General features: G+C 36.9%; 1 protein-coding gene and 1 long non-coding RNA gene across 2 annotated transcripts; both read right to left on the bottom strand.

Annotated features, from left to right (window-relative positions):
- Positions 1–2120: 2120 nt before the first annotated feature.
- LOC109153789 (mediator of RNA polymerase II transcription subunit 14-like) lies at positions 2121–15748 on the bottom strand. Its single transcript, XM_019301649.1, is given in 9 exon segments — positions 2121–3175; positions 4582–5672; positions 6037–7055; positions 7225–7689; positions 7692–8145; positions 9148–9322; positions 10322–10419; positions 12225–13301; positions 15295–15748. Coding segments are annotated over 9 exon segments (5403 nt in total). The 5' UTR covers positions 15508–15748; the 3' UTR covers positions 2121–2364.
- A 22574-nt stretch (positions 15749–38322) lies between these two features.
- LOC109153787 lies at positions 38323–56233 on the bottom strand. The gene is made up of 3 exons (XR_002049598.1): positions 55606–56233; positions 55189–55260; positions 38323–38341 (listed from the first exon to the last, which is right to left on the bottom strand). It is a non-coding gene; the product is annotated as an uncharacterized LOC109153787 (long non-coding RNA).
- Positions 56234–72089: the final 15856 nt, after the last annotated feature.

The following is a 72089-nucleotide window of genomic DNA, read 5'->3' as shown; positions in this document are numbered from 1 at the left end:
ATAACCTTACTAGACAGAGCTTCCCAATACTAAACTTCACTAAGGCCATCTGCATCCTTGCAATAGCAGAAATTGCAAGATGAGGTGGCAACGTTTTTTTTTTTTTTTTTTTTTTTTTAATTGCCACCTTGCCCAAGCTTTAGTTGTAGTATTTTATTATTATTATTAATTATTAATCTGGAAGTGAGGTGATGGTGGGATTATTTTTTAAAATGAGAGAGAAATGCATAGATGTAGAGTGAATAATAAATAAAAGTTAATTTCATCGGAGGTTCCTTGTCTTTGGTAGCAATTTCAAATTTAGTCCCAGACTATTATTTTTGTCATTTTACATCCCATGTAAAATGACAAAAATGATAGTTTGTGACTAAATTTGAATTGACACCAAAGGCAAAGGTCCTCCTGTAAAATTAACTCTAATAAATAATTAAAAATATAATAATATGACATTTTGAGAGTGAGAAAAAAATTGTACGAGTGAAGATAGCCTAAGAGTCTTTCTTTGTTAGTATCTCACTTCTTGTCTTCTCTTATATTTTGGATTCCTTTCCACGTTTGATCACTCAATTATAATAACATTTTCACTTTTGAATAATTCTAAATACTATTTCAAAAAAAAAAGAATAATTCTAAATACTCAAAATTCTCTTCCTGAAAATTTCACTAAATCTCACCTTATTGAATTTAAAAGCACTTTAAACATTTGAAATTAAAGGTGAAGCACTATTTGAAGTCAATAAATAAAAGTGAAATAATCAAAGTCAGACTAGAAATGAAAAAAATATATATCACCATAATCAAAAGACCAAAAGTGAATTAAATTTTCTTTAGTTCATGCATTTATGGTGTGTTTGGTTCGCACATGAAATCATAATCAGAATGGAAATCAAATATTTGAGTTAATACCATCTGAGGTCCTCTGAGTATAGTGATTTTGCCACGTTTAGTCCTAAACTTTCAAATTGACCATTTGTGGTCCTTAGACATTCAAATTTAACCATTCGTGATCCAAGTTAACCATCCATGGCCCTTCAAGTTTCGAAATTTAACCAGTAGTGGTCCTCATGAAGGGACCATGGATGGTTAAAATTTAATAGTTGAAGGACCATGTGTGGTTAACTTGGACCACGAATGGTTAAGTTTGAAAGTCGAAGGACCATATATGGTCAATTTGAAAGTTTAGGACTAAACATGACAAAACCACTATACTCGGAGGACCTCAGATGGTATTAACTCTCAAATATTTGGTAATAGTATAGTTTTTGGTGAAAGTATTTTACATGTTTGGTAGTATGGTGGAATTGGAATGATTATATTGATGTTTGGTTATGTATGACCATATAATTGGAATATATGTTTTAAAAATACAAAAACAAAAAATCATAGCAATTGATTCTAATACAATTACATCCAAAACACCAATATGAACAAAAAAAAAATAAATTCAAAACAAAAATCTAGAAGCACTAATTCAAACTTAAAAATCGTGTTATCAATAAGATGGAATGATACATTTTTTAATTAGGGAATGTGGCTTTTAATTGAAGGATAATCAAATCCCATAGTTGTGTTTTAAAAAGTTATCAACCAAACACTAACTATGATTTTGATTCTCATTCCTAGTGTGTAAACTCATGAACCGTCCTATTTTACCTGTTTTGTTTACTATTCGATGGTCGAACCGATCCTTTCTTCATTGCTTAATTTCTTTAGTATAATTTTTAATTATTTTTAATTTAATTTTTTTTTGTTTAATAGTACTTTTAATGTAGTTTCTAAATATATAAATTTTATATACTAATATTAAATTTAATATTACAAAAAATTGAATTAAAAATAAATTCAGTAAAGTCTCATTAATCGAATCAGACAAACAAAATAGGACAGAAAGAATAATATTTATTGTAAAGAACAAATTTGTCCTCATATATCAGTATGTCACACAATACACAGAAGACTTGAAATAATCTCCTGTAAGTTCTCCCCTTTCTCATGTAATTTATTTCATGATTATAATTAATAATAATTGGTAAAACATGCTCAACCACTCTCCAAAAGCTTTTTCTTTTTCTTTTTTTTTTTCCAGAAAAAAATAAAAGAAAATAAAATAGTTGCAAAACTTGAGAAAGAAAATTCTAAGGTTCCTGACAAGCTGCTAATTTACACTAATACTTCAGTCCCCATAAAGTTGAATAATGTGTGATAATCCAGAACAGATATGTAAGAAACTAAAGACATTATTCTTACAAAATATTATGAGCTGTACAAGGCTAAGGTGGAGAAACCTCACTGATCTATGTTTAACAAAACAAATATAATGTTGTTCAATGATTCATACCAGGGTTAATTTAATACCTGCCTATTTCAAGATCCAATGGTTCCCAACGGCCCCGCGCTGCTGCCTTCTCTCAGCCCCTGGAGGCAAGCGTGGAGCGTTTTTTGAACGCTATCAGCGACGTGCCTTAGCCTACCTTGGTTTACCTCCCCGCCAGCAGAGCTGTTCACTTCAACGGTCCGAGCCACCCGCTGTTTGCATCTTTCCCACTCGTCGGCTCGCAACCAGCATGCCCTGCCACCGTGGCTCCCTTCCATTCGGAGAAAAGATACACTAGGGTTTTCACCGAATGCATATTTCAATCTCACGGACACGCAATAGGGCAACCAAGCAGCACCGCCAGCGGCGTTGATGTGAGGTATGTGAGTAGGATCGAGGACAACTGTAAGAGCAAAATCAACACAATTATGAGGACGATCATAGTGAATATTGCTCTTGGATGCGTTCGTGCCTTCAGAGCTCCCATCCACGTTACATCCTGTGTGATTCTCGAGACAAAGTTCAATACGGGATTTCTGTGCAGGGACAACATCAGCTCCTTGGACTTGAGCCAACCCTTTCTTCCACGCAATGAGTTTCAAGAATTCTCTTAAAACTGAGATCGGCAAAGTCAACAGAGTAATGAATGAAGCAACACGAGAAGCATCGTAAGGCTCTGATGCAACACGACGGCAGAAGTAGTCACATATCTCTCCGATCTCCGATTGGGTCAGTTCTTCTTGGGCAGCTGCAGGGTTTTGCTGCTGCTGCTGCTGCTGTTGGGAGTGATGAAACTTCTTTACACTGAGGACCTGGAGAAGAAGTTGAACCCTGTGTACGCTAACAGCAAAAACATAGCCCCTGCAGAAGAAAACGAAATTAGAAAAATTACAAGCGCCATATCAGTATATCACAGACCAGCTTATTAAACATCTTAACTTACAACACTACTTCAACCCTCAGTCCTAAAACTTGTCACTAGACTATTAATAAGACTTATGGACCAGATCTAGACAATGCAAGAACCCCATAGCAGTTTCATGCATAAAATAAATTAGCACTTACTAAATGAACATAACAAATAAAAACCAAGCTCTGGTATAAAGGAGTGACAAAATTATCTTAACAGTTCAAATAAAAAGGTAGGGAGATCCATTAGTTTCAAGAAAAGATGTGAATGACAGAAGAAGCAAGCTTCGGAGAAGGTAAAAATACATATCTTCCGGCCATCACCTCCTCTACAGACTATGGCCAAGAGCTTAACAGAATGACAGAAGGAAAATAAAAATAAAAATCCAGACCTAGGCAATCGTCATAACTTATTGAGAGAAGTGACTTTGAAAACGGCAAAGACCAAGCCATTATGCAACAGCTTCAATATATGAAAAACATTGCCAATATTTGTTGAACATGTTAACTTTAGTAGAGAAATAAATTGTATTTCATTTTTTATAATAGTGTGGATGTGATGCATTTTAGGGACACAGATATCACCCAAAAAAAGAGCACCGGCAGTGTTGCAAAAATCGCGCCTAGGCGCCGATTAATCGGCGCCTAGGCGCTAGGCGGTCGGCCACCTAGGCGTCCTAGGCACCCGCCTAGGCGCTCTAGGCGCCGATTAATCGCTCCAGGCGCCCGCCTAGGCGCTCTAGGCGCCCTAGGCAGTCCCCAGGCGCCTAGAGGGCGCCTAGCGATTTTTGCAACCTTGGCACCAGGTGTGGAAGTTGACATTAAATTAGCTAATTTTACTATGATGTATTTGGATTAAACAACTAGTTATTGACTTTCAGTTTATATTAGTAATTAGAATACTTCACCAATTGTTATTAGCCTGTGAGTCATTGTTATCAATCCCTATAAAAGGGAGAATTATTCGGAATAATAAAATCAGAAATTTGATCCCAACAGGGGGCTAGGGAGTTTTGGGTTCAAGCAAACCCAAGTTTATTTTTTCCTTTCTGGCTGCACTTCATTACTGTTCTTCGTTCTGTTTTCTTTTGCATTTTTTAGCCTGTGACGAGAACACATAACAGTATGTGTGCATGTGTGTGTGTGTACTTATATATGTAATATATCTATGTATGCATCAATGTATATATCTGTGCAGTGGTTGACTGACAACTATAGGACTTTGACCACATTGAACCAATATCCTACAGTGGCCTGCTAATGCAAGATTAACAAAAATAAAACAAGGACAGGTGACTGAATCTTGGGAAGGGGAATTGGCATGGTATATTACAACTATAAACAATGGACAATCTTACCCAACAAAGAAACGTAAGGCAGGCTGTTCCTCATCTAAATTCAATAGCGAGCCCTCATTATCCTTCAGAATTGACCTTAAAATCTCTTTGAGAAGATCAGGTAATTGTGCAAATAACCACAGTACTCCAAGATATTTAAGAATGCCTCTAAGAACCTTCTTGAGTGCAACAAGAGGAACCCATCCACCACCATATCCTCCATCATCCCCAAGTCCAATAATTGCAGTGTTGAGTTCCCCCCTCACATGTGCAGGGACACCTGAGCCAGGGGGTCTGCGTAAAGGCATCCCAGGATTCATCCCAAATAAATTTGATGATGCTGGAAGAGCATTACCTACACGATTAAGAGCAGAAACAGTATTTCCTTGACGAGCCATTACGGCAGAATTTGTGAGATTGGGTCTGTTTGCATTGACAGCTGAATGTTGGGGTCCTGTATTCAGATTCGAACTATTTGAATTGGCTAGCCCAACTGCTTGTTGACCACCAGAAAAGTTAGAATCTATACCATTGAGTTCCTGAGCAACATGCTCCATTATGAAGGGTCGAAACTGTGGACAAGGTAGTGACCCCCCCACTGTTGAACCACCTTTAGGTGGAGTAGCTGGTTGCAACCAAACCTGATCTCCAGCAAAACATCTCATATCAACAGCAAAACGTTTCCTATATATGATGCGAATCCAGTAGGGACCACGAAGTACTACAGAGACATCAATCGGTAACAGTGAACTAGGAACAATGCCTGGGCCACCTCTCCCAGCAGCAGTGGCAGCTGCAGCCAACATTGCAGCAGTAGGGTGGTTTGGAGCTCCAAGGGGAACAGAAGTAGTTGGTGCCCCAGGATTGCCTCCAGGACCGGATGAAGGCTGATTAACATTTGCATTTGAGATATTTGGCACATGCCCCTGAGATGACAGATAACCAGCCTGTTTCGAAATAGGAGCAGGTGTTACAATACCAGCAACCCCAGACACAGGAGCAGCTCGTGCAGGTCGTGTTGCACCAGCAAGAGCATGCAAAGGTCCGGCTGTGAGGCGGATGCAATCTAAGAGTGATGAAACCTCAGCTCCATCTATGAAATCTTCGAGAAACTGTCAGTTGAAGAATTACAACAAATTAATTCATTAGGGAAATGGGCGCAATGAAGTATTTAAAAACAACAATATAATGAAAAAGGAATCACTTGACAGAAGTCATCATTGACCAAGAAGCCAATATCATTTAGCTAAAAACAGATTCTTAAAGTAAGGTTTACTCCTATCATTACTGCAATAAATTCCCGGTGAAAAGATAAGACTTATTTTCTAAGTTTACAGCTGTTTCACAATGTAATAAACAGAAGACTGCAAGTTACAGCTAAAGAAAGGACTCAAGTACACTGTTAGTCTTTAGTGAAATCAATGATGAGCAATAGGTTATGGAATATCTTATCCATTTTAAGGATGGAAAACAAACCTTGGTATGTGGCCAAAGTTGGTCAGGTGAAACATGCATTGTGCAGCCTTCTTTACCCGATTCCCATTCAACAACAAAACGAGCAAGAACCCCCTGACCAAAACTAAACCACAGACTCATAAGTCCAACAGCCTCAATTCTAAATGCTCTCCTCATTTGGTCTGAAATCCTATCAACCGAGTCACCAGCACTTTTTAGTCCAGATTGTACTTTACCATCCACATTTGGACTGCTTTCTTCCAACTTTTCATCTGTCCTTGCACCAAGTAACTTCCGCATTCCAAGTGCAAATGCACGAGCATTAGAGAGCCTTTGGATATCAGCCACTAATTTACGGATACTATCAGCCTCAACAGAATGGTAGCTCAAAACAACACCCTCTGAATCATAACGGATATGAGAATCTGCATCAGATGTATTTGCAATTCGAACACCAGAACCCCATGGAGTACTACTGCCACCTTTTTGAAGCTCCCACAGGTCCTGAAAGTGTTGGTCAATGATTTTGACATCCCAATACATGCTTCCAGGCCTCCCAAGCCGCAAGCATATATGTTGCCATGTGTCATCTCTAGCAAAAGGAAGTCGGAACCACAGTTTTGAGGATGCACTTCTAAGACCCACCTCTTCAACATACGGGATTTCAAGTGCATCCATCTGACTAGTAAGTCGGGCATGCTTGATACAAAGTGAGCAATGCCTGATAACGTGAAGAAGGGCAGAAACATATACAGTAGAAGGTGCATTGCCTTTATGAGTTTCATTTAAGAGATCAGCATAACTGTAGCCATCAGTTTTACCAGATATCTCCAAAGAAACTAGCATTTGTGACTGAAGATGATGAGTGCTAGCAGACTCCACAACCTTTCTTCTCTTGTAAGATCCTTCACTGGATTCTTTTCCTTGAAGTGATGGAAGTGAATTTAATAAATCTGAAACTGTACGCTTTCTAGGCATTTTATTTTGTCTAGAAGCTGCATCATGACTTGAATTTGCACATGTAGCAGAAGTGACTTGGGCTGAAACAGCAGGAAGGAAACTTAAGAGTGATTACAAAACACAACAAACAAATAAATATTCATATTCATATTCATATACAAACCAACTTTATCAGAAAAATGAGAAATGGACAAGGTGCAGACATTTATAAGTTATAACAAGTTATATTTGCAAGAAGAAATATCTTACATAGGGGACTTGTAACTAATGAGTTAGATCCAGAAGCCCTAAGGCTTGCAGATACTGTGCCCCCTGGAGAGCTCTTTGGGGCATTAGATGTTCCAATTGATGCAGGAGTTGGAAGGCTATTTCGGTTTGGTGGAGATAGAAGTTGAGCTGACCGAGGCAGCTGATCTTCATCCATTGATGTGTAAGATTCAATTCCAACAGAATGTGGTGACCTTAGAGACACCAAATCTTGCTCAGACCTGGAAGCTGTCAATTTCTTCATAGTTTGACTTCTTCCAGGAAATGGGGATAACGAACTGGTGGATCCCGACTGTACTATCCCCTTGTAAATTGAAACATTATTTTGCAATATCTGCACTCCCCCTTCCCATTTAGGAGATGATGTTCCAACTTTTGAACTATGCAAATTTGTAGACCCCGGAACAAAATGTGAAGCAGGAGAACTGGCAAATCTATAAGGGGATTTGCACCAGTCGTAGAAGGAAGAGCTTTCTCTAGTTCAAACACTTCATCAACAATGGATGAGAAATTAGAAGAAACACAAGAAATAGACATAGAACCTTCCAAGCTAAATTTATTAAGATTACTGCTTTCAATTTGTTGGGTAGTATTATCACGTAAAGATGACAACAATTTCCTGTAGTCAAGAAGACTCAAATTCAGTACATCCTCACAAATCTGCATCTGACCAACATCAACACTTTTGGAACGGACAAAGTTGGTTAAATCACCAAATGATTGAGCTTTTCCTGAAGAATCTGACTGAATTTCTAGTAACTTGAAAAGTGGTTTGAAATCCTTGTCAAGTTGCATTAGCAAATAATAACAGCTACCACATTCCGGGAATCTCATAAGCAACAAGTTTGAACCACTGGCAATATTCTTTGGCAGCTTCAATGATGCTAAACCATGTTCAAAAACCTGCAGGAGTATACATTATATACTTAGTCAGCCATCTATCAAGAAGAGAATGACAAGCATTGCTACACTATTGGTAAAAATTACAAGCTCAGTTAAATCGTCTAAGGATAACAACTAACAATGAGGCTAGGTCAGACAGTCAGTGACTGACTGGCCTATGACCTCTAATATTAAAAAGTACTAGTATTTAGTATACACCCAATCAGAGATCAATCAGGAAATTAAGTTGAGTAGAATCACTAGGAAGGATAAATCCTGTCAGACAGAACAAAAAGACCTTTTAATTTCTCTACAATCACCCACAAAATGCATATAGTAGGTATGATAACCATTAAAACACAGTAAGCAGGAGATGATGATTTAACAAAAAGCATATAAATAATAACAATAATTATCCTAATTCAGCATGAAATACCAAGATTTATTGCTACAAAAATTAGAAATGGATTAATGAAACCATTAAAACTTCATTCAGCTTTAGAAAAAGAATTTTCTTAATGCACTTAGTATAACTTCAAAAAGAGTAAATGCATATGGAAATGGTGTCTGACACTTACAAAATAACAACAGCACCCCTTCTGGTCTTAATACATTTAGATAAGGATACCATTTTTCAAACAACTGTTAAAAAAAATATTATTAAAACAAAAAAGAAGAAGACTTTTTTCCTGAACAGCATAGCTTGTTTATTACTATATCTGTCAGGTCTAAGATGCACTTGAACAGTAAAACCAAGAAATTAATCATCCATGAACCAATCAGAAGAGTCATTCTACATCTACACAAGAAAAATCCCCACTGCTTTGTCCCCATTGACCCAAAGCTGATTAAGGAAGAAATGTTTTGCCAGGAAAGTGAATTAACATGCCACTTGCAATTGGTTCAGTGAATATGAGTTGACTCAATTTGTTTGCAAGTCATTCTAACATTAATTAATTAATTGTTTATGACTTGTTTACAAGTCATTTTTAACATGAATGGTGAAAATTTGTACATATATACCTCAAGGCCTAAGAACCTTCCAACACAAGCAAACAAGTGTAATAAGCTTTTGCTTCTCAGGCTTATAAAAGCATCAGCTGCAGTCATAGTCCCCTGGTTTAGGGCATCTTCATGCTCAATTAGTGTTGATGATGATATAATATTCTTGGATGACTGAAGAATGAAGCGTCCAATCCTAAATGCCAAAGGAAAAAACATATGTTAAGTCTCTGAAACACAAAGTAAGAAATCAAGCTTTAGGTGAACCCCTATAGAAAAGTGCAGAACAACTTGCTACATTAAGTTTTGGGTGCAGCCTCATAGTAAAGTGCAGAGGCCAGAGAGACATTTGCTTGCAAGCCATTGCATGCATTGCTACATTTATCTCAAAAATATATTTTAGCTTACACCAATCTTATGCAGTTTGTCAGAAATACATAATTTCTTGCGACTAACTTGACTAAGACCCAATCCCAATAAACTGGAGTTGGTTATATCAACTACATTTCTCCAACTTCAACATTAATGCTCCTACACTAGCATGACTTTCTAAACAAGAGTTATTCTCATAGTTTTGCGCATTTTTTTCTACCCCTTTCTTGCCATCTACAACTACAGTAATATTTCTAATGATTGGGGAGTCCATAAGCCTATATAGAGCATGTTGGAACCATCTTAATCTATTCTTTGTCAATTCATCTTAAACCAGTGCCACTTGCACAATTTCCAATATGATCCTTTCCAGCATTTCCCACACATTTATTTTAGCAATCTTAGCATTCTCATGTCTGCTATGGCCCATTGACCCTTTTGTGGGCATTTTGCTTTGAAGTCAAGCACACTCATTTATTGGCCAATATTTCTATCAATCTTCAAGATCTTTATGGTCACATCAAATTCTAGTCAGAATACACCATTCACCAACTAACCATTCTATGATTTGCAAAAATTCTCCCTTTGTTTCTACATTTTCCCTTACCCATTGAAGTAGTAATGTATCATAATAATACAGAATAGGCTCAAACCACATGGTTTGAAGTATCCTTGAACCGAAGAGGCTCATGCCAGCATTCAAGCATAAGAAGGGCAATACTTGTCAAATCACTTAGCATTCACATAGTGATTAATTTCACATGACGAGCGACATATTTAAGAATAACATAAATTTGAAAGAATAAAAATTAAATTGGAAAACCTTATATTTATTCCAAGGGTGAAGAACGAAGAGCCATAGGCACGTACAAGCAAGACTTCTTGACCTTCATCTTTTCCAAGGTCAAGCTTGTTATCCCTCTGCAAACAAGAAACAGTTAAGCAAAAAAGCATTTGAGACAATTAGATTACTAGTAAACTGTCAGACCAAAGAAACTATTGATGTTATGTCAATAGCAAGAGTTCTGTAAATGAAACATCACACTATTCTGTAATTTTTAATTCAAAATGAATTTGAAGCTCAAGTGCTTGAGAATTGTTGTGGAGATTCACTAGAGAAGAGGGGATGCTTTGGGGAAGGTTGATTGTGGCAAAATATGGCAATGATGAAGGTGAACATTAAAGACTTTCCCTCAGGCATATTCAGTTTGAATTTGAAATGTGCAAAGGTTTAAGATTCTGGCACAATACTGGGTGCTCCCACCTACTGCTTAAACTATCTTTCACTAATCTCTACACAATTGCCAATGACAGAAGAAAAACTGAGTTCCCAATTCATTAATTCGAAAGGAGATATGTTCTGGAACATTCAATTTTTATAGATTCAAAGAATTAGAAAATGGGAACTTTTGCTAATGTCACATCCTTTGCAATACATATACTAACAGTGGGGGTTTTGACAAGTCACTTTGGACTTGAACCAAAGATAAGATCTTCTCAGACATCATTCTATCATCATGCTCTGAACTAAACTGCACCAAAGGATTTCCCTAGGAACAAGATTAGGAAAGCTAACTGTTCTACTAAAGTTTCTTTTGTCAAATGGGAAGGCCTCAAAGATGAAGAAACTTTGAACCGTCTGCACATTCATTGTGAATGGACAACAACATTCTAGAACACAATCATATCTTTACAGAAAATTCACTAGGTCATGCCCTCAAGCATCCATGAGTTGCTAAAGGACATTGTTACAAAGAACGAAGAATGAAACAGAAATTTTACAACTTCAATGAAAAGAAAAATACCAAACCATAGATCAGTTACAATAAAAGTACAGAGAATTTTTCTATTAAATGAAAAATGATTTATGAACATTGTAAGAGTTTTGAAAGGTTCCAAATTGTTTCAAAAGTCAAACAAAAAAAACTATACAATTGTCCTATGGTATACTTAAATTAACAAAGGAATTAACTTCAAAACACATGAGCAGTTTTCAAGAACTTTTAGCAAATAATTGGAATTCTAAAAATCACAAAGTACTAAGCCTTTACAGGCATGTAATTCAATTTGTATTTTCAACTTTTAAGGCGTCCATAGGGTCATAGACTAGAGACATATTGAAATTAGTCAAATGTAAAATAAGAAAAGACCGAATACCAGCCATAAGATACCAATAGGCGATAGAGTTCACACAATCTTTTCTAAGCTGAACATTTTTTTATTTAAAATAAAATGATGCAGAATGCTTTTTGAAAAAAATAAAAAAAAATAAAAAAATAAAAACAAAAAACACACACTAGGGTGTGCAGGAATACAGTCAATACACTGACAATTCTATGTGAAGTAGCTCAAACAACCATGCACTCCTCAAAATATAGAATAAGATGTTATTAGATCTTTAAATGGCCTTCTTGTGCACTGCACCAAGAGGACTTTTCTAGGTCAAACCCTAGAAGTCTAGAACTTTTGCAAAGTTGAAGGAAAACCTAAGCTTCTCACCCTTTTTAATCACAGACAATTGAAGCAGTTCAGATAGTTCTCAAGTCACAACCCAAAGAAGTATACCCCTCCCAACATTTCCCATACTTCCCCAAGAGAGTCCTAATACCCTGGCATATGGTTGACAAGTTCACTTAAATATTCAGTCAAATAATAGTTCAAAGCCTCAAAGGGCAAGACTTAAGCTTGGAGCTTATTCCAATAAAGTATAATATGAAATTACTAACCATTTTGTATTCAGCTTGAGTTTCACCCTGGCAATTAAGTTGAACATCTCCTGGAGCTCGACAGACCTGAGTATTTTTCTCCAGTTCTTTATAAATTTCAAGTAAGCGAGTATATCTGTTACAGCAGATTGCTCTGAGTAGCAACTTCTCAACGTCGATGCAACTTTGATCAAGGAAAAATTCTGCTTCCTTTCCAGTCATCGGATCAATTACAAATGAGGTATGGAGACACTTTATTTGCAGGTCTGGACCTGGTTCAATTTTTATATATGGGCAAGATCCCATGTCAGATGTACTGGAGCTTTTATCTAACTCCAGCCAATACAAAATTTTTAAGCCAGGAGTACGTAAACCAGTGAAATCAGTTTCTCCGTCTTGATTCATTTGCATGGAGCCAGCACTCCCTCCTTGTCCGACAGTACCATCAGATATGAGCTCAAATCGAATTGCATCTTTCCATCTCCCTTGCCTAAGTGTTTGTACCTGCCTTATAACTGTGTCCATAACAAGTGCAACACACAGTTCATGCAGAATAGAGTACAACGTCATGAATGGATGCTCTGCAGTGGTCATTCTCCGTTCAAGATCATCTCCAAGAGCATGTCTACGCGATTCTTCAAGCTTCATCATACCACTTCTCTCACCAACAAGAAGCTCTAGATGCAATATCCTCCACATTGACAAGTGTCCTCTATAACCAAGAGTAACTAGAACCTTAAATTCCCCATCCACACGGAGCAAAACAGTACCATCAGAAACCTTTACTTCTGTAATTTCCTTGGGGAGTGAAACTTCAAGGAGTTTAGACCTAACAAGTGCATCTAGCTTCTTTAGAGCTGATTTTTGCTGATCATCATTTAATGTGCTTTGCATGCCCACATCTTCTATACATTTTGGCAAACGCAGGTAAGATCCAGTAAGAAGAATTTCAATAGCAGAAGGAACATCATAGATGGGAGCACGAGCTTGTTGTAGCCCTTCATGCATGAAAAACAATGAATCTGCAGCTTGAGTGAAACATGTATCATGACTTGATAATGTTGATGCAAGTTGTTGACAGTACTGAATCAAGGGGACCTGCACAATAAACAAAAGGAATTTGAAGAAGAAATTCATTAGAATCCTAAAAGTGGCTAAAACTAAGACCTGCTTATTCAAACGAACCATGAAGTATGAGCCAAAATCAAAATATTTCAACTACAGCAAATGAGATAATAAAAACTGAATTGCCTTTCTACAACTCCTATTCTCAGAAATGTTTCTTTGGTGTAGGAAAGTGGAGTGTAAAATGTATTCAAAAAATAAATAAAAATTACAGATTATATTCCTATTTTCCATTTGTATTATGCATTTTGTGTTACTCTCCAGCCTCCTAAATCATCCAGGAATACAGTATAAAATTCTCAGATCTTGACCAACTGATACACACTTCACTCACATGTTTACAACCCCAACAAATAATAAATCACCTAATAAATTTTCCTGTTCTCATAAGCATTAATTAGATGATCAAGTAGAAGGTGTGTTAAGGCAGAATTAAGTTTATACATCTTGTAGCCAGTACTGCACAAGGTTTATTGCAGATAATTACCCTGAACAATTATCTGCGGTTAAGGGTTCTAAAGTTACTCCCTCTGCTTAATTGGCCTGCTTTTTTTTTTTTAAACGCTTAATTGGTCTGCTAAACAACTCGCAGTGAACATAGCCTTTCAAGGCAAAAAAGAAAGGAAGGAAGTGGAAAAAACGCCAAACAGATAAGGAACTCCATCTAGAATTTCAAAAAAAAAAAAAAAAAAAAACACAAATCTGAATAACAAAACCCAATAATTCAGTTTGAAATCATTCTTCCTGTACAATAAAAACTACATAGATTTATATAACATATAAAAACAAATTTGTAAGGCATCCCAAATTCCTTAACTGGAACTAATTTTTTTCATGCAACTTCAATATCACCATTTCACATACAGAGGTCCAAGCCCTTAAACTTTCTGCCTCAAACAATTCCAAAATTAACTTCCTACATTTTTCACATGCTCTAAATTCTCTGAGAATAGATTTTGCAGACTTATAGTTTTCTAGACATAAAAATAACAGGTATACGCAATAACTAGAACCCACTAAACAACAATGTTATAAGTTAGGGTCTTATTTATGCAAGTTGGAGGGGCAGAAAATTAAATATAAAGATGTATGCAATACACGCTTTTAAAATTAAAATTCAATTGGGCTCAATTGATGGACTCATGCATATTATGGATTTATTTCAAATATTTTCTATTTTTGTCCTTTTAGTCATTCCAGTTTCCTTCCAATTTTAGTTGTTCAATCTTTGTTTTTCTACATCTGCTGACATTAGTGTGTTCTAAGCATTTCTCTCTCATCATGTATATGTTATTGCTCTTGCATTTTGTGATGTTTATCCAGAAGAATGATACCCGTTTCAATCCATTGAAGCTTCTTCTTCAGCGTGTTTCTAGATATCTACATGAAACCCAGCTCACCCTATCTTTCTATTATCAATATTCCAAATCAATTCATTCATATTCAATTCCCTCTATTTTCACTGTAATCAAATCATTCAAATGCTGATTTGAAAATGAAACCGAAAAGGGAAAAGAAGGGGTAATTGAAAACCAATCTTACGAGAGCAACACCACAACCACCTATCAAAATAACCTGACCTTTCTAAACTCAGTTCACCACCTTTCAATCAATATCCTACTTCTCCACCACCAATATTCCTTATCAAACCATTTTGTATTCAATTCTCTCCATTTTAACTGTAATCAAACAATTCAAAAGCTGATTTGAAAATGAAAGAGAATGGAAAAAAATAAGCAAATGAAAACCAGTCCTACAAGTACAATTCCACAATTGCCTATCAAAATGACTAAATGACCCAAACTTTCTAAACTCAGTTAACCTCCTTTCAATCAATATCCTAGTTTCACACGCTTCTTCATTGGCAAGTTCTTTCTTGAATCTTGATAGACTCTATCTCATAGTCAACAAAACCGCAGAAGATTCGCAAAATACGAGCATCAACGATACCGAGAGTAACACTAACCTGTTGACACCACTTGGCGAGGACATTGAGGCGAAGCATGCGCTGTTGGGTCTTGACGAGGTACTGGAGAATCCCAATCTTCTTGTCGGAATCGGAGAGGTCAGCGGACCTGGACTTCTCCACCAGCTCCTTGAGCGAGACGTACGACTCCTCCGACGCCCGGCTCACCAGCGTGGAGAACTCCACCGTCTTTTGCCCTAATTCCGCCGCCATTATTCAATAATCCCTCCGCTCCCCACAAACCCAATTCTTCCTCGCCGCTCGCTCGATCTAGCTACTCGGTCGAATCATAGAGGTTAGGGCTTCGAGATTCCGCAACCGGAGAAAAGCAGATACTCCGGTGCAGTGTATTGCAGTAGTATTAGCTGAAGAATCTTCGGTTATGGCTGCTGCGTCGAAACTCCCAAGTCTCGAACGAATTTGTCAAAAGAGAGAAAGAGGAGGGAGAGAGGGTTAAATATATACCCGGGTAACTTTACCGGAGTAATCTTCTTGGACAAGCTTTAAAATAAATAAGTCAAATTTCTATATTAGAAGACACTTTTAACCTACTCTCATCAAAAATGATAAATTTAGTAAATCTCTAAGTCACTTGGAAAAAAGAATCATATATTCTTTATATGTAGGGTTTACTTTGATATCTATAATTAAATTCTCATTGATTCTAATTTTTTAAAGTCAAATATTACACCAAAAATAAAAATTATTTTTCAACATTTTAAATTCTAAAAAAAAAAATTTGAATTTTTTTAAACTATTATCATCGTTATAATTTACCGCGATACTAAAGTGACTCATTTAAAAGAAAAAAAAATCTATATTGCTGCTTTTTTGCAATTCTGACAATGCAGAATTACAAAATTTATAATTTTGCTATCATAAATGCAAAGTCCCTTTTTGGGCAGTATATATTTTATTATTATTATTAATTTTGCTATCTGAAATGCAATTTTGACAATGCAGAATTGCAAAATATTTGTTATAAGGTGATGCAATAGTGAGATCATTTTTTAAAGAGGAGATGAAATTGCATTGATAGAGAGTAAATAGTGAATAATTACAAATTTAATGATATGATATTTTGAAAGTCAGAGAAAATTGCAAAAGTGTTGATAGCCTTAGCTACCAAACATCCTCTTAGAGCATCCACATCGGTGGATTATACTTAGATTTGGGAACAGTAGAAAAAACTAGGCAACGATTTTTACTGATATAGAGTGAAGTTTTTTGGCAAAAATTTCTCCTGCAAATTAAGTGATTTTTGCGGGTCCATATATTAACTGTTGAAGTAAAGCCTTACCTCTGTCTACGCGTGCGGGAAACGAAGCACGCCCAGCGAGGCGCGTGCATGATGGGCGCGTTACAAGCGCTGACAATTAGTTTTTTTTTTTTTTTTTTTTTTTATAAAAAAAGAATCGAATTTGTTTATTCTTTTTTTTTCTCTTCTTCCCATATTCTATTTCCTAATCACACTTACAAAAACTCCTCAAAAATCACCAAAAAAAAAAAAAAAAAACATAACTATTACGGATGCTCTTAAGAGAACTTGGTACTTTTTATAATAATTAAGAGATGAAAAAATTATTTTGTAATAATTGAGAGATGAAAAAGTCATTTTACAAATAATTAAGGAATAAGCAATGATATTATAATTGAGAGACGAATATTATTAATTCTCTGTAACTCAATGACGAAAAGAGTCATTTCTTCATTTGTTAATATGAGTACAAAAATGATAATACATGAATATTAGTATGGTTGAATTGGCTCAAGTTTAGTAAGGAGTAATTGTTTTAGAAAAATATAAGTTTAAAAGGTTAAACAAAAAATTGTCTGAATACAATTCGAAAGTCAGAAGAAATAAAAATGTTTGAATATAATGTTTTCAATTTAAATTGTGACAAATTTTAGTATCTAATAGTCATTAGTCAATACAAATTAAGTTAAATTGATTTTATGATGAGTAGTAAATTATTAATGAAATTAATAGCCTAGACTACAATGATGTTGAAATGACCAAAATTTTAATTTTGATCCTTTAATTGTAGTAATATTTTTAAATTTAGCCATTATTTTTGAAAATTTTCTAATTGTAATCTGTTATTTTTGAGGAAGTATTTAATTCAACCATCTAGATAAGTTAAAAGGTATATATATGTAAGATAAATTTCACTTTTGGTCTTATACGACTATTGGGGCCGGGTATTGTTAATTGAAGTCAACAAGTTTTAAAATTGTTAATTTGAGTAAATTACATTTTTGATCATATGACTATTGAGGTGTTGTTAATTTCAATCCATAAGTTTCAAAACTATCAATTTGGTACCACAACTATTTAATTTTTCTCAATTTCAGTCCTTTCGGCAAAATTATCGGAGAAAAGTGGCCTGAAAATTTTAATGAGTAAAATAATGAGGGTGATTTTGTCTTTTCACCTTCTCTTCTTGTTCTTCCCCGTCTCCGATCACTGGGTACCACTGGGTCTGACTGCTGCAATCAAGAATCTATCGCCGAAATTTCCCAATTCAAAATCAAGCAACAGATTTATCGGCAACAAAATTTTCCAGTAATTAATCAAGCAACAAGCTCAAATTTCACAATTCAAAATCAAGCAACAGATTTTTTTCAGAAATTAATCCAGTAGTTATGATCACGAAAGAAGCAGAATGGAAGGATTTATCGGAAATATAGGAGAAATTTGCCTTGGTTGGCAGATTTGCGAAGGAAAGGCCGACAATTGATGCAATTAAGTTGAGATTTCAGGCGATTGATGCGATTAGGTTGAGATTTCAGGAGATTAGTAGAGATTATTGGAAGGGAGGAAGTGCAGAGGGAAGAAGATTACTCTTGTGAAATCTGAGATTCGTCAACTATGCATGGTTGCCAAGTATGTCTTCCTCACCCAACCTAACCTCTTAGAACTCAAAGCCCCCATTAATGTTTGCGGTGAGACTCTGACAATACAGATTTCATACATTTATTGGTAAAATAAAAAATTTACAAATTGAATTTTTAGTTGATAAATTAATTTGATTTTTGCAATTGGTGTAACAATAATGAGTGTTGATTTGCTGAACCACTCCTGCCGGGAACACGAACACGTCGCCCTTCTGAAGGCTTCTAGCGAAGAGACGGTGCTCAGTGTCGGACGTCACAAATGCAACCACAAAAATCCCTTGTACTACTTCGCGAAGAAATAGTGAAGAAAGGAAAGAGAAGAAGGTGTAATGACATAATTGCCCTCATGATTTAAGTGATTAAAATTTTTTGATCACTTTTCGCCGGCAATTTGACCGGAGGGACTGAAATTGAGAAAAATTGAATAGTCACGGTACTAAATTGACAATTTTGAAACTCATGGATTGAAATTAATAACACCCCAATAGTCATAGGACCAAAAGTGTAATTTATTCTTGTTAATTTGAATCAACAACTATTCAATTCTCTCAATTGCAGTCCTTCCAGACAAATTGTCGGTAAAAGTAACCATAAATTTGTAATGAGTAAAACGATGAGGATAAATTTGTCTTTTGCTTCTTCACATCTCTTTCTTTTTTCATTTTCTTGCTCTAAGTAGGATATTTTCAACATAGCACTCTCCACTAGTGGTGGTGGTGGTCGTCCCAAAAGAGGTAAGGTGAAAGTCTAGAGGGGGGGGGGGGTGAATAGACTTTCAAACTTTTTCGCATAGCACAACAATTGCTAAGCCAGAGATAAACTAAAACTCTTAACTAGATTGTTAGAGTATGGTGCACAGCGGAAATAAATAAACATAAAGTGTGTGTGAGATTGTGTGAGCAGTATATCTCGTGTAGAGCGAATATGTAAAGAGCAGTAAGTAAAGAAAGCAGTAAAGAACACAAGACAATTATAGTGGTTCGCGAGGTGGTGTAATCCTCCTACTCCACTTGCTCTTTTCTCCAAGAGCAATTCACTATATCTACCACTCCTTAGTTCCAAGATACAATGAATTTCCGTGATCTAGTGCTTTGATCACAAAGCCCGCACTAATCACGCCCAGTGACACCACACTGCTACTTCGGGTTTCACGTCGCCGCGCTACTATCCCAGGATTTCACGACTCCGCGTTACTTTCCCCCCGTCTTCCACACTCCGGTAGAAACGTATCCCGTGATCTAGTGCTTTGATCACAAAGCCCGCACTAATCACGTCCAGTGCCTCCGACACTGCTGCTTCGGATCTCACAGCTTCGTGTGACAATCCAGGATTTCACAGCTCCGTGCTACTTTCCTCCCTTCTCTTGTTTTGCTCCAAAACAAGTGTTGTCTTGCTTCCAACTTCTGAGACTCTGTAGATGATCTTCAATGATGCGCAGGTCTCTTTGATGAAGATAAGCACTCTGGAATGATTTCTTGATAGCTCTGAGTGTTTTCTCTCTTTGAATATATCAAGTAAAGCACTTGATATTTTTGCTCTGTTTTGCTCTGTTTAAGAACTCTCAGAATATTTTCTTTTGAAGCTCTCTGAGTTATTTTTCTTTTCTCACTTCTCACTTGAAGATTTTTGGTATGCTCTGTACCAAAAGAGATTTTTGCTCTATGCTCTTTTAAGCTTAATTGCTCTATTCGATCTCCTTGATGAGTTCGTATTTTCTGCTTTCTAGTTCGTTGTATGCTCTTCTGCTCTTCAAGTCTTCATATCTTCATCATTTTATAGCTGGTAATGAGAATCTGTCCGTTGGAAAGAGACGCTCTCATTTTTGAAATCTTGTATCTTTTTGTCAGAGATCTTATCTTATCTTCTTCAAAGATGTCAGAAAGGATAAGCTAGCCGTTTGAGAGCTTGAACTTCATGCGAATGGTTTCCCAAACTTCATCTGATATTCCTCTGGTTTTACGTTGAGTGGAAATATCTGGGTGTAGAACGGCTTCTCTGATTAGCTCTGAAGTGGTCCTTGTATCTTTGGGATTTTAAAAATATTCTTCAATTTAATCCCATACTAGTTAAACTAGTATTTTTCCTTGTGAGAAATTCTTTACTGTAAGTTCATCTTCATCTTCTTCATTCTCACGTCTGGGTGTTCTCAGACTTCAAACTGGTTGTGAACAGAACTTCAAACTGGTTGTGAACTTCCTCCCAAATTGAATTTCTCCTTTGTAATTGACACCCAATTGCAATTGACTTGTAATTGGCACCCATTTTGAATTTCTCCTTTGTAATTGGCTCCCAATCTACTCCTGGTGCTTTCTGGTGCTTTCCTTTGCAATTGGCTCCTTTGTAATTGGCTCCCAATTGACTTTGACTTGTAATTGGCTCCCAATCTACTCCTGGTGCTTTCAATTGCTTCCCAATTTGGTAATTGGCTCCCAATTGACTTTGACTTGTAATTGGCTTCCAATCTACTCCTGGTGCTTTCAATTGCTTCTCAATTTGAATTATTGACTTTGACTTCGAAATTGGCTCCCAGACTTCTCCTGGTATTGAATTTCATCTCAATTCAATTTGATCTCCCTGTCTTCTTTGAATCAGTCCCCAATTTGAAATTGCATCCCATACTACAACCTCCAATTAGTCCCCAATTTGAAATTGCATCCCATACTACAACCTCCAATTAGTCCCCAATTTGAAATTGCATCCCATACTACAACCTCAATTGGCTCCCAATTTCAATTTCTACATTGGCTCCCATCTTGAATCCCATACTACAACCTCAATTGGCTCCCAATTTCAATTTCTACATTGGCTCCCATCTTGAATTAATTCCCATGTGAAACTTGCTCCCTCAATTGGCTCCCAATTTCAATTTCTACATTGGCTCCCATCTTGAATTAATTTGGCTCCCATCTTGAATTAATTCCCATGTGAAACTTGCTCCCAATTTCAATTCCATCTTGAATTGGTTCCCATCATTGGCTCCCAATTTCAATTTCTACATTGGCTCCCATCTTGAATCCCATACTACAATCTCAATTGGCTCCCAATTTCAATTTCTACATTGGCTTCTACATTGGCTCCCATCTTGAATTAATTCCCATAGAGCCAATTTCAATTTCTACATTGGCTCCCATCTTGAATTAATTCCCATGTGAAACTTGCTCCCTCAATTGGCTCCCATCTTGAATTAATTCCCATGTGAAACTTGCTCCCAATTTCAATTCCATCTTGAATTGGTTCCCATCATTGGCTCCCATCTTGAATTAATTCCCATGTAAAACTTGCTCTCCCATCATTGGCTCCCATCTTGAATTAATTCCCGAAACTAGCTCCCAATTTCAAATTGCTATGAAATCGGCTCCCAATTTCAAATTGCTATGAAATCGGCTCCCAATTCCTTGAATTTGCTCCCAAGTGCTTCTCTGAAACTAGCTCCCAATTTCAATTGCTTCGAATAAGCTCCCAATTTCAATTGCTATGAAATCGGCTCCCAATTTGACGCCCAAAGCGGAATTTGCTCCCAAGTGCTTCTCTGAAACTAGCTCCCAATTTCAATTGCTTCGAATAAGCTCCCAATTTCAATTGCTATGAAATCGGCTCCCAATTTGACGCCCAAAGCCAAACTAGCGCCCAACTCCATCAGACTTAATTAATTTTGGCTTCTCAAATTTTACCTTGTAAAATTGTTGATGATGAGATTCAAACTTGAGCCATTTCACATAATATATCAGGCATCTTCCACTTCGTCCGTACAACTATTGATTAAATCTCCAATCACATTTGATGTACTCCTTTCTTTCCATAGATGCTTGATCTCCAAGTCAAATTCATGCATTCTTCCAAACTTAATTTTCTTTCACGAAAATTCTTCTGGGATATCTTCTTGTAGCATTGACGTGAATATTATATCATTCATCTTCTTCTTCAATTTGTCATTTTCTCCAGATAAATTCTTGATTTTCGGCTTGATATCTTCTTCTTCTTCTTCTATTTTCATGCATCTTCCTCTGTTTTTCTCTTTTCCAATTTAAATAATTTCCCGATTATGGTCTTAGACTCTACTAGGACTATGAAATAAAATTGGGGGATCTACAAATACATATTTGGCATATCAAAACCATTACACTTTATTCCTAACAATTTCCCCCCTTTTGATAATGCCAAAACCTATACTCAGTTATTGGCTTTAAGTCTTTGAAAAATAATCTTTTTGCTCAATTTTATTTGACAAAGCCAAGATGAGTTTAACAATGGTTTTCTACACACAATCAAAAGAAACTTGTGAATTAAATTTTTAGACAAGCTCCTAAACGCATCTTGAATTATTTTTATTTTGATCATCATCAATTTTTTTAATTTTGTCGTGCGTTTGACATATTTCTTGTCTTTTAATTCACGAAAGTCTAATTACATTAAACAAATAAAATTAAAGACTCAAAATAGACCATGGGAAATTATTATTGATATATTTCGAAAATATTGAGAAAAACGCAACAGAGGTTCGAAAATAGAAAATATCAGCTTAAGAGAATTTTCTGATTACCTTCTGGGTTTCTTCACACCAGAGTCTTTCTTCAAAATTTCCTTGACATGTTCTCTGAGCTTGAAGAAATCATCTTTGAACTTTGCATTCTGAAATTTCTTTGTAAGCTGTCCGGCCATGTATTATCCAAAAGCTTCTTTGATATTGTTGCCCGGAAGGACTCCGGTTTCCCACCATAAGACACATTCTTCGAAGCTTCTTTCTTCTCCAAGATTCACGCCCATATTTCCAGTGAAATCTCTTAGTTCATACCACATCTCGGTTCTTTTCCTTTTGCCTTCTTCTTCTTTATTCTTCTCCGAGATCCATTGGGCTTGATCGGCTGCAGGCCATTTCTTGATCATGCTTGGTAGATTTTCCTTAGTCCATATTGTTGTCTGAGTGGCGGTACCCTTAGAGCATTCAAACCAGCCACGAGTTTCAGCAACCTTCAATGTACTCGTACCAAGACTAGGATTCGCGAACTGAGCAAAACCAATCTGAGATGGTCCTTGTGAGGATTGTCCGCGGCTTCGGCCTCTACCTTGAGTAGATATTACTGGCTGTTGTTGGCTTCCAAGAATAAATTCTTGTTGTTGCAAAGCCAAGTGACTGAGAATTTCTTCCCCCCTTTTGGCGTTATCAACCAAAAGTGCAAGGGTCTTACAATCTCGGTCTTGGTTTGCCTTCACAGTTTCAACACTATTGTGCGTTTCAATGGAAACGATTTGTACATTGTCCAGCTTGTTTGTTGTAACTGCGAGCTCAACTTCAAGTTTGTTGATTCGGCTTTCTTGGTCTTGAATCGCCTTGATCTGTCTCAAGTGACGTTCGTTGTGAATCTTTTCGGCAGCTTCACGTTCTTTCTTCATGAGTTGAATTACTTCAAGTAATCCTTTAGTCACTTCTCCTTTCAAGACTCTTTCTGCTTTGTCAATCTGAGTCTTCAAACTATGTTGATGCTCCATGAGTTCTTTCAGATTGACTCGGGTATCCGTGTGTTGTTGTTCTAGTATTTGGTTTTGTTCAACCAACTTTTCTCCAATTGTTTGGCAAACAACATCACTGGATTCGGCCACTTTTGCAAATAGAGATGAAAATATGTCATCATTTTGATCATCTATCTGCACAAAGTTTTGAGGGGATCCGAATGGACTTCTATTCGGATCTGTGAGAACAACTGTATCAATAAGTTGCATCCCTTCTTCTTCAGGTGATTCGGCTTCTTGATTGAGATCACCAATTTGTTCTTCTAGGACTTCTGTTCTCGTGTAGTTGTCTGCAAATAAATCTTCATTGTCTAAAACAGGGTCCATGGTAGGCATGGTAGACTCGGTATGGTGTACTGGCAATACACTGGATAAATCCTCTGTGATTTGCAGTCTACTCTCAGTAGCAACTTCTACTGCAACTTCCACTGGTATATCTCTTCTTCTTTCTTCTGACACTTGTTCTCTTACTTCTTCTCGTACTGACACTTCTCCTCTTAATTCTTTTCTTCTTTTATCCCTTTTGTAGCCATAATATATAATTTTTTTAATTTCTTTTATCCCTTTTTTTTTTATTCATGTATATATTTTTTGTGTATCTTTTTGGCTACGAAACTTGTTCTTTTTATAAATCTGAGGGATTTTTCATTTTGTAGGAGAGAGTGAAAAATAGAGATAAACAGAACCAGTAGCAAAAACATCCATAAGATTTTATTTATCTCCTTCTTAGGGAGAAAGAGAGAGATAACATTTTTCAGATTAGATCACATAATCAGGCTTCATTAGTAGAGAGACCAGCGCCGTGATTAGTCTCAAGATCAGCGTGCGGTGGAGACGGAGAGCTTGATTTTGAAGCATAGACTAATCCGGTTTCCATTGGAGGTTGAGCAGATCGCTTAAAGCTGCGGGTTTGAGGACGAGAGGACAGTGGTGATGGTGTTGAGCGTCGTAGCTGCACTGCTGAGACTTTCGGACCTTTTTGAACTTGATCCTTGGTCGGTGGTTGTCCTTCCTCTTCTTCAGAGAATAGGATGAGAGGATCGCTAGGTGTGTCTCCAACTTCATGTCCTCCATTTGCAGCACGTCGAGCCCTTAGCATTGCTTGTCTTGCTTGCTCGGCCACTCTCCTGGAAGATCTTCTCTTTTCTTGATTCTTTGGAGTCATCGAAGCCTGCAAAAAAATAAATACAAACAAAAGAAATCTCCACATAGATTTGTTTGCTTCAGGTCCAAATATATAGGCCTAGGAAGGTGCTAGAACCGTGTGGGCTAATGATGGAAGGGTTGAAAGGTTTCCTTTGGATGTAGCCGACGTTTGGTTTCTAAAGGTGTGATGAATGCTTGCATGACTCTTCATTGGCCGAGAAAGCGGTGGATGTGATGGGTAGCGGTTTCTAGGAGAGTTAAATGAGGGGTTTAATTGCTATGTGGGAGTCGATTGAGATTATTTAGCTGAGAGGAGGTATGGGTATGCCGATTTGAGAGAGAAAGTGAATCAGTTTGGAAAGATTTGATCTAGGAGAGGATTATGGGGGGAGGTTTAGGTTGGGTGGAGGTTTAGAAAGGGTAGGAGTTTATGGGTGGAGGTTTGATGCCCAATTAAACTCTAATTTTCCTCCTTTGTCTCCTGATTTCCTTCTCAAAATCGTGTACCACAGATATAACAACACTCAAACATCTCGTTAGTAGCAAAAATTACTCCACAAATAATTAATCACACATACCAATTATATTAAAACATTCACACGGCAATTCCAATTAAAACACACAAATTTTGGAAATTAACAAAATTAACACATATATTAATAATTAGAAACATCTTTATAATTAGCACACAAATCAGATTCTAAAATATTTTAGAAACTAACAAAAATATTAACTTCTAGATTTCTAAAACATTTTATTGCAAATTATATCACATATACTGCATATACACGAAACACATATATATAATACAATTAACACTTTAAATCACATTTTGCACATATATTTGAATTAACATGATAAATCACCTTTTAGAGCAAATTGTTCATGCAAACAAATTAATTAATTTACAAAAACATGAACACATACTCATAAACTAATTAACACATTAAAACATGCAATTTTAAACAAATTGACAAATAAACACAAAATACACATGTCATCAAATTAATTTGCATGGCATATGATTTCACGTTAAATAACACATGCAAATACACAAATAAGTTCCTAACACATATTGCAGTTTTATTACACAAATATTTCGAATAAAAAAAACATGCATAAAAACATATAAAACAATTTATTTATATAAAACAATTTATTTATATAAACCAATTTATTTTGAGCACAAGTATCAAATTAAATAGAGAGATTAAGTCCAGTGATACTTAGCTCATTTTGATCATTCCCAACTCGTGCCTTAAGGTAGAAAATCTCGTTTCGCATAAAGGCTTTGTGAGAATATCAGCAACTTGGTTTTCCGTAGGGATATATTCGATCTTCAGATTTTTCTTTTCAACGTGATCCCTTATGAAGTGATGTCGAATGTCGATATGTTTGGTTCTTGAGTGAAGCACCAGATTGTGAGTGATAGCGTTTGCACTAGTATTATCACAATAAATACTAACGTCATCACAATTTACTCCGTAATCCTTCAATTGTTGCTTCATCCACAAAATTTGCGCACAACAACTTCCTGTAGCAATATATTCTGCCTCGGCGGTACTAGTTGCAATGGAATTTTGCTTTTTGCTGAACCAAGAAACAAGCCTTCCTCCCAAGAACTGGCATGTCCCGGAAGTGCTTTTTCTGTCTATTTTGCAACCTGCAAAATCCGCATCTGAAAAACCGGTTAGAGTAAAATCTGTACCTTTTGGATACCATAATCCAACATTGACTGTGCCTTTCAGATATCGTATGATCTTCTTTGTTGCGGTGGGGTGGCTTTCTTTTGGATTTGCTTGGAATCTTGCACACACTCCCACAGCATAAGAAATGTCCGGCCTGCTTGCAGTAAGATATAGAAGCGAACCAATCATTCCTCTATATTTTGTTTGATCGACATCCTTTCCATCTTCATCTTTGTCTAGCCTTATTGATGTGCTCATTGGAATTTTGATCGATGATTTTCCATCAAGGCCAAACTTCTTTATCAAGTCGCGGGTGTACTTTGCTTGATTGATGAATACTTCTTCTTTCAGTTGTTTGACTTGTAAGCCCAAGAAGTAATTCAATTCACCCATCATGCTCATTTCGAATTTATTCTGCATAAGCTTCAAAAATTTCTCACACAAAGAATTGTTAGTGCTTCCAAAAATAATATCATCAACATATATTTGCACTAATAAAATATGATCACCATCTTGAATTCTAAATAGAGTTTTGTCAACAAGGCCTTTGGTGAATCCACAGCTTATCAAGAACATTGACAAAGTGTCATACCAAGCTCGAGGTGCTTGTTTCAACCCATACAATGCCTTTTTAAGTTTGTAGACTTTATCACCTTCGCCTTTTACCTCAAAACCTGGGGGTTGTTCGACATAAACTTCTTCTTCGAGTAGACCATTCAAGAAAGCGCTTTTCACGTCCATTTGATAAACAGTGAAATCTTTGTGTGCGGCATAGGCTAGGAAAATTCTGATTGCTTCAAGTCGAGCCACCGGTGCAAAAGTTTCATCAAAATCTATTCATTCTTCTTGAGAGTATCCTTTTGCAACGAGCCTTGCTTTATTCGTAACAATCACGCCTTCTTCGTTTGCTTTGTTCCGGAAGACCCATTTGGTTCCTACAACATTGTGGTTCGCCGGTCTTGGAACAAGTTCCCAAACATCATATCTTTTGAATTGATCGAGCTCTTCTTGCATAACATTTATCGAGTCCGGATCATTGAGAGCTTCGTCAACTTCTTTTGGTTCAATTTGAGATAGATAACACGTGAACAATGCTTCCATGGTAGATGATCTTGTTTTCATGCATTCATGAATATTCCCAATAATTAATTCTGGAGGGTGATTTTTGAGCCATCTTAAATCTGGTTGAAATGGGTGCATGGTACTGGGTGGATTCATTTGTTGTGAACTGGCAGTGTTGGTTCGAATTTCATCATTTAATTCTTCTTGAAATTGATTACCAACTTCACATGCAACTTGATCACTAACTGGAACCCGTACTGCATCCTCATTATCACGTGCAGCATCACTCCCAAAATTATTATTTAAGGAATTTCCAACTTCTTCTAGATGAGGGATGAGATTTTCTAGAGAATTAATTTCCAACTCATCCATTCCCTGCAAAACATCATCTTCACACGTATCATTAGTATCACAAAAATCAATATGACACTTGTTACCATTTTGTTCGAATTCTTCGCCCAGAGCATCATTTTTGATATGTGATTTTTCATCAAATACCACGTGTATGGATTCTTCAACCACCATTGTTCTTTTATTCAAAATTCTGAACGCCTTGCTAGTAGTCGAATATCCTAGAAAAATTCCTTCATCTGCATGCTCATCAAAAGCTTTTAGGTGCAATTTATCATTAATATGAATAAAACATTTGCATCCAAAAATATGAAAATAACCAATATTTGGTTTTCTCCCTTTATAAAGCTCATATGGCGTCTTCTTGTACTGCTTATGGATCATGCTTCGATTTTGCGTGTAGCAAGCAGTGTTGATAGCTTCCGCCCAATATCGTTTCGGGAAACCGACAACACGAATCATCACTCGTGCGGCTTCTTTGAGCGTCCGATTTCTTCTTTCGGCAACACCGTTTTGTTGCGGTGTTCTTGCGGCAGATAATTGATGAGAAATTCCATGTGAATTACAAAAAGCTTGTATAACTCCATTCACGAACTCGGTTCCGCGATCCGTTCGTATTTTTGATATTTGCAATTCTTTCTCATTTTGTAGTTGCTTCAGCAGCTTCGGTAGAACTTGCTCAACTTCATTTTTCTTCTTGAGAAACACGGTCCAAGTGTACCTGGAAAAATCATCAACAACAACGAGAGTATATTTCTTACCACTTACACTTATTGGATCAACCGGTCCAAATAAATCCATATGTAGTAAGCTTAGCGGTCTTGACGTTGACTCGTGTGTCTTTGATTTGAATGATGATTTGATTTGCTTTCCGCGTTGGCATGCATCACACACTTGGTCCTTCTTGAAGATAATATATGGCAAGCCTTCAACTAGATTCTTCTTTGCAAGTTGATTGATAGTCTTGAAGTTTAAGTGGTTGAGCTTTCTGTGCCATTCCTAATTAGCTTCATTCGAATTTCTGGCCATTAAGCACACTGAATCTTTGCTTGTGCTCCAATCAACAACATACATATTCTTTCGCCTTTTTCCAGATAGGACAATCTCATTTGTGAGCTCATTTTTGATTAGGCAATTATCTTTAGAAAATTCTACAAGATAACCTTTATCACAAAATTGACTAGTGCTCAACAAATTAAATTTCAATCCTTCAACGAAAGAAACATCTTCAATCTTCAATTCATTTTTCTTGATTGTGCCAACTCCTTTTGTGGTTCCATAATTTTGATTTCCACCGAATATAACTTTTGGTCCATCGATTTCTTTGAAATTCACTAGATATGATTTATTTCTAGTCATGTGGCGTGAGCAATCACTATCGATGTACCAAACATCCTGCAAAAAAGATTAATTAAATTTAGGTACCCATACTTGCTTGGGTCCTTTACTGTTAGTGATTTTTGGTAACCAAACCCACCTAGATCTTATTGAATTAAGATGAGGCGATTTGTAACCATTTGAGACACGATAATCATAACTTACATTAGAAAACACTTTTGGCGTCGGGTTTTGAAAAACATTTTTATACTTTGGCACCTGGGAAGAGAATGGTTGCTTTGGTCTATAAAAAACATTACATCTATTACACAACCAATCCTTTTGAGTGGGATAAAATATCTCAACTTTATTTCTAGAAAAACTTTCCTCTTTTCTATGAAATCTTTTTGCACTTGACTCTTTGGCATATCTTTGCTTGAAGAAATTTTGTTGCTTTGCCGTATAATTAAATTGTTTCGGCCTTTCAACATTCATCTTTGCATTTGTTTGATAGCCAAGTCCTTGTCTCATTGTGCTATTCTGACTTTTAACAAATTTTACCACTTGAACTTTATTATTTAAAGTAGTAGTAGAATTAGTCAGATTTTGAGGGGTTTGAGAACATGTGGAGTCATAACCGATTCCGGTTTTATCTCCTGATGGCTTTTGCATGCTCACCATTTTATCTATTATTTTAGACGAATTAGTGAACGTAGCAATAGTAGCTCTAAGATTATGTTCTCTAACCTCTCTTGCTTTACACTCTTCTTGAAGATGAATATTTTCATTCTTCAATTTACTCACTTCAAGTAAAGCATCTTGCAATTTTTTATTCATTTCTTCTTTTTCAAGAATTAGAATATTATTGCGCTCTTTGAGTTGAGGATGTGTGAGCATAATCTCTTGACAATCTCGCATTAGATTATCAATAGATTCACGAGAAAAAGAAGAATTAACAGAATTGAAAGAATTAGATGTTACCTCTTCTTCCTCTGCTTCAAGAGCCATAAAACAATCTTCACTAGAACTCAACTCAATTGACTTGCAAACTAGCGCCGTATCATCATCCGAACATGAACTTTCATCGCTTGATGATGAATCCTCCGAATCATCATTTTCGTTTGGTTCGTTGCTAACGAGAGCTTTTCTTTTGTCGCGCTTGAACCTTTTGCTTTCAGATTTGTTCGGCGTAGATTCAACATTTTTGCCTTGATACTTGCTAACGATCGGATATGGACAATTTATTTTAAAATGTCTGGGTTTGCGGCAATTGTAGCATAAATCCTTGTTTTCTTCAACTTTTTCTTCTTGTGTTATGCGGGAGATAAATTTTCCACGAGCAGAATTTTTGTTGTCTCCTTTTCGCATAAACCTTCTAAACTTTTTGACAAAAAAAGCAAATTGTTCGTCAGTCATAAAATCAACATTATTTTCTACTGACCTGGAGGTTGACGGTTGTTCGGCCATTAGAGCAGCATTTCGAACTTCATGAACATCATCATCTTTGGCCTTCATTTCGAACTCATATGCCTTTAGATCACTAAATAATTTGTCTGTAGACAACATTCTTAGATCTCGGTGATCGCGCATAGCCGTAACCTTCATATCCCATGCAGATGGTAAGCCTCGTAGGATTTTGAGATTAATTTCTTTTTGGCTAATATTTTTGCCAAGATCACTAATCTCTCCAAGAACTTTGATCATTCGAGCTTCCATGTCTGCAACACTTTCATTTGAGAGCATTTTGAAATCTTCAAATTTCTTCATGGCGATTGTGAGCTTATTGTCTTTTTCTTGTTCATATCCTTCGCCAATCTTGATGAGAGTTTCCCATATTTCTTTTGCAGTAGCACACTTATGGATCTTTGGAAATATTGTATCATCAACGGCTTTGAATAGAATATCTTTGGCAATATTGTAATGATTATTCCGCGTTCTATCGTCCGATGTCCATTCCGGTTTTGGCTTTTGTACGTACTGTGGAGCATCCGGGGATATAACAAATGCCGTATTGATTTTTAATATTTCTATAGGGCCAGTGGAAATAACTTCCTACATTTCATCGTGTAAAGGCGATAAGTGTACCTGCATACGAACTTTCCAATCATCAAATTTATCAAGTGAGAATAATAGATTTTGAGCTAAATCTTTCTTCATCATCATCACGAGAGATATGAAAGATTAATCCAATTCACACACTTTGTAGAATGGATCAGCATAGCAGTAAAAAACAGTTAACCCAGTTAGGCAACGTGTTTTAATACCAAAGGTTGGTACAAACTGACTCAAATAGGCTACAGGCTCTGATACCAATTGTTGGTCCCAAAAGAGGTAAGGTGAAAGTCTAGGGGGGGGGGGGGGGGGGTGAATAGACTTTCAAACTTTTTTGCATAGCACAACAATTGCTAAGCCAGAGATAAACCAAAACTCTTAACTAGATTGTTAGAGTATGGTGCACAGCGGAAATAAATAAACATAAAGTGTGTGTGAGATTGTGTGAGCAGTATATCTCATGTAGAGCGAATATGTAAAGAGCAGTAAGTAAAGAAAGCAGTAAAGAACACAAGACAATTATAGTGGTTCGCGAGGTGGTGTAATCCTCCTACTCCACTTGCTCTTTTCTCCAAGAGCAATTCACTATATCTACCACTCCTTAGTTCCAAGATACAATGAATTTCCGTGATCTAGTGCTTTGATCACAAAGCCCGCACTAATCACGCCCAGTGACACCACACTGCTACTTCGGGTTTCACGTCGCCGCGCTACTATCCCAAGATTTCACGACTCCGCGTTACTTTCTCCCCGTCTTCCACACTCCGGTAGAAACGTATCCCGTGATCTAGTGCTTTGATCACAAAGCCCGCACTAATCACGTCCAGTGCCTCCGACACTGCTGCTTCGGATCTCACAGCTTCGTGTGACAATCCAGGATTTCACAGCTCCGTGCTACTTTCCTCCCTTCTCTTGTTTTGCTCCAAAACAAGTGTTGTCTTGCTTCCAATTTCTGAGACTCTGTAGATGATCTTCAATGATGCGCAGGTCTCTTTGATGAAGATAAGCACTCTGGAATGATTTCTTGATAGCTCTGAGTGTTTTCTCTCTTTGAATATATCAAGTAAAGCACTTGATATTTTTGCTCTGTTTTGCTCTGTTTAAGAACTCTCAGAATATTTTCTTTTGAAGCTCTCTGAGTTATTTTTCTTTTCTCACTTCTCACTTGAAGATTTTTGGTATGCTCTGTACCAAAAGAGATTTTTGCTCTATGCTCTTTTAAGCTTAATTGCTCTATTCCATCTCCTTGATGAGTTCGTATTTTCTGCTTTCTAGTTCGTTGTATGCTCTTCTGCTCTTCAAGTCTTCATATCTTCATCATTTTATAGCTGGTAATGAGAATCTGTCCATTGGAAAGAGATGCTCTCATTTTTGAAATCTTGTATCTTTTTGTCAGAGATCTTATCTTATCTTCTTCAAAGATGTCAGAAAGGATAAGCTAGCCGTTTGAGAGCTTGAACTTCATGCGAATGGTTTCCCAAACTTCATCTGATATTCCTCTGGTTTTACATTGAGTGGAAATATCTGGGTGTAGAACGACTTCTCTGATTAGCTCTGAAGTGGTCCTTGTATCTTTGGGATTTTAAAAATATTCTTCAATTTAATCCCATACTAGTTAAACTAGTATTTTTCCTTGTGAGAAATTCTTTACTGTAAGTTCATCTTCATCTTCTTCATTCTCATGTCTGGGTGTTCTCAGACTTCAAACTGGTTGTGAACTTCCTCCCAAATTGAATTTCTCCTTTGTAATTGGCTCCCAATTGACTTTGACTTGTAATTGGCTCCCAATCTACTCCTAGTGCTTTCAATTGCTTCCCAATTTGAATTATTGACTTTGACTTCAAAATTGGCTCCCAGACTTCTCCTGGTATTGAATTTCATCTCAATTCAATTTGATCTCCATGTCTTCTTTAATTCAGTCCCCAATTTGAAATTGCATCCCATACTACAACCTCAATTGGCTCCCAATTTCAATTTCTACATTGGCTCCCATCTTGAATTGATTCCCATTTCAATTTCTACATTGGCTCCCATCTTGAATTGATTCCCATGTGAAACTTGCTCCCAATTTCAATTGATTTCAATTTCTCTGAAACTAGCTCCCACTCCATGTCTTCTTTGAATCAGTCCCCAATTTGAAATTGCATCCCATACTACAACCTCAATTGGCTCCCAATTTCAATTTCTACATTAGCTCCCAATTTCAATTTCTACATTAGCTCCCATCTTGAATTGATTCCCATTTCAATTTCTACATTGGCTCCCAGCTTGAATTGATTCCCATGTGAAACTTGCTCCCAATTTGAATTTCTCCTTGTGAGAAATTCTTTACTGTAAGTTCATCTTCATCTTCTTCATTCTCACGTTTGGGCGTTCTCAGACTTCAAACTGGTTGTGAACTTCCTCCCAATTTGAATTTCTCCTTTGTAATTGGCTCCCAATCTACTCGACTTCTCCTGGTATTGAATTTCATCTCAATTCAATTTGATTTCCATGTCTTCTTTGAATCAGTCCCCAATTGCATCCCTTACTACAACCTCAATTGGCTCCCAATTTCAATTTCTACATTGGCTCCCATCTTGAATTGATTCTCATTTCAATTTCTCCCATCTTGAATTCTTGAATTGATTCCCATTTCAATTTCTACAACCTCAATTGGCTCCCAATTTCAATTTCTACATTGGCTCCCAATTTCAATTTCTACATTGGCTCCCATCTTGAATTGATTCTCATTTCAATTTCTCCCATCTTGAATTCTTGAATTGATTCCCATTTCAATTTCTACATTGGCTCCCATCTTGAATTGATTCCCATGTGAAACTTGCTCCCAATTTCAATTTCTCTGAAACTAGCTCCCACTCCATGTCTTTTGAAATTGCATCCCATACTACACACATGCTCCCAATTTCAATTTCTCTGAAACTAGCTCCCACTCCATGTCTTTTGAAATTGCATCCCATACTACAACCTCAATTGGCTCCCAATTTCAATTCCCAGCTCCCATCTTGAATTGATTCCCATGAAACTTGAAACTAGCTCCCAATTTCAATTGCTATAAATCGGCTCCCAATTTTAATTGATTTCAATTTCTCTGAAACTAGATCCCAATTTCAATTGCTATGAAATCGGCTCCCAAGTGCAATTGCATGTCCAACTCCATCAGACTTAATTAATTTTGGCTTATCAAATTTTACCTTGTAAAATTGTTAATGGTGAGATTCGAACTTGAGCCATTTCATATAAAATATCAGGCATCTTCCACTTCGTCTGTACAACTATTAATTAAATTTCCAATCACATTTGATGTACTCATTTCTTTCCATAGATGCTTGATCTCCAAGTCAAATCATGCATTCTTCCAAACTTAATTTTCTTTCACGAAAATTCTTCTGCGATATCTTCTTGTAGCATTGACGTGAATATTATATCATTCATCTTCTTCTTCAATTTGTCATTTTCTCTAGACAAATTCTTGATTTTCGGCTGATATCTTCTTCTTCTATTTTCATGCATCTTCCTCTGTTTTTCTCTTTTCCAATTTAAATAATTTCCCGATTATGGTCTTATACTCTACTAGACCTATGAAATAAAATTGGGGGATCTACAAATACATATTTGGCATATCAAAACCATTACACTTTATTCCTAACAGGTGGTCTTGAAGCCTACGAGTGCATTTGGGTGTGCGAGGTCTATGAGCAGATCCCCACTAGTGTCACCTGCAATACAAGATAACAAATAAAGAAGTTTGGGAAAACCATCCAATTGTCGAATGCTCCAGCGTCGTGCGACAAAGATAGATGTCGACCCCAGCAGAGCAACTTCAGCTCTTCTAGTAAACTATAGTTCAAATAAAGATAGTTATTGTTTAGAAGCTGAGGGTGGAGAGGATGGAGAAGTGAAAAAAGGTTTGATTCTGATTGTCATTTCTTGATCTTTTGATTGACCATTTACTTGAAACTAAACTGAAAACTGTGAGTTGGTCTTGTTTTTTGATTTCTGGTGTGTTCATCTTAATCTGGGGCTATCTTGACTAGGTTTCAAAATTTCCTAAGTTTCTTTCGCTTTTTAATGTAGTTAAATGCATTGATTGAAGAAACAACATATTATAATTGTTATCATGTCTTGATAATGAAGATTGGGTCATGCCCTAGATTTGATTCATGCTGAATTTTGTATTGTGATTTTTTGTCTTGTGTTAGGAAATTCTGTACATTACGAGTATGAGTTATGTACGTTGTCGTTTCGATTAAGGGTCCATAATACTATGTGAAATTTGGTACATGATATAAATTGCTCCTTGCCCCCCTTCTCTCTTTGTTAGGCACTTATTTGATGTTATTTTTAGTGCTTTAATATATTTTTATAAGTGTTTTGATTAATTAATTATGTGCTTAAATTGGTTGAGTTTAGTTTTTTTTTTTTTTTTTTTTTTTTTTTTTTTTTTTTTTTGTTCCGAATGGAGGGGCACCCCAACTAAGACTACACGAGATTGAGGTACACCCATGAAATCATTATTTAGAAGCCCAAAAACTTCAAATCGTGATTGATTTTAGTTTGTAAGATAATAAGAGAGTAAAGGTATATTTCGAGTAAATATGAGAGTATAGTTTCAATTGATACTTTGAACTTTTTGGAGCCGTTCTGAAAATTTTTGAAAATTGAAAAATAGAAAACAGAAAACATGTTTACTAACACATTTTTCCATTTTGAAAACTAAAAATAATTTTTCAGTTTTCTAGAAAACTGGAACACTCTTAAAGACTGTTTTCTAAATGGAAAACAGAATCATCTATCATCTATTTAGTTATATGTCACTATAACCACATTACTATGATTACATTCATTATCATCTTATATTACTTATCACTATCTTCTATCTTTTCTATTTACTTTACTTATTTAAACATAACTTATTTGCTTACACTTTAAAGTTAGACATTATTTACATTATAAAAATTAAGAATTAAACTCTATATAATGTTTTAGATTTTGATTGAACTCAATAGATTATTAGTTCGAATATTTTTAATTATGTTACATCGTAATACAGTTCGGTCCAGATATCAGATATTGAAATCTCACATATTTTAGAATTCAAAGTAAAAGATATATATTCATATATATGTCATTAAAATGAATATATCTAAAAAAAATATTTTAAATATTAGCTCAAAAAATATTAATATTATCTAAACTAAATTATATTTTAGGTGAACTTAGTAGGTTATTGGTTCGGCTATATTTTTTTTTAGTTATTATGTTATATACAGTCATACAAATATAAATTTTGTTAAGTTATCAAATGTAAAAATCTTACATATATTAGACTTAAAAGTATTAAAAAATTAAATTTATTCCATTTAAACCAAACATATGTAAAAATATTTTAAATATAAGATCTAAAAATCACTCGAAATTAAACTTGTGTTAATTTTATAATGTCAATCTAAAAAAATAAATTTGAAAAAATAAGTGCTAGTAAACAAGTTTTCTAAACAGAAAACAGAGAATGGAAAATATAGAATGAAAACTGAAAAACTAGAAAACAGAAAACAGATAGCAATTTTCTGTTAATAAACGGAATTTCTAACCCAAGTTAGACTTTATGATTTGACTAGTTTTACACGCGCAATGTGTGAATGGGCTAATGCCCAATATTTATATTTAAATAAATATTTCAAAATATTTAAATACAAGATTATATAAAAGAAGTTCATACATAGGTAATTGAATGTCGAATTTGTTTATTTAAATATGTAATTCAAAATATATGAATGCAAGATAATAGGAGATTCATAATAATTGCCACTAAAATAAATGTTTGTAACTTTGTAAAATCGATATATAGTCTAAATACTTAGTCTAATGAATACTACTTTTGGTTTGACTTTTTCTAAGTTTTCTTAATTCTCTTTTGAGTATCATTGTTATTGTGAGAACCCAAAAATAATTTTTCAAAATTTTGTTTTACAAAATTCCAAAATAGCCACTTTCACTCTTCCGAAATTTTATTTCGAAAACGGTGTTTGAATTGAATATTTTAAACCGAGTTTTCAAATAAATTGAACACCGAGATTTATTCCTATTTCAAAAATCCTAAATTTCGGGTACATTCATGTACCAAGTTTTGACCCAAAAGTCAATATGAGTGAAACCGGAAAGAACCCTATGAAACCTGAACCAAGTGTTTTAACTAGAAATGATTTTCTATAAAATCTAGTTTGACCCCATGTTATTTAAAATTCACTTTTTAGACCTTGGTCCATGATGCAAGGTGAACCAAGATCTTTCTACCAAAATCTTTGTCTGATCCTTGCTAGAAGCCAAGCCACTTTACCATTTTGCCCTCCTCCAATCATTGGCTTCTCACCTAGAGTTGTGCACCCTATAAATTCAACGATATTCATTTGTTTCTCCTGATCTCATTTTTGCCTCTCCCAGTTCTGTTAGCAGAAGAAGCAAAACTAAGTAAGGTTTTCCTAACTTCATTCTTAGCCATCCATTTCCTTTATTTCCTTAAAGGTATCATCTCCTTTGCTTTCCAATCTATGGGAATCTTCCTTAGGCTTGGTTTGTGTTGTTTGTCTGAGGTTTTAGGTGGTGAAGGAGGTGGTGTTTGAGTAGAGAGGATAAAGGGATCCACACAAAGAAGAAGAAAAAGCTGAGGTATAAACCATGGACTCCCAAACTACATTTTCACTCTCTGTTAACTGCTAAATTGTGGTTAGATGTGTAGAAATGCGAGATATGTAACACCCCCGATTTTCATGCCATTTTAAACTGAATTATGCAAGATAATCTAACCATAAACATAAGCAAAACACAGCGGAAGTCTATATATATAAAACTGGAAAATGGAGAGTGTTATGCCACGTCCACACTAAGTGAACGCACAGGCAACAACCTCATCAACAACAGTCTAAAAGTCTAGCATAAGAGGCGCACATGCCCAAAACATAACTAAAAGAGTTTGGGGGAACTACACTAGCCATCTCTATATCGCGCTCGCCACTACTCGGGACCTGAAAAGCACATAAATAAATGGGACGACACCCGGTCAGCGAATAATGCTGGTAACCCATCAATACGCGTCAATAGCATATATAGATAGATAGTTTATTACAAAATCATTTAGAAACGGAATACTGTATATATCAGTTCAAAGCCAAAGATAGAAATCAATAATATAGACTCTATTCCACTCTCAAAGAACAAGGGAATCACATCCCAAAACGTTAAGACAAGACACAACAGAACAACTCAACACTGCTCAAGATGTAAGCTACTGATCACAAAGTAGAAACATCACGGCAAAGACAACAACGATAACAAGTACAACTTGAGGTGTATTCTACTGATCACAAAGTAGAATACACACATTTGCACTTCATGCCACGATGACACTTCATGTCAAAGGTTCCAACCTTATGCCCTGTTCCAACCTTATGCCTACCCCCGGCCTTATTACGATTCCAACATTTACCTCCGAGTGCCACCCTATACTTCCAAGTCCAACCTTTTGCCTCTGGGAACCGTCATTCCCCCTCCAACAACCGCCAAACAAAACCGCCGAACGCACAGTACACGAGGGTACATTGCAAGATCACATCACAAAACCGCCAAACCGTGTGAGCTATACTCACGATAACAAACCACCAAACTCATGCATGGCCACCACGAGGACCACATCTGTACCTTGGTGATTAATGTCCCATACCATTAATCGTGCAATCTAGGTACAACCAACACACACAATCATCATCGGAATAAATCAACGGATCACAACGAAGATATGAAACCATACTCAATCAAGGAAGGATCTCATTCCGACAACAACGATGATCAACACAAGTTATCATCCACATTAGGAAAGAACAAACCATACACGCTAGCATTTCAACACCGAACTAGCATGCTTATCAAACGGGTAAACAAAACATAGTTCCGAAGAACATACAAGACTCATCATGGTTCAACGAATCACAAGGTTGAACACTTAGCACAATTCAAGACACCAAATCCTACATGGATTCTTACCATATAGTTCTAGACATACGAAACATCAAGAAGACACTCAAATAGCCCAACAAAATAACATCAGGAAGTCAAAACATCAATTACCGAGTCAAAAGAATCACGGGGAACGAATCCCTAAACATTCACCACCTTGTACCCCGCGGGTGGGGCCACGGGTGGACCCCCCACCCGTGGTTCCGCCCGCGGGAGCCACTTCCCACACCAAGCGTACCCCGCGGGTAGGGCGGCGGGTGGACCCCTACCCGCCGTTCCGCCCGCAGGTACATACCCTGTACCAAAATAATCCCTTCGGGGATTTTCAACTTCAAACTCAAATTCAAGTCCAAAACACCAAAAATCTCACAAAATACTACAATATGACTTGAATCAAAGGAATAGCCAAGCAATGGCATACAAGAACCCTAATAACAAGCTCTAGATATGTATTTTCACAAGACAATGCATCAACACTCACATTTCATAGCAAAATGTTGGTCTTTAAAAAGGTAAGGGTTATTTTTGATATTCCAAGAGATTCCAACCTTTGACCTAACTGATAGTTAGTTTAGGTTATATATTCTCCATCCAATTTGTCTGCTGATGTGGCGCCAAAAATTTAGATACTCGAACTGATTTTACCTGAAATAAAATTCACAGAGCACTAAATATGTTCCGAAAGTAATATATACATATACGCGTTTGAGTCTAGTTAAGAGAAAAGAAGATTGATTCTTTTTAGAGAATTTATTGTGTGCAACTACCATAGAAATGTGTTCTCATTTATGAAGAGAAAATCATCATCACACTATCTTGTCAACCCTTTAATGGTAAAGATTTTGTGAATCTAACCAAATTTTATTGTGTGTATATATATATATATATATATATATATATATATATATATATATATATATATATATATATATATATATATATATATATATATATATGTTTATACACGTTTGAAGAGGCATGCATGCTTGATACTATATATCAATGTGCAATTAAGATAGGTAGACATAAATACTAAGATGTGACATATTTTTGCATGTGGGACACATAGGCACGAAAATAAGTCACTTAAATCAGATAAAGTAACATATTTACAGATGAAAATTGAGTTCTTAATTTAAATAGAGTTTAGAAACTTAGCTCAATTCAATCATGCTCATCTCGTGTCTCAATTTCGAAAATCTTGATTCACACAGTGGCTTTGTGAGAATGTCAGCTATTTGATTTTCCGTCGGAATGTATTCTATTGTCAGTTCCTTCTTTTCAACATGATCTCGGATAAAATGATATCTCACATCAATGTTCTTTGTTCTTGAATGTAACACGGGATTGTGTGTTATAGCTATAACACTTGTATTGTCACACAGTATGTTGACATTTTCGCAATTCACGCCATAACCTCTCAGTTGTTGTTTCATCCAAAGAATTTGTGCGCAACCACTCCCAACAGCTATATATTCAGCTTCGGCTGTGCTTGTAGCTATGGAGTTTTGCTTTTTGCTAAACCATGATACCAATCTTCCCCCTAAGAACTGGCATGTCCCTGAGGTACATTTTTGATCGATTTTACATCCTGCAAAATCTGCATCTGAGAAACCAGTTAGTGTAAAATTACCTTCTTTGGGATACCATAATCCCACATTGACTGTTCCTTTTAGGTATCGAATGATTTTCTTGGTGGCAAGAAAATGACTTTCTTTTGGCTTTGATTAGAACCTAGCACATACTCCCACTGAATAAGATATATTTGGTCGGCTTGCAGTGAGGTATAGTAATGATCCAATCATTCCTCGATATTTCGTTTCGTCAACGTCTTTGCCTTCATCATCTTTAACCAATCTTAAAGACGTGCTCATCGGGATCTTGATTGAGGATTTTCCATCTTGACCAAATTTCCTTATAAGATCTTTTGTGTATTTGGCCTGATTGATGAATATTCCTTCGTTGAGTTGCTTTACTTGTAACCCAAGAAAGTAGTTCAACTCTCCCATCATGCTCATCTCAAACTTATTTTGCATTAGCTTGGAAAATTTCTCACATAAAGTTTTATTAGTACTTCCAAAAATAATATCCCATCAACATAAATTTGTACCAATAAAATGTGATCATTTTCTTGAATTCTAAATAAGGTTTTATCAACAAGGCCTTTTGTGAAACCACAGTTAATTAAGAACGTTGATAAGGTGTCATACCAAGCTCTCGGTGCTTGTTTTAACCCATATAACGTCTTCTTTAACCTGTAGACCTTATTAATATCACATTTTACCTCGAAACCGGGTGGTTGTTCGACGTAGACTTCTTCTTCAAGTAAGCCATTTAGAAATGCACTTTTCACGTCCATTTGGTAGACAATGAAATTCTTGTACGCGGCATAAGCTAGAAATATTCTGATGGCTTCAAGTCTTGCAACGGGTGCAAATGTTTCATCGAAGTCTATTCCTTCTTCTTGTGAATACCCTTTTGCCACTAATCTTGCTTTATTTCGAACAATAATTCCTTCTTCATTGGCTTTGTTCCGGAAGACCCATTTTGTTCCAATTACATTGTAATTTTCGGGTCTTGGAACTAATTCCCATACATCATTTCTTTTGAATTGATCCAGCTCTTCTTGCATTGCATTAATCCAGTCCGGATCATTTAGAGCTTCTTCAATGCTTGCGGGTTCCACTTGAGAAAGGAAACAAGAAAAATAAAGCATCTATATTTGAGGATCTTATTTTTACTCCTTCTCGTGGATCTCCAATTACTAACTCTGGAGGGTGATTTTTGAGCCATCTCAAGTCAGGTTGTGGATTGCATGGATTTTCCACGTTTCCTTGTTCAGTAGGTAAGTTGGAGGTAGACTCATTTTGCTCATCAGATTGTTCTCCAACTTGTACTTTTGCTTGAGAGTTTAGAATTCCCACACGCGGATCTTCATTTGCTTCCACATGTCCTTCACTATTGCAATCAATGTCTAATTGCTCTATTCCCTGCACAACATGATCTTTAAAGGATGCATCAGTATCATTAAATGATTTTTCAACTTGACAACTTTCCTGATCATTTTTGTTGCTCTAGGTTTCCTTCTTATGGACTTCATCAAATGTAACATGAATTGATTCTTCTGCCACCATTGATCTTTTGTTCAATATTCTGAAGGCTTTACTAGTAGATGAATAACCTAAAAATATTCCTTCATCTGCACGCTCATCAAAAGTCTTTAGATATGTTTTACCATTATTAAGAATAAAACATTTGATACCAAAAGTATGAAAATAGTTGAGTTTAGGTTTTCTCCCTTTCCATAACTCGTACGGAGTTTTATTGTAAGACTTGTGTATCAAGCTTCGATTCTGCGTATAGCATGCGGTTTTGATTGCTTCAGCCCAATATCTTTTAGGTAGCTCGGCTGACGTAATCATCACACGTGCGGCTTCTTTTAGCGTTCTATTTCTTCTTTCGGCTACACCATTTTGTTGTGGTGTACATGCGGCAGATAATTGATGTAGAATTCCTTGAGAATTGCAATATGCTTGAATTACTTGATTCACGAACTCAGTTCCACGATCAGTTCGGATTTTTGCAATTTTCAAGTCTTTCTCGTTTTGTAGTAGCTTAAGTAGTTCCGGCAACTTTTGCTCCACTTCATTTTTCTTCTTGAGAAATATCGTCCATGTGTACCTGGAAAAATCATCAACAACAACTAGTGTATATTTCTTACCACTTAGACTTACTAGGTCTACTGGACTGAATAGATCCATGTCTAGTAGACTTAGCAGTCTTGTTGTAGATTCTTGAGCTTTGGCTTTGAATGATGACTTGATTTGCTTTCCTCTTTGGAAAGCATCACATATTTGATCTTTCTTGTAAACAATGTCGGGTAGACCTTCAACGAGTTTGTTTCTTGCTAGCTTGTTGATGGTCTTGAAATTTAGATGATTCAACTTTATGTGTCATTCCCAACTTGTTGCGTGTGAGTTGTTTGCTAGTAGACATACTGATTCTTTTGTCGTGTTCCAATCAACCACATACATAGTTTTCTTCCTTATTCCTTCGAGCACAACTTCTCTCGTGGAATCATTCTTCACTTGACATTTGTCTTTGAAGAATTCTACTAGATATCCTTTGTCACAAAATTGACTTGTGCTTAACAAGTTGAATTTTAGACCTTCAACAAAGGATACATCTTCAATTTTTAAACCATTTCGAGATATTATATCAATTCCTTTGGTTATGCCGTATCGTTCATTTCCTCCGAATACGACTTTTGGTCCTTCGATATTTTTAAAATCCACAAGACTAGATTTATTTCCAGTCATGTGTCTAGAACATCCACTATCGAAGTACCAAATTTCCTGCAAATAAATTACACATTTTTAGGTACCCAACATGATTTGGGTCCTTGGGTGTTAGTCATCTTTGGTACCCAAATCCACCTTGTACTCACTGATCTGAGTTTAGGTGATTGGTAACCATTAAACACATTATAATCATAATTAATTTTTGAAAACATTTTTTGTGCCGGTTTTTGATAATTGACTCGATTTTTTGGCACTTGGGAAGAAGATTGTTTGAGCCTATGATAGGCATTAAATCTGGACTTAGTCCATGGTTTAATATTATCAAACCAATCTTGTTCAGAGGGATAAAATCTCCCTGCCCCAATTCTCGGATTTCTTCCCATTTTCCTATGAGGGCTTTGTGCACTTGACTCATTGGTGTGTTTCCATTTAGGAACAAACTTTTGCCTATTTACAAACTGCTTTGGCAAAATATTATTTCTTTGGGGCTTCGGCCTTGCAGCATTTAATTTGACATTAGTTTGGTAACGAATTCCTTGTCTTATTGTGCTTTCTTGCCTTTTTACAAATTTTACCACTTGGACTTTATTGTTCAAAGTAGTAGTAAAATTGGTCAATTTCTTAGAGGCTTGAGAACACGAAGGATCATAACCAAGTCCGGTTTTATCACTTGAGGGTTTTTGCATATTTACCATTTTGTCCATTATTTTGGATGAATGTGTAAATGTTGCTATAACCTCTCTAAGGTTGTGTTCTCTCACTTCCCTTGATTTACACTCTTCTTGAAGACAAATAATTTTATCCTTCAAGTCTTTCACTTAAAGTAGAGCATTTTGCAATTTTTCATTTAATTCATCTTTTTCAAGAATTAAAAGATTATTGCGCTCTTTGAGTTGAGAGTGAGTGTCCATTATGGTTTGACAATCTTTCATTAAGTGAAAGAAGGACTCTCTAGAGAATGAAGAATTTATAGAGTCATAAGATTTAGATGTTACCTCATCTTCTTCGTTTTCATTAGCCATAAGACACATGTCCTTGTAGGATGAGTTGTTGGAAATACTCATGCAAAACATTGCATTGTCATCTTTTGAGGTGTCACTTTCATCACTTGAAGACTCCGCTGACTCACTTGTTTCAAGTGGGTCACTAATAAGTTCTTTTTTTCTTTCCTTTTGTGAACCTTTTATCTTTGGTCTTGAATTCTTCCTGTTGAGGGTTAGAAATATTTGTGTATTGACTTTTACTTACCTTGGGGTCTGGACAACTTGCTGCAAAGTGTCCAGGCTTTCTACAATTGTAACACAAATTTGAATCTTCTTCAATTATTTCTTTCTTCGAATTCTTTGTTGCATTCCATGGTTTTCCTTGTGGATTTTTCTTGTAGTTGCTTCTCTTCATGAATTTCCTAAATTTTTTGACAAAGAGAGAAAATTGATCATTAGGCAATAATTCAACATTTTGTACTGACCTTGAAGTTGACGGTTGTTCGGCTATGAGTGCGTTGTTCTTTTCATGATCTTCCTCTATCCTTGATTTCATCTCAAACTCATAAGCTTTTAGATCACTAAAAAGCTTATCGGTTGGTAGAGTTTTTAGATCCCTATGATCTCTCATGGCCGTGACCTTCATGTCCCATGTAGATGGTAGACTACGTAGGATTTTGAGTGAGATTTCCTTTTGATTAATGTCTTTTCCAAGATCATTAATTTCTCCTAAGATTTTAGCAAATCTTGTTTCCATATCGATAATATTCTCGCCGTTTAGAATTTTGAAATCCTCAAATTTCTTTAATGCTATGGTGAGTTTATTATCCTTTTCTTGCTCGTCTCCTTCACCAATTTGAATAAGTGTTTCCCAAACTTCTTTTGCGGATTGGCATTTTCGAACTTTTGGAAATATCATGTCATCGATAGATTTAAACAGAATATCCTTGGCAATTTTGTCCAAGTTATTTCTTGTTCTATCTTCACGAGACCATTCCACCTTCGGTTTTGGAATGTATTGTTGAGTGTCACTTGTTTGTATGGATGAAGTGTTGACTTGCAAAATTTCAATAGGATCACTGGTGATGACTTCCCACATTTCATCATGTAATGTGGATAAGTGTACCTGCATGCGAATTTTCCAATCATCAAATTTTTCTACGGAAAATAATAAATTTTGGGCAAGAGCCATATCTCTTTTCATCATCTTGATTTTTCGAGATCTGTCTAGTAGTCAAAAATTGACTCAAATAGACAACCGCTCTGATACCAATTGTTGGTCCCGATAGGGTGGTAGAAAGTCTAGGGGGATGAATAGACTTTCTACCACCCTATCGGGACCAACCGGTCGAAAAGTCACCTCCTCCAAATTCTCCAAAACTTCCAAAACCTTTCACCTTCCATAGCCGAATCACTCTCAAAATTTACCTCTCTCAATCTCAATCAAAATACCAAGCACATTATGACAACCATTGGAGATTCAAGCTCACAACCTAATGAGGAACAATCTACACAAATCAATCTCACCAAGCTAGCCATTGGAATCAAAGCCGGAGGAAGCTTTGACCCTCACGGATTTCTCAAAAAGGCCAAGAACTCCGAACTGGCTCAGAAAATCATTCATGCACTTCAAAATAGCGAGATTATGAGGTTATGTTCCTATCCATACTCTGGTTTCTATGATGAAGATGTAGTAGATTTTTATGTCAATGCCAAAGTTGTTGGTTGGATCATTGAGTCCACCGTAAATGGAACTCTCATCACCATTGATGAACAAGAGTTACATTCAAATTTTGGACTACCTATGTCCAGTCCATAACAACCTTTGTTGGACTTAGACATACATGCATATGATCAAGCCGAAGTCTGGCAGAAATAAGACATGAGAATGCATCTCTTGAGCCCAATCTTTCCGGTCACAAATCTAACTTGAAGATGGAATATGAAATGCTAGTCAAAATTATCTACAAATGTATTTTGTGCAAATTAAATAGTATGGAGGACATATCACCTACAAGAATTGGATATTTGCATGCTTTGATGACTGATGTTAAGGGAGACTGGAACAAACTGATATTGAGCCGGATTGCTCATTTTGTAAAAGGTGCAAAGATTAGGAATGACAGGTTCAACCGTGTACTAGGTTTCGGGTTACTCATTGGAGAAATAATCAAGAAAAAGGGGTTAAAAATGAGAGCTAGAAAGCCTTTTAGGAACAATCGGATACTCTACAAAGATCATGAGATTTCAACTGAGTCCAACCCCAAAAGAAAAAGAAAACCGAGAGGTATTCCTGCTAGGAAAAGACCAATGGCAGAAATTCTTGGTTTAAACCCTCAACTCACAACCCAACCTCTTGAAAATCCTACCACAAGTCATAACCCTAGCTCAAGCCATGATCCTACTACAAGCCAAAATCCTACCACAAGCCAAAATCCCACCGTAAGCCACAACCCTACCTCAAGCTATGAACCCAACCCTAGCCAAAATCCCATAAATCCATACTCTCGGATAGCTATGTTGGAAACAGTGGGAAATGAAGAAATTTACCAAGTTGATGGACTTGACTTAGTCTTGGTAAATGAGTATCAAAGAGTACTCAATTGGAGAAAATGGAGACTTGACTCTTATCAAGAATTGATGACAAGAGGACCAAATATGGAAGATGAAGAAGTATTCTCTTTGCATTGGATCGGCAGTTGATAAGCTTAATTTCTAGGCATTATTTAGAGTAATTTTACTTAGTGATTGGCATAAATAAATTAAGTTTTAGGGTTAATTTTTTATAAATATTATATTTAGTTATATGTTACTAGTTTAGATTGGTTTTAATAAATATTAGGACAATGTTACGCTTTTATTAATTTAAATAAGTTTTTTTTTATATTTAGGTTTAATTAAGTATATCATTAGGTTATAATTATTTTATTTTATATTATTTTGTTTTGTTTTTCTTAGGGAATTGCTCATCAGTAAGGAAAAGAAAGGAAAGATAATATATTAAGTTGGGGGTTTTCTTTTGTTGATCAAGAGGGTTCGGCAGAACAAATACGAAGGGCGTCCGACGAAAGTCAAAGAGAAAAAAAGCTTGGGAGCGCAACAACAGTTCAGCGAGGAAGCGAAGGAATTTTCGAGCTTCAATCACAGCTATCATCTCTTAGGCTTGAAATACTTTTCTTCTTACTTTATTTTGTTAAAATTTCCAAAATGCTATTTCTTGAACATTCCATACATTCAAATATGATTCTTGGCTAGAACTTTTAATTAGGGATTTGGATTAGCCTAGATTAGATTAATTGACTATTTTTCATGTGTTAATTCTTCCAATTTCAATTTAATAATTGAATTTGATTATATTTATTTTATGTATTTTAATTATGAATTGTGTGACTGGCCATTGCATAATTCTAATATTAGGGTTCATAAGAAGAACTGACAGGTGAATTATGAACCTAGAACTCATAAGATAAACACAATTGACCTAAACTAGACATAGCTTTAGGTATTTGTGGTGATATTTGATTGTTGCTTAATGGGTTTAATTAATGTTGGTGAGATATCGACGGATGATCACAGTTAATTGGATACAACCTAGTAGCTCGACGGAGTATTAGGCTATAATTGAAGCAATCATCACTATAGTCATAAGAATTAATACTTAGGAGAGTTAGTTAATTATCTAATAGGTAAACCCAAATCCCTAGTCTCCTCTCAATTGGAATTTTCTTTGCTTTTAATTCATAAATATTCTTTTTAATTACATTAATACTATTTATTTGAGATTTTCCTTATCAACAAAATTGTTTATTCAAGATAATAGTTAATAGTGTTCTTCGTGGGATCGACCCTAGAATACTCAAGGAATTTATACTGTGATTGACTCTGTGCACTTGCAGATTATAGCAGTCTAGACATTGGTCATGCAACCATGAGATCAACCATAAATGGAGCCTTCATAACCAAGCTAAAAGCCAAACTGGCCGAAACTTCTCAAGTCGACACAACACAAGAGAACATGCCAACTGGAAATGAATTTTTGGTTGATATTGATGACTTTGATCAACCCATTGAGTTCACTAGACATGCAACAAATTCAGAAGGAGAAAATGCCACACATGCTCAACTCTTTGATCAACATGGTGTGAATCCACTTTTTATGGACATCGATCTTTATGATGTTAGTGTGTTGAATCAGACTGAAATTAGCCATGAGACTCAAGTCATGCAAGCCAGCCACCATACGGGGGAAACTCAGTCAAGACATGCAGAAAGTGTTCAAGGTGATACACACGTGTTGGAAGAGCACACGCCGGAAGAAACAAGAAATGTGCTAGAAAATCAAGCACAATCTCACATGCTTGGAGATAATTCTGCTCAAGAAGGAGCAAGACACATTCCCGCATCCCAAGAAGAGCACAATCTTGATGGCACTACTTCTAATAATCAGTTGAAAAATCTGGAAAGTGTTGTACTAAGCTTAGTTGACCGAATGGAGAGTATGATTCAAGGAATTTACACTCATTTGGATCATGTTGTCAACATACAAGGAGGAAAATTTGAAAGTTCATTTGATGAAAATAGGAGTCAACAACACTTGATTGATACACTCCAAGCACTTGAGAGACAAGTTGGCGGATTGAATGCTAATGTTAAAGGATTACTCAATGAATTCTTTATCCAACTGTCTCAATCCCTCAAAAATGATAGAAAAGCCAGTGAAGCAATCTCCGTGAATCAAAGCAAGGGAATTCTCAATGAGGTACATCAACAAGAAAAACAAATCAATGATGTTCACACAGATCTCAACTCCATCAACACCAAAGTAGGCTGCCTTCGAGGTTCATATGAAACAATCTCAGAATCTGTTTCCTCTCTTCGTGAATCGATACATACACTGATTGATTACGCCAAAAAGGGGGAAGAAATATTTAGTCATTTGGAAGGCATGGTGGAAACTATCATGACTGCTATGGTTACAAAAAATATTGGTGCAAGCAGTAGTAGAGGAGGAGGCAGATCTGCGGGCAGAAGCAATGTTGCAAGAAGAGGAGGATTGGAATATTGGTTCGGTGGTGATGCAAGCAGTCCAGGAGGATCAAGCAGTACCAATACCACTAACAGATCATTTCGTGAAATTATTTGTGCAGGTGGAAATCAATAGCAAATAAATTGGTACAACAAAGCAGCTCTTTATTTGGAATCCACACCAAGGGATGGCAGAGTTGAAATTTCAAGATTGGTAAATCTAAATGATCTACCAAAAGGGATGAAGAAGAGTGGTCCAAGTGACCAAAATATGTGGATTTCGAATGAGAATTTTAGAAGAATCAAGAGCTACGCAAGATCTTTAATGATCATGGTGCTTCGAGACTACATCAAGGTGAATGATGCAGAACTTCAAGGAGACAGAAGTCTAGAAGAATGCATCATATGGTATGAAGAAGGTATACTGCCCGGAGACAATATCATTGAAGCATTCAACTATTACGTGATTGGGCAGGTATGCAAAGATTATGCCATTAGTAACAATTTCATTGAAGTTAAGAATCATATAAATCATGTGCTAGAAGAAAGGAGAAGTAGAATAATCAAATGATTTGTATGATTGATGTCACTATATTTTTTGTTTGGTCTACGAACTTGGAGTATGACCATAAACAATTTGCAATGATCTTGTTTATCTGATTATGATGCTTTTAAGTATTTTATCTAGTGTTATTTTAATTTGTCTTGAAAGGTAACATTTTTAGCTTAGCTTGTAAAAATCGCATAATTGGAAAAGTTACAAAATTCATTAACATTAAAAATCCAAAAATGCGAATAGGAATTTTGTTGCTAAAAATACCTTTCCTAGAGTCAAAATCAATTGTCAAACTCATCATGGCTATGTCAAGATAAATAAAATCCTTTGAAAAATATTTTTTAAAGACAAGCCAAATGGCTGAGTATAGGTTTTAGCGTCATCAAAAAGAGGGAAAATTGATATGAATATTTTTTGTAATAAAGTTTTGATGAGCCAAATGTAATTTAGATCCCCTTAGAATTTAGGTCTTTAGTATAAGCATCATAATCCAGAATATCGAGTCAAAGGAAATCTACCACGTGAAGAACAAAATTAATTTGGTCAATTAATTTTGGTCCTACAAGTATTCATCCGGAAAGAAGCATTAAGGAATGGAGTTGCAACAAATAACTAGATGAGCCTAACGTCGAAATAGTAGAAGTCCTTACTCACAACGATCACACCCAAGATTGATTCCCCCCTAAGGACTTATTTTTTACAAGTCAAGGGTTCGGACAAGCAAGATGTGCCCAAGGAGTACGATGTCTTAAAAGAGCAAGATGTCTACAAGCACAATGTTCCAAAGAAGCACAATGTTTCAGAAAAGCACGATGTGCCTTAAGGAGCACAATGTAGCTTAATCAGAAAAGCACGATGTATCAAGTCAAACAAGCAAGAAGTGCCGAAGTCAAACAAGCAAGATGTATCCAAAGGAGCACAATGTATCCTTTAAGGAGCAAAATGTGACAAAGAAGCAAGATGATCAGAAAATAGATAAATTCGAAAGAATTTATGTTGGTTCATCTCACATGTCACAAGAATCCAAATTGCCTTAAGATATGATCAGAACGGTGAAAAATTTATGAAGGCGTGGATAAAAGATCTTATCCTAGAAATAAATTCTATCAGAAGGACTTATTGCAAAGAGACGTTGGAAATTCAAAATAGACAAGAAAAATAATATTTTAGAAACAACTTGAAAATCAAGTTGAAATAAAATATTATCTTGTCAGGCAATTTGACAATCAAATCAAATTGAAGACCTACCATTGTCAACAATATCAGGCTACAAGATTCAAAATTCAAATATCAAATTATCCCACTCCAACGGATATATTTGATTTCCTATAAAAGGCCATGAAGACTTGAAGACAAGAGGAAGACACGGATGAACAAGTGCGAATTCTAGAAATACAAGTGCTCAAATATTCATTGAAATATCTAGAAGAGAGACTTAGTCTGAATAGTCTCAAAATTAGTTGGAGAAAGATACAATTACATTTGTATTTGTAATTGTAAAAAGAGTATAGCTGTGTGCAAAATACTCTAGTAAGTGTAGCTGTGTGCAAAACACTCGTAGTTGCTAAGTGTAGCTGTATGCAAGACACTTAGTTGGCGTTGAGTATAGCTGTGTGCGAAATACTCGTAGTTGAGTGTAGCTATGTGCGAGACACTCAGAGTTGGGTGTAGCTGTGTGCAAGACATCCGGAAGAAGTGCTTGTGTAGCGCTTATTCACTATTGTAACTGTGTGTGGAAAATAGTGAATTACTCCTAGAAGTGAATGGAGTAAAGTGGACTAGGAAGATTACGCCACTTCCGAACCACTATAAATTGCCTCTCTCATTTACATACCGCACTTACATAATTCGCTTTATTTATTTATCATCCGACTAACCCGTTTACTATTCACTGTCTATCTTAATCTTTCGGGTTTAGTGTGTTTTCACGTATGCATGTAACTCAAACTTTCCCTACTTAACATTTGAATTATTCTAAGCAAGTTTGACGTATTGCATGTGACATTTATCATACGGTTGACGTGACACGAAATATTATTTATAATCTTGAATATTATTGTTAAATATTGAGTGCACCATCTCCTTTAAATATTCAAGATATTCATATCATCTGAGCTTATCTTACATGTGCCTGTAAATTTATTGATTGGGCATAACTCTTTACACATATTTATTCCGCTGTGCAGTTCAAGTTAAGCACTTCTCTATTTACTTGTTACTTAGAGTTGAAGTTACCAAAGAGTTATTTAATTTTGAAAAGGCTTAGAAAGTCTATTCACCCCCCTCCCTCTAGACTTTCTACCACCCTATCGGGACCAACACAAAATCATATGTAGAATCCAAGAAATCATCATATATGTAAGTAAAATAGATTTTGTAAAGCATGGGTTACCTCTTGTAGACAAAACCTTCACTTAATACACCTTTTCAAGCTCCTAACAAGGCTCACCTTCAACCCCAACTTCAAGAACACACTAAAAGACCATAAAGATTTCATCTTTAGAAAAAGATACCTTAGAAAGCACTAAAAACACAAAAGGACCATAGATCTTACCCTCCTAGATGCTCAAGAGTAGGAAAGGTGGAATCTTGGAGACAAACTTGGAAGATCTTGGAATGCCCAAACTTAGCTTGAAGGAGAAGCTAGCTAAATTTCTAGAGAGGAGGAGCTTTTGTTTTGAGAGTGTAAGGGAAAGAATGAAAGGCAACTCTAGGTTAGCTTGGAATAAAATCATGAAGTGAAATGTCTTCATTACCCTTACTAAGATGGAAAAGTGCAAGGGAACAAGAGAACTATTCACAAAGCTTAGAGTACAACTCATTGACTTGGGTTGACTAGTCAATTACTAGTCCCCGACTATTGAATTTTCAGGATTTTAGAAATTAAATTATCAATTAAGCTAGGATTAATTACTTAATTAATCCTTAAATAGAATTTGGATTTACGGGGTGTCACAAGATAGATGTTGTGGTTAAGCTATTTGTGTGTTGTAGATGATCTATGATTGATTTGTTGTGGTCTAAATGAGTTGGTTTGCACTGATTTTGTGTTGTAGGTGAAGAAGAAGGTGTCTGGTGCACATAGATGGTGCACCAGATCACCCAACGGACCCTGGCAAGGTCCGTTGGGCAGCCTCGTTGAGAGGCGGTGTAACACCCCCGATTTCCATGCCAATTTAAACTTAAATATGCAAATAATCTAACCACAATATAAGCATACACAACGGAAATCTAACTATATAAACTGGAAAACGAGGAATGTTATGCCACGTCCACGCTAAGGTGAACGCACAGACGAGAACAACATCCACATAATCAGTCTAACAAGGAACAAGGTTAAAACAACAACAATCTACTGTTTGACATAAAAGGCTCACAGGCCCAAAACAAAGCTAATAAAGTCTGAGGGATCTACACTATCCATCCCTAGATCGTGCTCGCAACTACTCGGGACCTGAAAAGCACATAAATAAATGGGACGACGCCCGGTCAGCGAATAATGCTGGTAACCCACCAATACATGTTAAGTATCATACATAGATAGTATATACAAAATTATTTTTAAAACGGGATACTATATATATAAGTTCAAAGCCAAGGATAGAAGTCAACCACAAGACTCTATACCACTCTCAATAAGAATAAGGGGGAACACATCCCAAGACACATCAAGAAGTGACAACGATAACACAAGAAAGGCTCAAGGTGTATTCTACTATCACTCAGTAGAATATCACCCGACATGCTCAATACAAGAGAATAAGAGACACAGAATGGCAACACATGCCTTCGTGACATCACACGTCACGAATAGAGAAACACACAACGGCACACATGCCTTCGTGACATCACTCATCACGAATCAATAATCCTTCCTTATGCCCGGTTCCAACCTTATGGCTACCCCCAACCTTGTATCTAGTTCCAACCTTTACCTCCAGGACCCTTGTACATACAAGTCCAAACTTATTCCTCCGAGGACCGCCGTCCCCATCCACCAACAAACCACCAACAATTTCCACCAATTCATAGTACACGAGGGTACCGATCACACACATGGCAACACATGCCTCCCAAGAAATACGTGAACCCATCACACAGGTCACAAACTCCATAATCACGTCATGGCCACCACGAGGACCACTGCCGTACCTTGGTGACTAATGTCCCATACCATTAATCGTGCAATCCAGGTACAGTCACACACACAACACCATCATAGGAATCAATCAACGGATCACAACGAAGATATGAAACCATACTCAACAAGGAAAGGATCACAATCCGACAACAACGATGATTAACACAAGTCGTCATCCACAATAGAAAAGGACAAACCACACACGCTAGCATTTAAACATAGAACTAACATGCTTATCAAACGGGTAAACCAAACATAGTTTCGAAGAACACACAAGACTCATCACGGTTCAACGAATCACAAGGTTGAACACTTAGCACGATTCAAGACACCAAAACCTACATGGAATCCTACCCTATAGTTCTAAACATATGAAACATCAAGAAGACACTCAAATAGTTCCACAAAAAAACAATCGGGGAGTCAAAACACCAAATACCGAGTCAAAAGAATCACGGGGAACAAATCCCCGCATAAGCCAACATTGTACCCCGCGGGTGGGGTCACGGGTGAACCCCCACCCGTGGTTCCGCCCGCGGGAACCATTCCCACACACCAACGTACCCCGCGGGTGGTGCGGCGGGTAGACCCCTACCAAAACATCCCTTCGGGGATTTTCAACACCAAGCTCAAATTCAAGTCCAAAACATCCAAAATCTCACCAAATACAACAAAATGACTTGAATCAAAGGAATAGCCAAACAATGGCATACAAGAACCCTAATAACAAGCTCTAGATATGCATTTTCACAAGACAATGCATCAACACTCACATTTCATAGCAAAATCACATGTAGAATCCAATAAATCATCACATAGGTAAGGAAAATAGATTTTGTAAAGCATGGGTTACCTCATTTGCTTATCCAACCAAAACCAACGCCAACATAGCTAGGCTCAACACAAAAACCAAGCTACCGGAAACCTGTGGATTAAACCGGATCTCAACTATTAACACAAGTACTAAACAAAACTAATTATGCTCATAAGGGGAATTGAACCTTAGTTTTACCTTAAATTAACCATAAATTTAACCATCTAGGCTAGGTATTCATTTGTTAACCTAATCACACATTAAAGGACTAAATAAGCTAATAACCATGCTCCCTAATAAAACTATTAACTAAAAACTAAGGTGAGATTCAAACCCTAGCTATTACTAACACCAAACACCTTTTTTACCATCACACTAAGCTAACCACTTGGTAATAAATTAACATAAAAACTAATTAAACACTAAACCTAACAACAAAACAAAGAAGGAGCTCACTAACTGCCATCTTCTTCTTCGTTTCTTCATGCGACCGAACCCGCAGGTGGTGCCACGGCAAGCTCTCCACCCGTCCATCCGCCCGCTGCCTCACTACCACAGCCGGAGTTGGGCTACGCCGTCCAAGGTTGTCGGAGCTCCACTGCTCACCGGAGGTACTGCTGACGTTGAGAAGATGAAGGCAGACGCCGAGTAGCTCCGTCCGTTGTTGCCGTCGACACCTTCCCGCGTTGATCAGCTTCAAGGTTGTTGCCAAGGGGTTCCCGGAGACCCGAGCTTCGTTACCTCTCACTGGCCCCGGGAAGAAGACGCCACCATGAGCTCCTGCTCTGTTCTCGCGCTGCTGCCAAAGACGAGGTGAAAAAGGAGGCTGCTTGACGTTGGACCACCACCACCACGCTGTTGCTCCGATGGAGAGGGCGCTGATAGCTCGCCATGGCCACCTTGGCTTCTTCCTGCCTTGCCGTTCACTGATCCTATCGGAAGAAGAGGAAACTGCCGCTGATCTCCTATGGCTTGAGGAAGAGGCGTGGGATAAGCAAGGGGATTTTTTGGTCTAGGAGAAGGAGGGTGATAGAGATGTCAGAGGTAACCAAGCAAGACAAGGGGTTAGGGTAGTGATGTTCTGTGTTGCTATTGCCGAAATGAGGAGAAGGGAAAAAGGGAAGGCTTATCACAAACATTCATCCAAAATATAGGGTTAAAATTACTAGGTTGGGCTTAGGTAATTGGGTTGGGTAAAACTTTTGAGTCAAGAACCATATACACCTTATAAACTTGGGTATACAAAATAGTAACATATATATGCTCATGGGCTTAGCTAATTGGGTTCAAGACTCTTACAATTATATTTTTGGCTTAAGGCATTTGGGTATAAAAATATTGATTCACAATACTACATAGACCCGAGCCCGATTTAAAATAGATAACTATATAAATATTTTTAATAAAAATATTTAATACCTGGACTATAATTAATTTTAGGAAAATACAGGGTGTCACAGGCGGACCATGGCAACGGACCATGGCATGGTCCGTTGCCAAGCACCTGGCTTGGCGGGGCTTCCCAAGCCCCGTCACCATGCTCCGCCAGGCCATTTTCAGTTCTGGCCGGGCCCTTTGTGGCTTAGCTAGCGTTGTTCGGACCGGGACTCGTGGGCGCTTGAGGCTCAGACACTCGGGCTCGTTACAACGCACTAGTAGAAGTTAATTTCGTTGAATTTGGAGTTGTAAAGCATGATTTATAGTTGAAAATGTGAGAATTGAGTTCTCTGTTAATGATGTTGTTGCCTGTGGACCATTCCAGTGAGTGTAAATAAAGCATCTGAGTATGTTTTTGAGTTGAGAAGCATGATCAATACTTGTTAGAAATTGTTGAGAAGCATGCCTAAATACTTGTTATATTTATTGAGAAGTTTTGATAAGTTTTAGAGAAATTTGACTTGAGCAGTGCATATTTGCATGGTTTACAGATAATGAGAAGTTGCATGATATTTGATTTCCAAAGTTGTGAGAAAGAGAAGTTGATTGAGAATATTTGTGTATGAGTTTGCATAAGAAGAGTTTATTGCATGAGAAAGAATTTGCATGAGATATATCTATACTATCTATTGTGAGGAAAATAGTATTTTGGAGGACCTTTAGGACTATGTCCTTTCGGAAGAAAAACGAAAGAAAGAAAGTTTGAGAAAGGAAAGAATCGGACATTGCGAATTGACAGATATTTAGAAGTAACAAGGTCAATATTCCTGCGTTACTAGGTTGAAGACTGCCCGCCGGGCTTGGAATTCTAGTTAGGGGGTGTGCACACTGAAAGTACGATACCTGATTCCACAGAGAGAGAAAGATTTATTAAATAACCACCAGCATCGATTCTGTGGGTGAGTTGAGTATGTGGCCGGCTAGATTGCCAAGCTGGTTAGGTCCATTCACGATTCGTGAAGTCCTACCTCCCCACGAGTTAGAGGTTTCGTTGTTACGGATGTGGCGACTGCACGAGATTGCATCGTTCGCTAGGGCTTCACTGCGGCGGAGTACCTGCCTTGCCCAAGAAGAGAAATGAGAAAGTTTGAGAAAGAGGAAAGAAAGCGAGTTAAGAGACTCAAAGAGAAAGAAGAGAAAAGCGAGTCTGTGTGACTCAACAGAAATCTCCACAGAAAAAGAAATCCTTTTTATGAGAGAGAGTATAGCTATATACTTATACTTATAGCATCATGTCTTTTATTGTTACATGACTTGCATGATTGCATTTAGGATTTGATGAGAAGTATGATACTTTGTTGCTGATTGTTGAGTTGGCATGATAGCATAAGGTTGCTTATTGTTTGGCATGACAGCATGAGATTGTTTGTTGAGTTATTTAGCATCTCTTCATCCTTGAGTTGAGCATGAGTTACTTTTGAACTATTATTTGTATAATCTGTTGAAAGCATGAGTTTGTATGTTGAGCTATGTTTAGAGTTATTTGTTGAAGCATGAGAGTTGTGTTTAAGTTGAATACTTGAGAAAGATTTGTTATATGTTGAATAGGATGCAAGCATCTAGAATTGTTGATGAGTATGTTGAGATTGTTGTTTAAGTGTTGAAAGTGTTTGAGATTATGTGTGCTTGCCAATGATTTTTTTTTTCAAAATCAATATTCTATAGTACTTTACAGGGTTGAGTGGTTTTATACTTAGCATTAATTTGTTAACAGGTTTATTTTCTACTGTTTTTATAACCCCTTTCAGGTGGGCCCAGTAACTGAGAGCGCATGAGTTTAGTTGTAGTGCGTAGTTGAGTTGTTAGATTCTAGATAGTTTCTGTTTGGTTGTTGATGACTAGATACTGATGTTGATCTTTTGATGTTTGATGGTTAGTGACTTAGACTGATCTCTTTTGTTGGTGCTGGACACCGGGATTGTTCCCCAAGTATTAAGGTTATTTTAATGAAGTTTGACTTGTTTAGTTTATTCCTTTAGTAGCCTGTGCAGTCACCGTGGGTGGTTTTGATTGATTTAAATTTTGAATCTTTCTTTTAATTCTTGTTTAGCTTACCTTGTTAAGTTAAGTAATTGGGATTTAGTGTTTAGAAAAGTGGGGTGTTACAGTTATTGTCTTCATCTTCACTATTTGTCATCTTCTTTTTTTTGTTGGTAGTGTGTTATTTGCAATGGGATTACTGGTGGTAGCATAAATGACAGCATCATGAAATGAGATTATGGTGTAGAAAGCTGTGGATTTGCCTTGTTGTGTATATGACTGGAATGTTAGTTGTACTATGAACTCTTGATCTTGCAAGCGTATGTTGATATTTTACTGTGGTAGTTTTTTCCTTACATGCTTCATGTGGAAGAATTGAATAAAATATTACTCCATATTTATTATATTTGTATAAGGTTGATAAGTAGCACCTCTTGTTCTATTTTCATAACTTGTTTACTTGATACTAACCACAATAACTCTGCAGGTAGTCCAAATGCTGATGTTGTGATGTGAGTCTAATTGTGCACATTTCTAGTATTAGTTTGATTATATTTCTTAAGCTTAAGTTCATAGTTTTGGTGATTTAATTGCATACTCCATTTTTTTATCATTTAGTTATGGTTTACACTTGTTTTGAATGTTTTACGGTGTTTGTGAGTTTTTTTGGAACCATTTTAGGTCAAGTACAAGAGCAAGGGAAGTTCTAAGACAATTTTGGAGTCAAAATGGACCAAAAGTGCTGCTACAGGGGATTGGACGCATCGAGAATCGGACTCGACGAGTCCAAAAATTCCAAAAAGTTTTGGTTCGCGTACAGCACTACTCGACGTGTCGAGTTGTTTTTGACGTGTCGAGTTGTTTTTGACGTGTCAAATGCCACTGTGTGCAAAAATAAAAGGGTGCCGATTTGATTGTCTCCAAATTGAATTCAAAGAAGTTGCAGCATTCCAAATTGAGAGGCGCTGATTCCCATGCCATGAAATAAAGGAAAGTCTCAAAATAAAAAGTGGCACTTTCCAAAAATCAAAGGCCGCAGTTCCAAAATTGAAAGAGAAATTCCAATTTCGCCCCCAACTTTGTACCGCTATAAAATCCCGCTTTGGTTCAACCCTAGAAGATTCATACTTAGTTTTGGAGACAAGAAAGAGGAGAATTGAGAGCTACAAATTGTCTTGGGAGCAAGGAGAAAGTCAAGGAGATTTGGGAGAATTGCTTGGTTTAATTCTTGTACTCTTTAGATATTATTGTAAACTCTTAATATTTGATATGTATTGCATATTAGCCATGCGTGGTTAAGTTTTCTTATAGATTCTTGGGTTATAGTATTTATGAATCTATGTGTCTAGTTCTTTAATGCTTTAATATATTATTTATTGGGTTTAATACTTGTGTTGCAATTGTATTTTGTATTGTTGATGCTTGTAATTAGTGGCCAATAGCTACTTGCTCGCATGCTATCTTTATGTCCCAACGGGAGTTGGGCATAATTTAGGGCACACACAATTGCACCTAACTGTTGCACCTTGGGAGAGAGTAATTTTGTTAGGGAGTTTAATTCTTGATTATTGCACATCGGGAGATGGTAGTAGTTAGAAATTTTTTATGATACTTGTTCTTGTTTTATTGGGTGTTTATACCACGGGAGTGGATATTCACTAGTGTTAGGGACTATGGGAGTAGCCCTATACCACCTTGCATCCTCACACTCGTATGAACCCAGATTTAATATTTTTTTTTTGGATACAGAAGAGGGTTGAGCCCGTGAGATTATCTACCAGCTACATTAATGTCTGCTATTTCGTCTATGGCAGGAGTTTGTTGCTCCCACAGTGTCTTCCCATAACACATCCTCGAGGATACGGGGCACTTCCAGCTGTTCCTGTACCCCCAATGCATGAAGGAGCGAAACCGCAGCCATGCGGTCCGCAGCATAGTTCTGGTTCCGATGCACATGTTGCACTACCAAATCTTGGAAGGCCGTACATTCTCGTGCGCATAAGTAAAGAATATTACAGCTTGTCTCCTCCCCTCTGGTTGCTGCATTGAAGAGCTAATTTCTGATTGCCAAACAAGGACATTGCGATGTAGTTTCCCACTTCAATTTGTTGTGTGATTTGAATACTCTTTTTATCAATAAATCTCCCAAGTAGTTAATATAATTGGCTTAATTATATTTTTTTAAAAACAATTAGTATTATTACTATTATTATTATTAAATATATGTATACTCTTAGGTCATTTTACATGTTAATCTAAACAGCTAATTATTTCAAATATCTTTTTACCAACCGTTGATATAATTCGCTGATCAAATCCGCTAACGCTAACCGCTAACTGCTAATTGTCAAACAATGACATTTCGAGATAGTTCTCACTTCAATTTGTTGTGTGATTTGAATACTCTCTTTTCAATAAATTCCTCAAGTAGTTTTTTTTTTTTTTTTTTTTGAAATATGGCGTACCAATATATTAATTCAGAAATTGAACGATAGAGTCAGGAGGGATTAAATCCCAGTACATAGAATGATCCTGATCATAAGCTAAACTAGCAAGAGTATGCGCATGTAAATTTAAAGTTCTAGAAATAAAACTGAGCGAACAATAAACGAAACTACTAATAGCTGCCCTACACTGCTCAATCACAATTCCAACATAAGATAAGTTTGGTGTAGTAACTGCATGAACCGCATTCTTTAAGACAAGACAATCCGTAAGAATATCCACCTTGTTCTCGTTTCGGTCTTTAAGCCAGGACAAGGCCTCCTTGCATGCTAAAGCTTCTGCCATAAGAGGTGTAAAACACCCCGGGAGCTTTCCATTGGTCGCTGCTTTGAACAAACCATTCCAATCGAATAGGACTACCCCGTAGGTTGCACTGCCGGTGTCCGGGTTGTAGCCGGCGTCGACATGGCACGTCACCCGTCCGGCTGCAGGTGCTAGTGTCCCATCGGACGGTGTCGGTAGTGTGCGAGCGTGGACTGCCGTGTAGCTCGCCTCCCCCGCAGCTGCACGGCGCCACACCGTCTCCGGTCTCCTTACCGTGTGTTCCCATACCGCCTCGTTTCTGGCCATCCATAAAAAATAGAGGACCCCCACAGCGCGTCTGATCTGTTCACCGGTGAGCATATCCATAACAGTCATAAGCCAATTCGGAAAAGATGTAGAATAAAAAATATTCATAATGGGTAGCCCCGAAATATTCCATACGGCTCTAGAATAATCACACAAAACTAGTGAATGCATAACATTCTCATTAGTAAGACCACACAACATGCATGTTGGGTTCACATCCACTCTCTTTATAATCAAATTTGTTGTGGTTGGGAGTATATCACACACCGCTCTCCATAAAAAAGTTTTCCACTTTGGTGGGACTTTCATCTTCCACAATGTAACCCATCTATCAAATTCTCCCAAAGATTAAACTCTCCCATTAGACGCCTATAAGCATCCTTTACAATGTAACAGCCATTTGGGTCATTATGCCAATACCATGTATCCTCATAATCTGGGCTCACAGGTATTTTTAAAATACGATTCACATCTTCAGGTTCAAATAAATCAGATAAAATATGGGGGTCCCATGTTTTTGTTTGCTGATCTATTAAGCCTGCAACAACTGCATCCCTTAACGGCTCAAGCATTACTGTTTGAACAAGTGGACTAGGATTATCCTACAACCACGGATGACCCCATATTAAAGTTTTCTGGCCATTTCCAATTCTCATTCGGACATGGGCAACAACAAAATCATGAGCAGCCATAATACTCCGCCAGCAAAAACTGGGGTTACTTTCCACCGTTGCATCAACAAAAGAAGGTTTAGGGAAGTATCTTGCCTTATATATTCTCGCTGCGAGAGACTCCGGATCAGTTAGAAATCGCCATGCCTATTTTCCCAGCATCGCAAGATTAAAATTCCTCAGGTTTTTAAAACCCAATCCACCAAACTTCTTAGGGATACACAATTTATTCCACGCTTTCTAGTGGATCCCTCTGTCTGGTCCTTTCCCCCACCAATACCTGTTCATGGCCCTCTGAATAGACTCACAAACTGATTCAGGGAGCAAAAAAACACTCATTGAAAAAGTGGGCATAGACTGAGCCACACTTTTCAAAAGCACTTCTTTATCAGCCTGTGATAGCAATTTTTTGTTCCACGAGAAAACTCTTTGTCTGATTTTGTCTTCCACATAAGAGAAAACAGCTCTTTTATTTCTCCCTATAAAAGATGGTAGCCCCAGATATTTCCCAAAATTCCGTGCCTGTTCCACACCCAGACAGTCCGCTACTTCCTCTCTTATTCGTTCCCCAGTATTTCTACTAGAGTATATATTAGATTTATGATAATTTACCAACTGACCAGATAGCTACCCATACCTCTCCAAACACTGTTTGACCACTGTAGCTTCCTGGACATTTGCTTTAAAGAATAACAAGCTATCATTGGCGAAGAAAAGATGTGATACAGGGGGGGCTCCCCTAGCCACCCTGCAACCGTGAATAGATCCTACTGCCTGCGCCTTCTGTAATAGCATGGATAAACCTTCAGCACATATAATAAATAAGAAAGGTGAAAGTGGATCTCCCTGTCTGAGACCTCTTGTTGGTTGCACCTGGCCACCACTCACGCCATTCACCATAACACTGTATGATACAGTGGTAACACATGTCATTATCAGCTTAATCCACCGTTCTTCAAAGCCCATTACCTCCAGCATCCTTTTTAAGAAAGGTCACTCCATTCTATCATAAGCTTTTGCCATATCCAATTTAAGTGCTCCCCACCCTGCTACACCACATTGCTTACGATTCAAAAAATGGCCCACCTCTGCCGCCACAAGTATATTATCCGTTATAAGCCTGCCTGGGATAAACGAACTCTAGGACTCTGAGATTAAATCCCCCAACAGGGGTTTCAATCTGTTAGCAATCATTTTTGCCATAACTCTATACAAGACATTGCTTAGAGCAATAGGCCTCCAATCCGCCACAGTTGTAGGATCATTCTTTTTCGGGATCAAAACAATATTGGTGGCATTCAAATCACTCGGAATTTCACCTGTATTCAGACAATTAACAATAAAAGCAGACACATCCTCTCCAACTATATCCCAGAAGCGCTGATAAAAACCCGGATTCATTCCATCCGGTCCCGGTGCCTTGTCAGGATACATGGCAAATAAAGCAGTTTTGACCTCAGCCATATCATAGGGACACAATAATGCCTCATTCTGGTCAATCGTCACCCGGGGCCAAACTCATCAAATAAAGGGTCCTCACACACAGGGTTACTAGTAGCAAAAATTGTATTGAAATAGCTGATGACTACATTATTCATATCCTGTCCCTCCACCCATACCCCATATTCATTCAACAGCTTAGAAACAAAATTCTTTTTCTTTCTAGCAGAAACATACCTGTGATAATACTTTGTATTTGCATCAGCGCCACGAAGCCAATGCTGCTTCGCTCTCTGCCTCCAAAAAACATCTTCCTGGGCTTCTAACTGAGAGATCTGATTATTCAACAGCTGGAACTCAGCCAAAGATGCCGGATCCCTCCTACCACGGATCCGCCCCTGCTCCTTGCGGAGCTGCCGGATGTGCTCCCCAAACTTATGAAAATGGTCTCCACCCCAGCGCATCAGTCTGTCCCCACAACGTTGCTGACAATTCAACAGCCCCTCTGTCTTCCCCCCTTGCCAGGCGGTTTCCACCACTTCTCTACACCCCTCATCCAACAGTCATGCCATCTCAAACCTGAAGTTCCTCGGGATCCTTTCTCCTCCCCTTCTTTGTGCATTCATATCAAGGAACAAAGCCGAATGGTCTGAGTTACGAGTAATTATATTCTCTACACCTGCCCTTCCATGCGCATCACACCACTCCATCGTCGCCAACACCTTATCCAATCTCTCCTCTAACCATTAATCCGTTTCACTGTATTTCTCCCAAGTAAATTGGTATCCCCTCATAGGTAACTGACGCAGTCCACACTCATCCACAGCCTCACTAAAGCCCCAAAGAAAGTTTTCTGGGTGTGGGTTGTTTCCCCTTTTCTCATGCTGGAATAAGAGATCATTGAAATCCCCTATTACAACCCATGGAAGCGGAGACCTCCCCGCCAATGATTTCAGCAACTCCCATGATTCTCGCCTTTGATTACTCTTAGGGAAGCCATAAAAACATGTCATACGCCATGTCTCCCCTGACGGCATACGGACCTCAATATCCACATGGTTTTTTGAATAACCCAGTAGTGTAGCTGTATTATTCTTTTTCCACAACAAAGCCAGTCCCCCACCATTCCTCACATTATCCACATAAAACAACCCCTCATAACCTATCCTCACACGGAGCCTCTCCGCATGATCTTGCTTCACCATTGTTTCCATTAGAAATACAAAGTCAGGCTTCTTACCGGACACAAGGCCCACAATCTCTCGAACTGTACGTGGATTGCCCAAGCCACTACAGTTCCAACTTATCGTACTCATGATGATGGGCGGGACTGGACTCCAGCTCCCGCTGCTCGCAAGTTTTTTGACACATCGGTCATAGCCACATCCTCCTCTTCGCCCAAAACCCCTCGGCGACGTTTTACATTTGCCACCACTCCCTCCACCCTCTCACCAACCCCCATATTGCCCTCCCCTATCTCCCCCTCTTCCCGCCCCCATGCACCGTCATCCGCACCCCTCCCCACCTCCTCTCTCACCATAGGCTTCGGCTTCCCCCCAACCGGCACTAGCCAATTTTCCCCCACCACCCTCGGCGCACCCCGACTCCCTCCTGCCCGTAACCCCACAAAAGGGTGCATCTCAACTGGTGTCGATCTCTCACGTGCTCTTAAACAAAACATGTGAACATGGCCCAACATCCCACAAAACGAACAATGTTTATGCAACCGCTCGTACCGAAAAGTTATCCAACTCACCGACTTATCCCGTTTCACCAACTTCATGCCACGCCTCAACGGCTTTCCTACCGCAATAGACACACAGATTCGGTAGAACGTAAGCCATGGGGCCCCCGTGAACCTCTCATCATATTTCACGAACGTGCCTATGAAATTTCCAGCCTGTTCAAGTACCGTATCCGACATATATCCCATCGGCAATCCATGCAACTGAACCCACATATTAATTGAATTCAGTTCCACCTCCCCAGGCACAGCTCCGGCCACCACCTCCCGGCATACCAAGGTATTATTCTCGAACCCCCATGGACCCCCATCCAAGACATAATCTATGTCCGTCCTATGATAAAAGACAAACAAGAAAAGTCCTGGCTGAATCTCCGTAACCTGTACCCCGGCCCCCTCACCGGTTGCCATACGGATGCCATAACCTGCTTCATGATCTCCAGTTTAACCAGCTTTGTAGTCAGAAATCGGCCCACAACAGCCCACGTTTCCTCGTCGTCAACCTGGAGTTTACCGACCCCTTCCCCCTCCGGCACAAACTCATCATGCTCATCCTCCAAATCAAAGTCCCCCCACCGTGCCGTCAGCCGCTCGACCTCACTGCCTTCCTCCGCCATTACCGCTGCGTACCGTCGGTCCTGCTTCTCGTCAGATGGAAGACGACGCTCGTCGTCGTAGAGAATCACCGGAAAAACGCAAAAAACCCCTAGGTTTCCCTAGAGAGAACCGAAACCCTAGTTTGCCCTAGAGAGAGAATTCTAATCTGTTAGCAACAACTTTTATATAAAAACTCCTCAAGTAGTTAATATGATTGGCTTTATTAATTATAATTTTTTAAATTTTTTCATGGTATTAATAAAATACTTGGTAAATAAATATATAGCATTATTTTGTATTATAACTTTGATATTTAATTAAAAAATAGTGCACAAAAAAAAAAGATAATAGACAATGTAGTGAATATAATCAATTGATGAATTTGAATGTAAAAAATTTTTACATTGGAGAAAAATAAAGACAATATAACTAATAAAATTATCTCTCTTAATTAATTTATTGATAATGAATAATTTTTTTTAATAAAGACATTGTAGGGACAATGTAGCGAATATAATCAATTGATGAATTTGAATGTAAAGAATTTTTACATTGGAGAAAAATAAAGACAATATAACTAATAAAATTATTTCTATTAATTAATTTATTGATAATGAATAATTTTTTTTAATAAAGACATTGTAGGGACAATGTAGCGAATTTAATCAATTGATGAATTTGAATATAAAGAATTTTTATATTGGAGAAAAATAAAGACAATGTAACTAATGAAATTATTTCTATTATTTAATTTATTGATAATGAATAATTTTTTTTTTTTTGAATAAAGACATTGTAAACACATAATTCTAAATTAAACAAATGCATATGTATTGTTTTTTGTTATAGCTACTAAATTATTATTTAATTTAATAAGAGTAAAATAGAGTACTAATTATGCAAACTTTGATTGGGATGACGTTCGAACTTAAGACCTTTCTTATTGAAATCAATGAGTAAGTTAATGGTGAACTAACATAAATTAACGGAAAAAATAATATTTAACGGAAAAGTTAACGGATAATCATATTCATTAAGGATAAATTAGGAAATCTTAAGGAAAATTTAAAATATGATCAATCTGAGCCATTCATTTGATTAAGAAATTTGACCGCCGTTTTTTCTACCCATTATAGGCCTAACTCTCTTGGGCTCTTATTAGTATAGTAGATAGTAGATGTTCAATCAACCTTCCAAGATAATCATTAGAATTAGCTTTATAAGAATAAATTAGTAGCTAGTTCTTAATACGCACCACTTCCCTGTGTATCGATAACTCGTTACTCCGAGTTTATTTGTTTGAAAATATACTACAATCAAATTGGCGCCGTTGCCGAGGAAGTGGCGTTTAAGTATTGACATTAGCGAAAGTTTTATTCTAGGAATCTTATGTATTTTTATTTTTTATTTTTGTTTTTATTTTTTTTTAGCTAACCTATAACAAGTTTATGTTGTTAAAGTTGTGTTCATAACTTGATCTAAGAACTTGGCTTTGTATGCGTACACGATCTTCGGGTATTGAGGGATTATTACCTTTAAACCTAGAGATTGAAAAGAGAGCCAAGTTTCTTAGAAAACAAACCAGGATGACACAGGTACAAGGAAACCAAGCGGAAGAAGGATCCATATCTGACTACATTGCTCCTGATGTTGAGGAGCATGATAGCATCAATGTGCCAGGGGTGGATGCCAACAACTTTGAAATCAAGCCGGCTATCCTACATATGGTTGCTTCGGATCGATTTGGAGGGTCACCCACTGAGGATCCCAATGCTCACATCACCAAGTTCCTAAGGCTGTGTGGCACCTTCAAAATAAATGGAGTCCTTCCAGAAGCCATAAAATTGCGTCTTTTTCCTTTTTAAGTGAAGGATAAAGCTCACAATTGGCTTATCTCACTTCCAGACAACCACTTTGTTACATGGGATCAATTACATGGGGAGTTCTTGAAAAAGTTCTACCCAATTTCTAAGACCCAAAGGATGAGGAGGACAATACAAAATTTTAGGCAATTGGCAAGTGAATCTCTAACCGAGTCTTGGGAGAGATTCAAGGAGCTCAAGACGCAGTGTCCACACCATGGGATCGAGAGTTGGGATTTAATGATGGCATTTTATGAAGGTTTGCTTGATAACTCTAGGATTTTGGTTGATGCTTCTTCAGGTGGTTCATTCACTATGTTGGAACCAACTCAAGCCGAAGAACTTTTGGAGCGGATTGCTATGAATGGATCAATATGGTACCCAGAGAGATCTCCCAAAAACTTGTAAGAGGAATTCATGAGGTGGAGCAAATTTCTGCTTTGTCAGCCAATGTAGATAATGTGGCTTCATTGGTTCAAAAGCTAGCTCAATTCACCATCAAAAATCTAACTTATCACTATTGAAACCAACAATACTAAGAACACATGTTGAATTTCTTTAAATAATTATATATTTATTTAGATCATTCACAATATTTCACATATACTTTATATTACATTTATTACAAATATTAATTAATACAAATAATTGTATCTTTAAATAAATCTTCAATATTAATATAAAATTTATTTATAATATAAATTATAAAAAATTTATAAACTATATATTATATAAACTTTATAAATTTATAATATTATAATTACAGAATAAAATAATATTGCATGTAAACAATATTAGTATTAACTATTAAATATAAATTATATATATATATATATATATATATATATATATATATATATATATATATATATATATATATATTAATAATAATAATAATAATAATAATAATAATAATAATAATAATAATAATATCGAAAAGGGGTCCATAGATTGCATATTTTCTTCAACCTAGTGATGATGTGAATGGTTAAACCTTATCTACAAATCGCTTCATTTGTCAACCTATTTCTTGTCGATTTGTTTCTTCACATCATTCGCGCCACGTTGGCGTGATGCAGCATACGCCAATAGCCATTCATTAAAGTATATTACTTGTGATATATTATTATTTTTTTTTTTATTGACCAAAATACCAATTCTTTGAATTTTTACGAGGAAAATGACGTGTATTGACATTAGTTTTGTAGCTTTTTTTTTTTTTAATGCTAGTGACTCTATTACATTGTAGTATCTGTTCGAGTCTTGAACTCATGACATCTCACATGGAAAAGATCACTATATGTCATCTGAGCACAAGGTGCTTGACAATCTTGTAGCTATTTAGTTGAATGAAAAATAAATTTTAAGGAAAATTTTCCTAAAAGTTAAAAGGAAAATATAGTTTTTTTTTTTTAAAGGAAAATATAGTTTTATGTTCTTTGGTTTATGGAATTTATTTTTTATTGGAAAATAAATTCTTTGCAAAGGGGTGAGATTTTGTTTTTTCGCAAGGCTTGGGGAAAAAAATAACATGGCTGGACCATTTTACTTTTATGATAGTTTCTTAATTACATAAGTACCTATTTATTCATTGATTTTTTTAAGAGCATATTGGTCTTTATATTCACTAGTATTTTCACCCGTGCGTTGCACGAAATGAATTTTTTAAAATATATTAAGAATATTTGGATTGATATACAATTATATAAATTATGACAACGAATATTATATAGTGCAATTAATGTTATCATTGCTTAAATTCAAGCAAATAATTGCCTAATAACTCGTGCGATGTATGTATAAAATTTTTATTATATATTTAGATAATTAAATTAAAGATGAAACTATAAACAATTCTAATATTTGAAAGAGTACATTTATTTGATTATAAGATTAGTGCAAAAGTATCACTCAATCAATTGAATAATACATGACTCGTTTCTATGCAATTATCTTTAAAAATCGATATATAATATGATTTATGTAATAAATTGAATAATATATGATCCACGTTTAATTTTAATTATACTAATATTTGTGTAATTATTAACTTAATTAACAAAATAATTATTAGTCAATTTATTTTGTTCTCATAGTATTATATCTTGTGTGTGTGTGTGTTATCAAAAAATTAATTGTAATAATTATAATGGCCCGTTTGGTTCACGGAATAGGCTGGGAATGGCATAGCATTCCCAGTAATAGGCCTATTCCGTTATTTGGTAACCATTTCTATTACCAGGAATAATATTCTTTGTAATAGCCTATTACCTCAAATAAGGTAATAGCTATTACTAGGGCCCCCCCTGGTATTAGCCTATTACTGAACGCTCAGGAATAGATTTTAGAATCTATTTCCTTTTTTACCCCTTTCTTTAACCTAATTTTTTTTATCCTATATATAAATTTATCCTATTTTGCCACCGCCACCACCACCATCACCGCCGCCGCCGCCACCACCACCACCACCATTGCCGCCGCCGCCACCACCACCACCACCACCATTGCCGCCGCCGCCACCACCACCACCACCATTGCCGCCGCCGCCACCACCACCACCACCACCACCGCCGCCGCCACCACCACCATCACCGCCGCTGCCGCCGCCACCACCACCACCACCATCGCCACAACCGTCGTCGTCGCCGCTGCCACTGCCACCGCCACCACCACCACTACCACCACCACCATCACCGCCACTGCCACCGCCACCGCCACCACCGCCACCAGAACCACCACCCAGCAGCACCACTGCCACCACCACCGCCACAACCGTCGCCGCCCCCACCACCATTGTCACAACCGTCACCGTCACCACCACCACCATCGCCCCCACCATTGCCACCGCCACCACCACCTACCACCCCAACACCACCACCACCGCCACCACCATCACATATTTTTATAAGGGTATTTATGTCTTTTAAAACATATTTCATTTCTATTCCTTAAATCAACCAAACACTATAATATAATTCCTAAAGTCTATTCCTTCCGCGAACCAAACAATAGAATACAATTCCTATTCTATTCCTTGCCTATTCCATTCCTTATGGAATAGCATTCCTATTACCTCAAAATTCATTCCGTGAACCAAACGTGCTGTAAAAGAATCGAGGGATGTTTAATTGTAATTATACTATTATTATGGTAACTATTAGATTAATTATCAGAATAATTATTTGTCAATTATACTAATATTCGTGTAATTATTAACTTAATTACCATAATAATTATTAGATCTTATATAATAATATCTTTGGGAGGTAGTTTGAGCGGAAAGTTGTAAAAGTAGGATTTTGTTTTTATTAGTAGTATAGATTTCGAGATTGGTTGAGATAACATATAGATAATAAGGAAAACAATGGGTCAAAAAGTATATATTCGAGATTTAATCTTGGCTCTAATGGTCTGTGGTCTTTTTTTTTTTTTTTTTGAAAGAAAACGAGAACGATATATTAGAACTGATCCGAAATACAATCTGGAGGCGTTATTAACCCACTCTCCAAGGACATACGATGAACCAGCTACATGCACTAGCGTGTGAGCAATCTGATTCGCTAACCTATTGACATGGCGAACGCAGACGTTCCCAATGCCACTAGCAGTCAAAAGACACTGCTTAACAATGAAACCAAATTAAGAGAAATAAAGTTTTGAAGAATTAAAGCTATTACAAAAGTTCAAACAGTCCGACTGAATAATGTAGTCCGGAGCCGGACAGTCTTTGATCCACGTTAAAGCCTCCTTAATAGCCAATGTTTCTGCCAAATACGGGTCATCTCTACATAGCAACGTACCACTTCGGGCAGCCACAAAATGACCACCATGGTCCCAGAGAACAGCCCCGAACGTTGTCATTCCCCTAGTTACTGCAGCATCAACCTTACACAAAATAATTCCCGATGATGGGAGGTTCATCACTAAAGGCTCTGAATTCGACCGTAGCGTGTGCGTTGAAGAAGGCCTCAAGACCCTCCACTCTTCTATCATAGAGCATACCATTTTGATCATTGCTGCAACAAACCATACCTTCCCATGCCACACACTGTCATTGCGAACCAACCAAACAACCCAAAACTTTGCCGCTATAATTACCGCCTCATCCACATGGTCTGTGGTCTTTTAGTTCTT

The sequence above is a fragment of the Ipomoea nil genome, unplaced genomic scaffold, assembly GCF_001879475.1.
Source record: "Ipomoea nil cultivar Tokyo-kokei standard unplaced genomic scaffold, Asagao_1.1 scaffold2537, whole genome shotgun sequence".
NCBI lineage: Eukaryota > Viridiplantae > Streptophyta > Magnoliopsida > Solanales > Convolvulaceae > Ipomoea > Ipomoea nil.
This window is presented reverse-complemented; position numbering and strand designations above follow the sequence as displayed.